This window comes from Eurosta solidaginis, chromosome X (genome assembly GCF_040869045.1).
Source record: "Eurosta solidaginis isolate ZX-2024a chromosome X, ASM4086904v1, whole genome shotgun sequence".
NCBI classification, from domain to species: Eukaryota; Metazoa; Arthropoda; class Insecta; order Diptera; family Tephritidae; genus Eurosta; species Eurosta solidaginis.
The window spans coordinates 101,261,949-101,334,037 of record NC_090324.1 but is presented as its reverse complement, the minus strand read 5'-3'; positions in this window follow the sequence as shown (position 1 = coordinate 101,334,037).

The following is a 72,089-nucleotide window of genomic DNA, read 5'->3' as shown; positions in this document are numbered from 1 at the left end:
CCAAAGGAACGAAGCTGTCGCAATTGCAACATTTTCGAGTTAAAAGCAAAACAGGGTTTTACTACAGTTTCTGAAATAAGTTTCTGGTATTTGGTAGTGTGACGTAATGCTTCCAAGTCCATGGTCTAAATGGACTCGTTGCAACTGCAAAGAGAGCTTTACACGATATATGCTTTCATCTGTGGATGTCAGTTTATCGCTGCATATTTCTGGCAAAGTAATTGGGGCATATTCCTAGTCAAATTTAAGCAGTTCATATGTTTTGTAAAATTTTTTCATATATGTACATACATAAGTAAATTTCTAATATTTATGTTTGGTTGATATTTTTTATTATTATTGTGTATACTAATCGCACTGTATCATCGGCCTAAACACCCGCGCTGTTAGCTCTGCTTACTCCAAACTGGAAAAAGAAGCGGTAAAGATGGGTTTGATGGTGAATGAGGACAAAGCGAAGTACCTGCTGTCATCGAGCAAAGAGTCAGCGCATATGCGCCTTGGCAACCACGCTACTGTTGGCAGCCATAATTTCGAAATAGTAAAAGACTTCGTTTATTTGGGAACCAGCATCAACACTAGTAACAACATCAGCACTGAAATCCAGCGAAGAATCAATCTTGCCAATAAATGCTACTTTGGACTAGGTAGGCAATTGAAAACTAAAGTCCTCTCTCGGCGAACGAAAATCATACTCTACAAGTCACTTAACGCCCTGCTATATGGGGCAGAAGCATGGACCATGACAACAGCACATGAAGCGGCTTTGGGAGTGTTCGAGAGAAAAGTTCTGCGAAAGATTTATGGGCCTCTACGCGTTGGCGATGGCGAGTACCGAAGAAGATTTAATGATGAGCTGTACGAGCTATACGCAGACATCAACATAGTCCAGCGAATTAAAAAGCAGCGGTTGCGCTGGCTAGGCCATGTTATGCGAATGAAAGATGATGCTCCGACCAAGAAAGTGTTTCTATCGGAACCCGCCTATGGAAGCAGAAGTAGAGGGCGGCCCCCATTCCGTTGGAAGGACCAGGTGGAAAACGATTTAAACTCCATTGGTGTGACCAATTGGCGCAGGTTGTTGGAGCGAAGGAACGACTGGCGCGCCTTGTTGGACGGCCATAACCGTTTAGACGGTTAAGCGCTAATTAAGTAAGTAAGTAAGTAATCGCACTGGCTGCACGCAAAGAAGCGCAGTCAAAATAGAAAGAATAGAAATGCAACTCTTTTGCCTTCGAATCAGTTTTCGAATATAACTTCGAATTTCTTTGCGATTGACTGCACTGGCCTTACACATCATAGCAATTTTGGAAAAGTGAGCAGTGGCGCCTAACCTCACCCCCTCTTCTCTTCTATAATACTAGATGCATTTGCTCTACATCAATATTCGGTATTTGGCCATACACTTTAAACCAATTTTGGAAAAGTGAGCCGGGGACCTTCCGAGGTCCTTTCGGGGTCTTTTTGGGATGATTTTGGGACTCTTCCGCGGGCATTTGATATACCTTCCGGTATGATTTTGTGAAACCTTACCCCAGTTTTTGTCCAAATACAAAATTTGAACGAATTCGCTCCATTTATCTCCGGTCTAGGTCGATGTAAAATTTCGGCAACTGCTCGCGCTGTTTAGTTTAACCACGAAATATTTAAAACTTTACAATTTATTTAATAATTTGGGAAAACTTTAAACAACGTGACATCAGGACGGACAAGGCGACAGCTGTTTCGATTATACCTTGTAAATCTCTTTAAAGCCTTTTCTCCCGGGAGTGGGATTCGAACCCGCACTCCTACGATAGTTGAAATGGTTACAAACGCATTCACCTACGTCATGCCTTATTTGTTGTAAAGTTTTTCCCAATTGCCTTCTTTTGCACTTTACATTTAATACCATAAAATTATTTAGCACTCTCACAATTTTTAGTCTTTTCAATATTCTTTTCCATACTTCCAAAATGCACTCCCGGTCTGGGGAGCATTCATAATCAGTTGTCAAATTCTACATAAACTGTAGGTGACTCAATCGTGCTTCATGCTTCCACCTTGTATAATTTCACCATGAGTATCGAACAAAAGTATCGAAAACATTTAACGCTTCTATATGTTTACAAAAAAAAACCCAGATTGCGCATTCTCGAGTTCAAAATTGCTTCGTCCTGTGCAAATACGTTACAGTTGCCTACTTAAGAATGAAAGACAGATAGACAAACACAAGAGCTAAAGGAACATGATATAATAATTGCCCATAAAAAACAACTGAGCTAATGTTTATATGCGAAATGCGTCACCTTCTAAAATGCTATATTTTTGCCATATACCTAAAGGCCCAACCAGAATCATCTTTTGCGTTTTTTTGGCGGTGGCGTTACCTTGACGTAACGCACGTTGCAAGTTTGTCTGTCACAATGAACGCAAAACGAAAACTCAAATTTTGATTTTTTGAGATTGAAAACAATAAAATACTTTGATTTTGGAAGTCTTCCGGGTTCCTTCCAGGGTCTTCATAGGATGATTTTGGGGAGGCTTCCTGTTCCTTCCCGAGTCTTTTCGGGATGAGTTTGGGGAGTCTTTAAGGGTCCTTCCGGGATCTTTTCGGCATGATTTTGGGGAGTCTTCCGGGCTCCTTCTGGGATCTCTTGGGGATAATTTTGGAAGTGTTCCGGGCTTTTCCGAGGTCTTTTCGATATGATTTTATAGAATCTTCCGGGTTTCTCGGCATGATTTTGGGGATACTTTCTGTTCCTTCGCAGGTCTTTTCGGGATGAATTTGGGGAATCTTCAGGGGTCCTTCCAGGATCTCTTCGGGATAATGTTGGGGAGTCTTCCGGGCTTTTCCGAGGTTTTTTCGGAATGGTTTTGGAGAGTCTTCTGGGGTTCTTCCGGGCATTTTTGGGAGTCTACCATGCTTCTTACGGGGTTTTTTGGGGAGTCTTCCGGGGTCCTTCCGGAGTCTTTTGGGGAGTCTTCTACGGTTCTCCCGTTTTCTTTACGTGGTCTTACGAGGTTGAATTTGGGGACTCTTCCTGGTCCTTCCCAGCTTTCTGGTGGTGAGTGTTGGGGGCTCTTCTGGAGTCTTTTACGGATGATTTTGGGGAGTCATTCGGGGTCCTTTCGGGATGACTTTGGGGAGTCTTCAGAAGGCCTTTCGGGATCCTTTCTGAATAATTTTGGGGAGTCATCCCCGGTCTTTGCGGCATGATCTTGGGAGTCTTCCGGAGCTTTTGGGAGGTTTTTCGGAGTCTTTTTGCGATGATTTTGGAACCTGAGTCTAATTGGGAGCTTCAGATACCATCAACCAAAAAAGACTTGTTTTTATAAAATTCTGTTTTTATTTGGCAGTATATTAGTATACAAATTAAGTGAATTAATGAAAACTTGGTGTGATGAAACAAACATTTTTGCAGTAGTTTCTTTGCTTTGACAAAATAAACTAAAATAATTCAATAAATTCACAATTCACAAATTAAAAATTATAGAGCAAACAAGATAATAATGCGAAAAGTTTTATCAGTATAAAAATTTATAAAAAAAAAATGTATTAAAGCAACAAATTTCTTGCAAATATATAATTGGTTGTGATCGATTTTTGCTGAACAATTTGATTTTATTAAATTCAGAATTATTATAGGCTTGTATGGTCAGATATTTGAACAATAAGCAATTTGTAAATTTTTTCCTTGTTGGAATTTAAAAACTGATTGTGACTCAATGTGAATATTTTGTTTATTATGTTTTTTGCAGCGTTTATTTTGTATTTTTTAGGTTGGGCAGAAAGGAAGTTTACGATTCTTCCTGATGTTACTGATTTAGAGTACCAGTTGAGTAAAATCCTATTGTCAGTTCTGTGAATGAGCACATCTAAGAAGGGGATTTTTGAGTTTACCTCTTTTTCTGTTGTAAACTGTAGCCGATTGTGGTACTGATTTAGAGTTCTCAGTATGATGTCTAAGTCATCTCGTTTTACAATAGCAAATATATCATCCACGTACTTAACTATGAACTTGATATTTATTTTATGTAGTAAGTCATACATGGAGATATCTGCTATTATCGGTGAAAGAGGGTTACCCATGGGCATACCAAAGCTTTGGGTGTAAATTTTCCCATCATACATAAAATAATTATTATCTTTCAGGCAAAAATTCAGTAATTTTAAAAATTTGTTTTTTGGTATGTTACATTTTAGTTGTTGGAATTTGTCCATTATTATCTTTATTGCTAAGTATATGGCGTAGTTGGTGAATAGGGAGACTACATCGAAGGATACTAATATGTCGTCGCTACATATTTCAATGTTTTCCAATTTATCTTTGAGTCTAAACGAGTTTTTTACATTGTATTCTTCTGAGATTAAATTGTTTAGTATTTTACCAACGAACTTTGAAAGACCATAACATGGAACGTTCATTGATGAAGCTATGGGACGTAAGGGTAAATTCGGTTTATGAATTTTTGGTAAACCGTATAATCGTGGTGCATTTGCTGCCGTACATGTGAGGTGATGTTTGTCTTTAAGACTAATCAGTTTATCTTTGTAAAGTTCGTTGATAAGGTAGTTGTTCTGTTTCTGTAGCGTGTCTGTTGGGTCGTTTCTAGCCGTTCTGTATGTGCTTTTGTCCTCAAGTAGTTTGCCCATTTTCTCCTTGTAATCTGTCTTGTACATAACAACTGTCTTTTTGCCTTTGTCTGAATCCGTGACGATGATATCTTTGTGTCTTCTTAGAAGAGCCTTTGCTTTGCTGTAGGTTTCCAGTATAAATTTGTCCGTTGGGCTATGTTTAATTTGCCGTTTGTATTGCGACATTCTGTTGCTTAATCGGCATCTTTCCATTTCTTTAGCTCTCTCGTTCTCAAATTGCTGTATCACTTGCTCAATCTCTGCTATGATTTTTAAAGGTTTGAATGTGGTGTTTGTTGTAGGAAGTGTAAATTTTTTCCCAAGGGAGAGAAGCCATTTGACTTCTTCAGGAAAATGTATTTTCGTGTAGTTTATGAACCAGTCACTGTTCACTCTTATGCCCAAAGTTCGTAGTTGTTTCTGCTTCAGTTTCTCAAGTTTGGATGTTTGTGTTGTTTTTATTTCGTCTGCCATTCTCTGGCTTAGAATTGTTTGATTATGTGTGACAGAGTAGAAATCACTTACATTAAGGTTGTGTTGTAGTTGTCGCTCAGCACAGATTATTTGATCTCTAGTTGTAATAGATTGAATTATTTGAAATGTAAACTAGATGGCAACCTTAAGTTACCAAATGCATACTTCACCACAAATGCATCTCTGTTTAGTTGTCCTTTGCTCACCCCATTTCTTTCTTCTTTGTTCCGTCATTCGCATATTCCGTTACGTTGAGCGGTATAAATTGATCTACAAAATTCCGTCATTGGAAAATTACCACGCGTAGCGAACGGACGGAGAAAGATACTGGGGTAAGTAATGTGTCTAATTTATTGTCAACTTGAATGTTACATAACCTTTTTTACACAGAAATAAACTTGAATAAGCTGGAATAAGCTTGAATATACGAACTTGAACATAGCTTCAATCTTCTGGCAATTCATGTTCATCCCAAATCCGAATTATTTGCTACGCGACATCTTTATTTCCCAATCTATTGGATAACACATAAATTGCCTGTGTATGTATGTGCAGAGGTCACCGGCACGCCGAAGTCCGCGCCTTCAGCCAGAAGGCAACAAAATGAAGAGTTCCGCCACTACTAAAGTTGAGACTGTATCGTCTAAGTCAAATGCTATGTCTAAATTAAATGCACCGACTGCACAATCAAATGTGACACAATCTAGTACTCAAAGTATATCGGTAAGCGCGCCCCTACACAGCGCTCCACTAGATGTGCCAAGTAATATGTCGTTGAATCAGTCATGTGTACTAGCCGCCGGAACTTCGATTGTCGTGCCCAGTGTACCCGTAAATGTCTCGTCATGTAATACGTGTGTCGTGTACTCCACCTATCAGTACACCGTTTGTAGTGCCGTCATGTGTCCAGTCAAATATGTCAAGTGTTTCCAACAGAATGCCATCCAGTGCGCCGCCGTCCACTGCTACTATGTCGCCACCTAGTGCTCCCACAAGCGCGCCGCCATATAACGCTCAGCCAACCAGTATATTTGCCGCCATGCCAACAACAACAAGTACATCACATATGAATGTTAATATTTTTGAACCAAGTCCTAGCCCGATTTACCAGGTAAGCGAACTTTCCACTAATTATAATAATGCCCATGTCAGTGTTGGTCCGGGTATCACCACCCCGGTCATAGTCGACGTACATAAGATCGTCTCCTTGTCTGACGCTACCACCTCTGCCAACATATACGCCGCCGCCTCTGCCAATAGAAACGCTGCCAGCTCTGCCAACATATACGCCGCCGCCTCTGCCAATAGAAACGCTGCCAGCTCTGCCAACATCAACGCCGCCGCCTCTGTTAATGGAAACACTGCCACTTTTGTTAGCGCTAACATTGCTTCATTTGTTAACTCCAATGCCGCCGCCGGATCCGTAGAATCCTCTGCCAACGTCTCTGCGCCGTGGAACGCCAGCAGTGCCGCTACAGCAGTGTGCACAAGTACGTATAATGCATCGCAAGTTAATATTCTTTTAGCAATGCAACAACAAATTTCTAGATTGGAGCTGCAACTTAGGCAAGCAGAAGTTAAAATCGCAGATACCGAACGCCAACGTACAGCAGCAGCATCATCACATTTAATGCCACCAGCCACGTCTCCTGTTAGGTTAAATACATATACGCATCACCAATGTGTCGTGACGCCGGCTGCGCAGGTAGCGACTCCAACGCACAATAAATTCATTGCGTCGATCGGTAGTATAGTATCGGGCAGTGGTACCATGGGGTCGCATAGGCCTCACGTCGGGCAACCAGTATCGACGAGTGCATCGCCAGCAAATGAGCAGCCATATATAGTGAATTCAACAGCTTCGTTGAATGAGCAGCCAGCCAACTATGCAACAATTATTCAGCCCAGCTACATTGCTACTCCTGATGGTACCCTGACCCAATTAGTAGGCGAGTCATATAGCGCCTCACATGAAGCCCCGCATACCGTTTCGTCGAGCTCCACGTCGTGCTATGGTCGGTCATCCTGGTCACCTAGCACGGCTCAACAGCGCACCGGTCGTCACCTCCGCTCATAATTTACGAGCGAACTTGTCAAGCCATACCCCGCCAATAAATTACATGCCACCACCCAGGAAATTGTTAGATTTACCATTGTTTTCAGGTCAAGCGGAGGACTGGCCCATATTTTATGCAGCATTCACAGAGTCGACGGCGGTCTATAATTATTCCAGTTTTGAAAATAACCACCATCTTAACAAATGCCTTAAAGGGGAAGCTAGGGAGGTAGTTAAGTCCCTATTAATACACCCAAGCAATGCGAATTTTATTATTGAGCAACTACGCTTTAGGTTCGGTCGTCCTGAGCAGCTCATTCGGAGCCAACTCAAAGTTATACGAGAGGTACCACCTATCTCAGAAGCTAATATTGGCAAAGTAGTCTCGTTCGCAACCACAACTAAGAACCTTACAGTTTTCCTTCAGTCTATAGGTGAAGATAAACATTTGGCCAATCCAACCTTATTGGACGAACTAGTAGCGAAGCTTCCTCTTAATAAACGTTTGGATTGGGCTCGTCATTCTTCTTCTATTCGGCCATTTCCAAACATAGTAAATTTTAGTGAATGGTTAACTGAGGTTGCGAGCTTCGTACAGATGGTCCAGACTAGTGATGCAAAATAATCTAAACGTCGCGCAGTATTGCATACAGCCGGCGAACAACGTACTACCAAATGCATCGTTTGTCAAGGTGATCATAAATCTACTGAGTGTCGACGTCTGCTCGAAGCTAATGTACCGGAGCGCTGGAAACTGGTAAAACGATTACGTCTTTGTTTTAGCTGTCTTTGGCCTGGTCACTCTACTCGCGACTGCCGCCGCCGCAAACCTTGTTCAGTGAAAGGTTGCTCTAAGTTCCACAATCGTTTGTTGCATGAGTGTCAGGGTGATCAGCCAGCCAAATCTCAAGCGCCTGAATCACCAAGCCCGGTTCTCAACTGCTCCGCACGCGCTAATGCAAATCTGCTATTTAGAGTGATTCCTGTTACGCTCTATGGACCAAATAAGCGACTCAATACGTATGCACTACTCGATGAAGGATCATCGGTTACGATGATGGACGACTCTTTAGTAAAGGAACTTGGATTTCGCGCCGAAAAACGTCACGTAGAAATTCAATGGTTTGGAGGTAACGCCGTAAATCAGCCCGTCGCCTTGTTTGATTTGTTTGTCAGTGGTTTGGGAATGCAGAAACGGCATATGCTACGGAACGTCCATGGTGTAGCCAATTTAAACTTGCCAATGCAAAGCCTCAGTCAGAGTGATATCCGTAATGTCGAAAAGTATCAAGGTAAAATGCCGGTACTGCCGTATCAAAACGTAACGCCTAAAGTTTTAATTGGACTAGACTACTGCCATCTCGGTCTGCCTATCCGGGCCACGACGACGAACCATGAGGGACCATACGCAGCGTTTACAGATCTCGGTTGTGTCATATTTGGACCGTCGACCACCCCGCCCCCAAGGAAGCTGTCTTGCCTTCACGTCAACGCATCAGACTGCCAGATGCACAATATGATAAAGGACTATTTCAGCGTCGATTCATTTGGAGTAAGAGCTGCACCGCCGATTGAAAGCGCAGATGATATGCGGGCAAAACGTATTCTTGAAGAAACTACATTGAAGTTGAATGATAGATTTCAAACTGGGTTGTTGTGGAAGTACGACAGGATCTACCAGACAGTTACAGCATGGCATTGAGACGCCTTGTGAGCATCGAACGACGTATGGCTAAGGATAACGAATTTGGCAAGGCCTACCAAAATATCATCGAAACGTATGTCGTCAAAAATTATGCGCGTAAGCTGCTGCCACGTGAAGCCGCGGAAACAACGGCAAGGACTTGGTATCTTCCGCACTTTGGGGTGGTAAACCCCCAAAAGCCAGGTAAACTGCGATTGGTGTTCGACGCAGCAGCGACATCAAATGGAGTTTCGCTGAATTCCCAATTGCTTAAGGGTCCTCAGCAGTATCGCTCTCTGGTGTCAATTCTATTTCATTTAAGAGAAGGTGCTGTCGCAGTATGCGCAGATATTCAGGAGATGTTTCACCAAGTCGTAATGCGCCCGGAAGATCGTTGCTCACAGAGGTTTTTGTGGCGCGATGGTGATGGTCAGAAGGCTCCCATTTACGTACCGGCCGGAATTTCATGGATATTGTGCATCTGTAATCAGTGGTGATATTACGCCAACGAAACGATTGCTGTTGAGTGTAATAATGTCCGTTTTCGATCCATTGGGACTCTTGAGCCACTTAACTATAACAGCTAAGCTTATGATGCGTGAGATATGGAAGCGAGATCTAGGGTGGGATGAGCCAGTTACACCGGAAGTTAGCGCCATTTGGTTCCAATTTCGTAGACAAATGTTGAATGTATCAGAATGCCAAATTCCACGTCACTACTTCTACAAAGGAAAGCCAGAGTCCTTGCAACTACATGTATTTGTTTACGCTAGTGAGGATGCCTTTGCGGCTGTGGGCCCGTCCTCTCGATGGTATACGGGTCCAGCGTTTTTGCATCGGCGTGAGAGTCAGTGGCCAACAGGTACTTCCAATGATATAGCTACAGAGGATCATGAAGAACTGCGCCCTAAATTTACACTTTTGGCTATTAAACAAATCGGTATTGACTTTGAAAGGTTTTCAGCGTATATAAAACTGAAAAGAGCCATCGCCTGGGTCCTACGCTTCATTAATAATTGCAAAATAACCACCCGACAAGCCAGCAGTACATTGCAATACGGGTTGACTGCTTCAGAACTTGAATCAGCAGAGCAGTTATTGTGCCGCCAAGTGCAGAACGAAGCCTTTGCCGACGAGATAAGTCGGTTGAAGAATGGCGTCGCCGTACCAGCTAACAGTTCACTGTACGCTCTTTCGCCGTCCATAGACGTTCATGGACTCCTGCGTGTCAGTGGTCGCTTGAATGAAGCCAGCTGGTTGGCATACGACGCAAAACATCCGATAATCCTACCGCCAAAACATCCCGTAACAAAGCTTATCGTCTCCCATGAGCATAGCCGTATGAAGCACTTGAACACCGATGCGACAATTTGTATGATACGACAAAGGTTTTGGATCCTGAATCTAAGAAAGGTCCTTCGTGGAGTCATAGCAGGGTGTAATACATGCAAAATTAAGAGGGCGAAGCTGCAGGCACCGCAGATGGGACAACTTCCGGAGGATCGAGTAACTCCATATGTGAAACCGTTCACGTACACCGGCTTGGACTACTTTGGGCCCGTAAGCGTCACAGTTGGGAGACGCACAGAGAAGAGATGGGTGGCCTTGTTCACATGCCTGACGATGAGGGCTATCCACCTTGAGGTTGCACATGACCTTTCAACGGACGCATGTATCCTTGCGTTACGCAACTTTATGAATAAAAGAGGGGTTCCAAAGCGGATACGATCGGATAATGGGAAAAATTTCGTCGGTGTGGACGGCGAGTTAAAGCGCTTCAAGGATGTGTTTGATTGCTATGAATTACAGAGTGAGCTGTCAAGTAAGAGCGTTGAGTGGGTATTTAACTGTCCTGAAAATCCACCGGCAGGGGGCGCTGGGGAACGCATGGTGCAATGCGTGAAGAAGGTACTACGTCATACAATGAAAGAGATACATCCAAAGGAGCACGCGTTTCAGAGTTTGTTGATTGATGCTGAGAATATAGTGAACTCTCGGCCACTAACGCATTTACTCGTTGACCCACAACAAGAGGAGCCTTTAACCCCCAACCATTTTTTGTTGGGTAGCGCCAACACAGCGCAAACTCCAAGCTGCATGGAGCCGCCGGAGAAGTACTGTTCCCTACGTAAGAAGTGGCATATCGTCAGGCAGATGCGAGATCGATTCTGGAAGAGATGGGTAGAGGAATACTTGCCAACATTGACCAGGCGGTCAAAGTGGTGTTCGCCTACAGACCCGCTGCGAGAAGGGGACTTGGTACTAATATGTGACCCCAACGAGCCAAGGAAAGAGTGGCGTCGTGGCAGGATCCAAAGGACATACCCTGGAAAGGATGGTCAAGTTCGGAGGGCAGACGTGCTGACACCTACTGGCTCGGTTCATCGTCCTGCATCAAAGCTGGCCAAGCCCGACATGGTGGTGAATCCAGCGTGATTCACGGGGGCGGGGATGTAATAGATTGAATTATTTGAAATGTAAACTAGATGGCAACCTTAAGTTACCAAATGCATACTTCACCACAAATGCATCTCTGTTTAGTTGTCCTTTGCTCACCCCATTTCTTTCTTCTTTGTTCCGTCATTCGCATATTCCGTTACGTTGAGCGGTATAAATTGATCTACAAAATTCCGTCATTGGAAAATTACCACGCGTAGCGAACGGACGGAGAAAGATACTGGGGTAAGTAATGTGTCTAATTTATTGTCAACTTGAATGTTACATAACCTTTTTTACACAGAAATAAACTTGAATAAGCTGGAATAAGCTTGAATATACGAACTTGAACATAGCTTCAATCTTCTGGCAATTCATGTTCATCCCAAATCCGAATTATTTGCTACGCGAAACTAGTTGATTTTATGTTGATGTTTGTTTGTGTGATTTCTAAATTTAGCATTTTTTTGTGTAATAGTCTTTTTGCCTTCTCTACTTGTTGAATTATGTGTTGTGATGTTGTTTGTATGGATATCCTCTTGGTTGAATCAGTCAGGTGTTGGGGTATTATTTCGTATTTCCTACATTCCAATAGGAATTTCAGTTGCGCTGTTTGTTTTGTTAGTTTTTGTTTCTGTTTACTGTGTTGTTTAAGGGTTTTATATGTTCCTTGTCCGTATTTATATCGCATATGTTTGTAGAAGTGTTTCATGTTGGATTATTTCGCTCTTTGTTTGTGTTGGTAGAAAGTAAATAGAGATGTGAAAATGGTTTGTCGGCAGGCCTTCCTAAAAAATACAAAATAAACTCTGCAAAAAACGAAATAAACAAAATATTCACATTGAGTCACAATCAGTTTTTAAATTCCAACAAGGAAAAAATTTACAAATTGCTTACTGACAACAACTACCCGAGCAAATTAGTGAAGACCCTAATAGAACAGAAATTAAAAGAGACTAACAAAAAGCAACATCATACAACAACCACACAAACACCTACCGAAACAAAACAATACCACAGCATCACCTACATACCAAAGTTCACAGAAAAAGTTCACGCAAACATAAGAGAACAAAAACGAAATATTTCTCTAGCATACAAATCCAACTGCACTCTCTCCACTATATTTACCAAGACAAAAAGCCCAGTAGAACCACACCAACAAAACAATGTAATCTACCAAGTACAATGCAAAGGTGGAGAAAACACACAATGCGACAAAATATACATAGGGACGACGAAAAGAAAATTGGGAGTTCGACTAGCAGAGTACGAAGCGGACATAAACAAAAAGAAAAGCGGCACTGCACTTGCTCAACATATTCTAACACATGGACACACCGCTGATTTACAAAATACAAAAATAATAGACACAGAGAGGAAAGAGAAAAAAGCGGTACACACTAAAGAGTCTTCACATACTAAAAAATAGAGAGAAAACAGTAAGTAGACGAGAAGATACTGATCAAATTGCTGCAGCATATCTATTATGCTTATGATTTGAAATTAGTTTTGACAAATATACCAAACATGCATGGTATTATATACTCCTATGAGTTTTGTGATATTTTATTTTAATTATTATTTCATGTGAGCTTCTTTTTTCCGCATTTAATGTTTGTGTCATGATTTAACAATGTTTATGTTCCAACTTGTTTTTACAAATTTGTCTTTGTTATTGTTATTGTTTTTAAATAAAGATGTCCAGCCCCTGAGGATGCCAAAGAGCTTGGCGAAACGTCGGGTTTATAAGTGAAGTTTAATCTTGCACTGTTCAAATATCTGACCATACAAGCCTATAATAAATCTGAATATAATTGGTTGTATTTCTCATGCTAATCTATTTAAGGAAACGGTTTTTCTACAATATTATGTAGTCATTTACAGGTCAACTATTTATAAAACATTCACTGTCTTAAAGAATTTACATGTAATGATCTTAGCGGCCACTCCCCATTGGTCTTTAGTAGCAGAGAGTAACGATTTCACGCTAAATAAGCTTCAACTGGGAACATTACCTTTTTTATAACCCGATAGGGGTTTTAAGGGGATTCAAGGCTTTTAAATAGGTCAACGAATAATAGAATATAAGCCCGTTCATTCCTAGATGATAATTTATTAGCTTTGAGTGTTACTTCAGGTCGTTTCCGTATTGAACAATTTTCCTCTGCCGCATACTCAACTGCGTCTACACGATTAGTTTTCGTTAGATTTTAATTTTATAATAAGGAAGAAGAACAAGTTCCTTTCATAATTTGATTACATTCGTTCGAACAGACCATCAATGAACCAACGCGATTTTCTTAACAGCGTTGATCTGAGAACCATTCGAAATTCGCTTTACTTATCCCTTTTTGGACACTAGTTTTGCAGGCCATTCATGAAATCGAGAGTTGAGAAACTAACCATTTCGAACGAATGTATTCAAATTATGATAGGAACTTGTGAGATACCCATCTTCAAAATATAGTTTATATCACTTCCCAATTTTATTATAAAATTAAGTTCTAAAGGAAAACTAATCGTGCAGACGCAATTGAATATGCGGCATGGGAAATTTGTTCAATACGGAAACGACCTGAAGTAATACTCAAAGCTAATAAATTATCATTTAGGAATCAACGGGCCTATATTCTTTGACCTAGTTAAAAGCCTTGAATCCGCTAGAAACCCCTATCGGTCCATAAAAAAATAAATGTTCCCAGTTAAAGCTTATTTAGCGCGAAATCGTTACTCTCTGATATTAAGGACCAATGAGGAATGGCCGCTAAGATCACTACTCGAAGCCCAGTTGCTCCTTTACGTCGCAGGTGTAATAATGTAGTCAAAAAAAAAGATCCGGTTACAAGAAGGAGTTGGTTGCTTTTGTTTTGCACAGTTCCATACTAGGCAAACTTCACATTTTTGTTGTTCTGCTTACATGTAACTGCTTTAAGTCAGTAAATATTTTATAAATAGTTGTCCTGTCAATAACTACATCATATTTAAAAAAACAAACCGTTTCCTTAAATAGATTAGCATGAGAAACACAACCAATTATATATTTGCAGGAAATTTGTTGCTTTTGTTTTGCACAACAGTGTATGTACATATTCTTATTCATGTCATTTTGATGAACTTATACACAAGGCATACATTTATAGCTTTTAATATCCAAAAAATAAAATTAAAATTCTCAGTATCTTTTTTTTTTGCAAAAGCGGCAAACAGTTAATATATTTGTACACCCGCCACTGTTATACTAAATAAATATACATGTCTAATATACGCTTTTAAACAAACTATACAAAGCATATACATTTGAGTAAATCAAATTGTGGAATACAAAAGGTTTAGTAGGTACAAACATAGCATTATTATAACATATAAAAAAAATTTCCCTGAATAGTATGCAAAGTAGACGCATACATTTAATGAACACTTCAAACTGTGGAATGCAAAAGAAGCTTACATTTCTTCTTTTAGATCAAATCACAACAATCCCTTCCCGGTTTTCCATCACCACTTTTACCACAAATATCGTCATTTGTTGTTGACAATAATGACGTTTCCTGTGCGATATCTGAGCTCAAGTACCAGACAAATTCGGATAGTGAGGGGTTTTTCCCAGCCTTTTTCAAGTCCTGCATTGAATCTTTAGCAGGCCCAATAACTCGCATTTTAATGCTTGTCTTTGCAGTGGTATTTTCATTGACGCTAGGAAGGTATGCTCTATACACCCCATTTACAAATCAGGGGACCCAAATAATATATGCAACTATAGGCCTGTAGTAAAGCAAAGTACGCTGGCCAAGTTGTTCGACACTATTCTTCCATCGAAAATTTACCTGCACGTACGAAGCTCGATCAGTAACTGCCAACATGGTTTTATGCCAGGCAGATCCACATGCACAAATTTACTTTTAGCCTCCCATGAGATCGTAAGGGCATTTAATTACCAATCCCAACTAGATGTCATATACTCGGATTTTTCTAAAGCGTTTGACAAGGTGACCATGCTATCCTGTTACATAAATTGAAGGTTTATGGCATTACTGGTTTACTTCTAGACTTTTTCTCTAGTTTTCTTAGTGGCAGAAAACTATTCGTAAAGATGGGTTCAGACACCTCGAGCAGTTGCGTTAACGCATGGTCCGGTATTCCTCAAGGTACCCACTGTGGCATATTGTTATTTTTATTGTTCATTAATGATCTACCTTCACACTTCAAGTTTGTAAAATGTTTGATGTTCGCCGATGATGTTAAACTTTTGCTGCGAGTTGATAGTATCTCTGATAGCAGAAATCTACAATCTGATTTAAGTACTTTTGAGATTAGGTGTACATCAAATCACCTATATTTAAATATCAGCAAATGTTTTGTCGTATCTTTCACAAGCAAGACTAATGTACTTCTGTACAATTATAAGTTGAACAACAATGTTCTCACTCGTTGTTCCGACATCAAAGATTTAGGAGTGATCTTTGACACAAAGCTCTCGTCCAGTAAGCACATTGATTTCATTGGGTCCAAATCATTTGCAATGATAGGCTTTATTCAAAGGAATGAGCGGGATTTTAAAGACCCTTATACCATAAAATCTTTATATACTGCTCTCATACGAAGTCGCCTCGAATATTGTTCTCTTATATGATGTCCATATTACGATGTATATTCCGAGAGTGCAGAAAGTTATCACGAAATTTGCCTTATATAGAGTCAACTACGAAGATGGTCCTCCAACTTATATAAATATAAGGAAGCTTCTAGGATTGCAATCTCTGCATGACCGACGAATTTATAATGCCATGATATTTGTGTATAATGTGGTCAACCACAACATTGGCTGTGATGACTTAAAGATCTTATTTAACGTATATTTACCCCCGCGAAGTTTACGAAATAATCGTCTGTTTGTCGACCAAATTAGTAGAACCAACTACTCGATGAATGAGCCATTACAAGATGTGTTCGTCTTTGTAACAAATATTTCGAAGTGAGAGATTTAAATGTGAATTTTTACATGTTCAAGTTTGTTTTATTTACAATATTTAATTTAAAATGTTAAATTCATAAATTAATTAAGAAGCTAAAATATTATACAACAAATAATTATTCTAGTCTGTAAGATTTGTAATCAGTAGACTGAATTAATAAAAATAAATAAATAAATAAAAAATTAACCAGGGATGCACCTTAACGTTAAGCTAATCGTTTATCAAAAAATTTCCACCGTTTCCGTTGAAACACTTCGAAATATTATCGATAAAGGATTTATCAAGATAAATTGTATCTCGTTTTTAACGGAAACAAAAAGCTTTCGTTAACTTTAAACACGTTAACAAAAACGTGATATTTTATGTTTGAATTGTGCTGGCAATGCCATAGCCATGGTGAAGCCGTAAGGTGGTAACAGCGAGCGGACATACACACACAAACTCCATGTAGTTTGTTTGTGTAATTCGTTGGTGGTAATGTCAAAAATACTGTGAGAAATGTACGTACTGTCAAAATTCATGAGAAAAGTTGCAATCAGCTTGGCTAATGCTTTCACCTTTAATGACTCCGCCATCAATCAGCTTTGCCAGCATAGTTTGAAATTAATAATCAACATAAACGATTTGATTTCGTTTTGATATGGCAGAAAACGAAACGAAATCATTTCGTTAATTTGACGTTCTTAACGTTAATAAACGAAACGAAATGACTTTGTTTCGTTTATTAACGTTAATTATCGTAGCGAAATGATATCGGTTCGTTGGTTAAGCGCCAAATACACGACACGAACATTTCCGCGAACATTCCGCAATCTTGTTCGCAGCTTTGGCCATACACCATACGAACTTTTGGCCGAACATTAGTTCTCTTTCAGACAGCGATGAATACGGACAATAATTGTGCTGCAGAAATAGTGCTCGCTGTGGCAATTAAGCGTAATAAAAAGAGAGAAGATCGCAAAAAAAGAATTTGGTGCAAAGAATGGTTTAAAAAACGAGCAGTTTTTGGACAAAGTGAGCTTATTAAAGAATTGGAATTCACGTCACAAAATGATATTAAAAAGTACGTTCGTATGAGCAAGGTAACATTTGACCAACTTTTACAAAAAATTTTGCCACTCATAATTTTTATATAATTATATATAATTTTAATTTTTCGATTAAAGTCGCATAATCATTATTCTTTTTAATTCTATTACAATAATCTTTGCTTTTTACTTGCCACAATGATGACAAGGATTTATACATTTCAATAAATTCACTCACAAATTTTTTATTGTCCATTTTACTTTTCCGCGCACGTCTGTTCCGTTCAGAAATTACTACGATTATGAGCTATTTCGCCATACACGCACGAACAGTTCGCGCAAATGTTCGCCAAAAATTCAAATATTTTGATTTTTGGTGAACACTTGCCGATATGAATTGTAACTTTCTGAAAATGAAATGGAAATTCTGAATATGAAATGTGATTTTCTAAATATGAAATGGAAATTCGGAATATGAATTGTAATTATCTGAATATTAAATGGAAATTCTGAATATGAATTGTAACTTTCTGAATATCAGTTGAAACTTTGTGAATATGAATTGAAATTTTCTGAATATTAAATAGAAATTCTGAATATGAGTTGTAACTTTCTGAATATGAAGGGGAATGCTGAATATGAATTGTAACTTTCTGAATATGAAATGGAAATTCTGAATATGAATTGTAACTTTCTGAAAATTAAATGGAAATTCTGAATATGAAATGTGATTTTCTGAATACGAAATGGAATTCTGAATATGAAATGTGATTTTCTGAATATGAAGTGGAAATTCTGAATATAAATTGTAATTTTCTGAATATATAAATGGAAATTCTGAATATGAATTGTAACTTTTTGAATATCAATTGTAACTTTCTGAATATCAGTTGAAACTTTCTGACTATGAATTGAAATTTTCTGAATATGAAATGGAATTCTGAATATGAATTGCAACTTTCGGAATATCAATTGTAACTTCCTGAATATCAGTTGGAACTTTCTGAATATGAATTGAAATTTTCTGAATATTAAATGGAAATTCTGAAAATGAATCGTAACTTTCTGAATAAGAAATGGAAATTCTGAGAATGAATTGTAATATTCTGAATATGAATTGTAATCTTTAAAATTGAAATGGAAATTCTGAATATGAAATGTAATTTTCTGAATATGAAATGTGATTTTCTGAATATGAAATGCAATTCTGAATATTAATTGTAACTGTCTGAATATGCAATGGAAATTCTGAATATTAAATGGAAATTCGACCACAGTGGTGTGATGGTAGCGTGCTCCGCCTACCACACCGTATGCCCTGGGTTCAAACCCCGGGCAAAGCAACATCAAAATTTTAGAAATAAGATTTTTCAATTAGAAGAAAATTTTTCTAAGCGGAGTCGCCCCTCGGCAGTGTTTGGCAAGCGCTCCGGGTGTATTTCTGCCATGAAAAGCTCTCAGTGAAAACTCATCTGCCTTGCAGTTGCCGTTCGGAGTCGGCATAAAACATGTAGGTCCCGTCCGGCCAATTTGTAGGGAAAATCAAGAGGAGCACGCCGCAAATTGGAAGAGAAGCTCGGCCTTAGATCTCTTCGGAGGTTATCGCGCCTTACATTTTTTTTTAAATGGAAATTCTGAATATGAGTTGTAACTTTCTGAATATGAAAGGGAATGCTGAATATGAATTGTAGCTTTCTGAATATGAAATGGAAATTCTGAATATGAATTGTAATTTTCTGTAAATTAAATGGAAATTCTGAATATGAAATGTGATTTTCTGAATATCAATTGTAACTTTCTGAATATCAGCTGAAATTTTCTGAATATGAATTGAAGTTTTCTGAATATTAAATGGAAATTCTGAATATGAATTGTAACTTTCTGAATAAGAAATGGAAATTCTGAATATGAAATGTGATTTTCTGAATATTAATTGTAACTTTCTAAAAATGAAATGGAAATTCTGAATATGAAATGTGATTTTCTGAATATGAAATGGAATTCTGAATATGAATTGTAACTTTCTGAATATGAAAAGGAAATTCTGAATATGCATTGTAATATTCTGAATATGAGTTGTAACTTTCTGAAAATTAAATGGAAATTCTGAATATGAAACGTGATTTTCTGAATATGAAATGGAAATTCTGAATATGAATTGTAACTTTCTGAAAATGAAATGGAAATTCTAAATATGAAATCTGATTTTCTGAATATGAAATTGAAGTTCTGAATATGAATTGTAATTTTTTGAATATTAAATGAAATTCTGAATATGAATTGTAATTTTCTGAATATCAGTTGCAACTTTCTGAATATCAGTTGAAACTTTCTGAATATGAATTGAAATTTTCTGAATATTAAATTGAAATTCTGAATATGAATTGTCATATTCAGGGGAATTCTGAATTGTAACTTTCTGAATATGAAATGGAATTCTGAATATGATTTGTAACTTTCTGAGTATGAAATGGAAATTCTGAATATGAATTATAGTATTCTGAGCATGAATTGTAAATGAAATGGGAATTCTGAATATGAAATTTGATTTTCTGAATATGAAATGAAATTTCTGAATATGAATTGTAATTTTCTGAATATTATTTGTAGTTTTCTGAATATGAAGTGAAACTTTCTAAATATAAGCTGAAAAAGGTGTGGTGGTATGGTACCTTCCGCGTGAAGTTTGCATTACCATACCAAATTTTTTTTAAAAAGAAAAAAATCAGTTTAACTCTGCACAGCTAATTTACAACAAATTCGTAAAACTTATTCCAGGTAAAATAATTTTGGATTTTTTCTGCGTAACTTTTTACAAAACGGTGCATTACTAAATTTTATCAAAAATCGCTGAATGAGGTGTCAAAAGACGCGTTTTGACTTCTGATTCCAGAATTCGAAAGCGTTATTTGCAAAAACCGGAAAAAGGTCCGGAGAGGGTACAAAATCGGGGGCCCGATCCATACTTCTTTTGAACAGAATACCTTCTGCATGGGCGGCCTTCGGCCGCGCTTTTCAAACTAACCCTGGCCGGTCCACTACCTTCTTGGGGATCAAAACTAATTCAGTCAAAACACTTTCTACACAACTTTTTTCTCTGTGCACAACAATTACACCAACCAATTACAACAACCTTATGGAAATCCTCAACTTCTTTTGCAAATATATCTTGACAGAAATACAATTTTTAATTTTCTCTTTCGGACTCTTAACTGTGAGGTCAAAACCCGTCTTTTGATACCCCATTCAAAGATTTTGGATAACAATTAGTGATGCATCCTTTTGTAAAAAATTACCCTTACTTTTTTTAAACAGAACACCTTTCTGCATTGGCGGCCTTCAGTCGAGCTTTTAAAAAATAACCATTGCCGGTCCAACCCCTTCTTGGGGATCAAAAATAACTCAGTCAAAACACTTTCTACCCAACTTTTTTTTCTGTGCACAACAATTACACCAACCAATTACTACAACCACATGGAAATCTTCAACTTCTTTTGCAAATATCTCTTGATAGAAATACAATTTTTAATTTTCGCTCTAGGATTTTTAACTGCGAGGTCAAACCCCGTCTTTTGATACCCCACTCAAGGATTTTGGATAAAAATTAGCAATGCACCGTTTTGTAAACAATTACCAATATTTTAACCATTTTAATCAACAAACTTAGTACATACCTGCGAGTTATTCACGTTAATTATTAATATTTCTTATTCGTTGTATTTTATTTTTAATTCTTGGCAGACGCACTTGGAAAACGTTTTTTTCAAACTTCTGCTTCTCAGCCGTTTGCCGTTCAAATTACTTAGGTATGTATGTAGGTATGTATATTGCAAAAATATCGAAGCGTTAAATGTTTTCGATACTTTTGTTCGATACTCATCACAAATAAACTACCCAGTAGCGCTATTCACTAACTTTTAACGTATCTACATACCAGATTTTTAACATAAGCACATTCGTTTTTTATATCATACATGCGATTCTTTAACTTAGTTTTAACACCACTTGTTAACTATCATTTCGATGTGGCAATGCTGGTAGTGAAATGTCAAAATTTACGAAAAGTTCAAAGAGGAATCGAAAAAACACAAACAATTTTTTGTACGCGATAATAATTTTATGCAGCTATTTTAGCAAAGGGAAGTATTTTTGATATATATTTTATATTTAGATCATTTACTGCTTTTATTTCTCATTTTATATTTCAGAATGGCACCAAAAACTGCATCATCCACAAAACGAAGCCGAGCAACAGCAGAGCAGATAAGAATGATGGTGGACCTGCTTGAAGAGGTCCCTGGGTTAGCGTCCGGCAGATTCCAACGGATGCACGGCAAGTTGGAGCAGCAGAAGCAGTGGAACAAGCTAGCGTGCAAAGAGTGCAGAGCAATGGCTTACGGTAAGTACTGAGGAAAAAAGGAGGCAAATTTTAAGGATCTGAAAATCCGTTTTTAACTAACTTCCTGGTGACCTAGGGACTCCAAAATCACCACATAGTTTGGAGCGTAGTTATACTATAACTTGTAGAAAACAAAATTGAGTTAGGTGATGTAGGGACCGAGACATCTAGAAAATGATTTCTCCTACAATATATGTTTCCTGTGGGATATACTATATGTTTTAGTGAATGTGATGCCCAGAGTTCAAATAAAAAAAATAAGGTTCACCCAATAGTTCATACTTTTTAACAGGTCTGGCGCGATCTAAAAAATCGCACGAGCAATCGAGTGAAGGACATAAATAACCAGCGGGCCCAAACGGGAAATAGACTGATCTCGGTGGCGCCTTTGATTATGTTAAAAAAAATTGATATGTTAAAAAATTGATATGTTAAAAAAAAGCGAAAGTCAGCATATTAAACACACATGTGAAACAAATAAAAAATGACATAAGCACACTCATTACTTTAATTTCAAGTTACCATTATGTAATAAATTACAATAGGATATGAAAAAAATTAAAACCTTAAGTGGGTCATTAAGGCGCTCGAATAGTCGTATACAATTTTCTTCAATTATATATGTCTATTCCACTAAGGCGGGTGGTATAGCATTATATTGAATGCGTTTCTTTCAATGCATTCTTGATGGTACAATATACATACACACATATCGACCACCCAAGTATTCAAGTTAAACTGACCCATATAATTTGAACTCAGCGGGAGTACGATCAGTCACGCTGGACACATTTGTCTGTTGGTCATATTGACTGCCAAAATGTTTATATGCATCTAGTTACATGTGTCCATAAATAGGTCACCAAAATAATATGCTGACTTTTCATATATGCACTATGAATATACGTACTTTTCAGTTTGTAAGTATTAGTATAAACACATATTTGTAATGTAAGAAATTTTGTATAAGAGGTACAGTATTTTCTAGTAAAATTCAATCATTTGTCAGACTCAAAACAACGTAGTCCATTTTCTTAAGCGTTCATAGTTCATGGCGATCCTGCCAGAAGTTTTGCCGTTAAAACTTCTACTGATTCGCCTTTTATTGCGGTTTTTATACTCAGTTGAGAGTTATGGTGACAGCATAAGGGAAAATAACCATGTGGGAAAATGAACCGAGGGTAACCCTGGAATGTGTTTGTATGACATGTGTATCAAATGAAAGATATTAAAGAGCATTTTATAAAGGAGTGGGCCATAGTTCTATAGGGGGACGCCATTTAGCGATATCGCCATAAAGGTGGACCGGGACTGACTCTAGAATTTGTTTGTACGATATGGGTATGAAGTGAAAGATATTAATGAGAATTTTAAAAGGCGTGGGCATAGTTCTATAGGTGGACGCTTTTTGGAGATATCGCCATAAAGGTGGGTCAGGGTTGACTCTAGAATTTGTTTGTACGATATGGGTATCAAATGAAAGGTGTTAATGAGTATTTTAAAAGGGAGTGGTCCTTAGTTCCATAGGTGGACGCCGTTTCGAGATATCGCCATAAAGGTGGACCAGGGGTTACCCTACAATTTGTTTTTACGATATGGGTATAGAAAGGGGTTAATGAGTATTTTAAAAGGGAGTGGACCTTGGTTCTATAGGTGGAGGCCTTTTTGGGATATCGCTATAAAGGAGGACCAGGAGTGACCCTAGAATTTGTTTGTATGATTAGGCTATCAAAGGAAAGGGGTTAATGAGTATTTTAAAAGGGACTGGGGCTTAGTTCTATAGGTGGATGCCTTTTCGAGATATCGCCATAAAGGTGGACCAGTGGTGACTCTAGAATGCGTTTGTACAATATGGGTATGAAACGAAAGTTGTTAATGAGTATTTTAAAAGGGCGTGGGGCTTAGTTCTATAGGTGGACGCCTTTTCGAGATATCGCCATAAATGTGGACCAGGGGTGACTCTAGAAGGTGTTTGTACAATATGTGTATCCAACGAAAGGCGTTAATGAGTATTTTAAAAGCGAGTGGGCCTTAGTTCTATAGGTGGACGCGTTTTCGAGATATCGCCATAAAGGTGGACCAGCGGTGACTTTAGACTTTGTTTTTACGATATGGGTATCAAATGAAAGGTGTTAATGAGCCTTTTTAAAAGGGAGTGTGCCTTAGTTGTATAGGTGGTCGCCTTTTCAAGACATCGCGATAAAGGTGGACCAGGGGTGGCTCTAGAATATGTTTGTACGATATGGGTATCAAATGAAAGGTGTCAATGGGTATTTTAAAAGGGTGACTCTTCAATATGTTTGTACGATATTTGTATCAAATGAAAGGTGTTAATGAGTATTTTAAAAGGGAGTGGGCCTTTATTCTATAGGTGGACGCCTTTTCGAGCTATCGACCAAAATGTGGACCAGGGTGACCCAGAACATCATCGGTCGGGTACCGCTAATTTATTTATATATGTAATACCACGAACAGTATTCCTGCCAAGATGTCAAGGGCGTATGATTTCGCCCTGCAGAACTTTTTAATTTTCTTCTACTTAATATGGTAGGTGTCACACCCATTTTACAAAGTTTTTTTCTAAAGTTATATTTTGCGTCAATAAACCAATCCAATTACCATGTTTCATCCCTTTTTTCGTATTTGGTATAGAATTATGGCATTTTATTTATTTTTCGTAATTTTCGATATCGAAAAAGTGGGCGTGGTCATAGTCGGATTTCGGCCATTTTTTTACCAATACAAAGTGAGTTCAGATAAGTACGTGAACTGAGTTTAGTAAAGATATATTGATTTTTGCTCAAGTTATCGTGTTAACGGCCGAGCGGAAGGACGGACGGTCGACTGTGTAAAAAACTCGTCGTGGCTTCAAACCGATTTCGCCCTTTTTCACAGAAATAAGTTATCGTCCTAGTATCTAAGCCCCTACCAAATTTCACAAGGATTAGTGAATTTTTGTTCGACTTATGGCATTAAAAGTATTCTAGACAAATTAAATGAAAAAGGGCGGAGCCACGCCCTTTTTCATATTTTCTTTTATTTTTGTATTTTGTTGCACCATATCATTACTGGAGTTGAGTTTTGACATAATTTACTTATATACTGTAAAGATATTAAATTTTTTGTTATATATAGTAATAGGAGTAATAGGAGTAACGCTCCTGCTAAATTTCATCATGATATCTTCAACGGCAGCCTAATTACAGCTTGCAAAACTTTTAAATTTCCTTCTTTTAAAAGTGGGCGGTGCCACGCCCATTGTCCAAAATTTTACTAATTTTCTATTCTGCGTCATACGGTCAACTCACCTACCAAGTTTCATCGCTTTATCGGTCTTTGGTAATGAATTATCGCACTTTTTCGGTTTTTCGAAATTTTCGATATCGAAAAAGTGGGCGTGGTTATTGTCCGATATCGTTTATTTTAAACATCGATCTGAGATGAGTGCTCAGAAACCTACATACCAAATTTCAGAAAGATACCTCAAAATTTACTCAAGTTATCGTGTTAACGGACGGACGGACGGACGGACGGGCATGGCTCAATCAAATTTTTTTTCGATCCTGATGATTTTGATATATGGAAGTCTATATCTATCTCGATTCCTTTATACCTGTACAACCAACCGTTATCCAATCAAAGTTAATATACTCTGTGACCTCTGCTCAACTGAGTATAAAAAGGAATAGAAGTAGCAAGTTTGCCAGGCAAACAAACCACCGCTGTATAGCTAAATGGTTAGCGCAGCGTGCCTAAAGCGTACTGATGATGAAGGCTTAGCACCCTTCGAAATGGATCTATCTGTGCAGCTATGGCAGGTTCTCTGAACAATTTTCTACTTACTATTCCAAAAACAAAATACAATTTTTCAAATTTAGAAAAATTAAAAAATAACAATAATTATCATTAGAAAAAAATTATTGTTCTGGCCTTGAGCTCGAATCGAACCTTGAATCATTTATCAATAGGCCGATAAAAACAAAAACAATTGTTAATAAACCATGAGCACTTGGGAATGTCAAACAAAGTAATTGACAATAAACAAAAATCCAGCATTATCAGTGATTTGCACCAGATGGCGCAACACTGAATAAATATAGTTGGTAAACAGGAATAGAAGTAGCAAATTTGCCAGTCAAACAAACCACCGCTGTATAGCTAAATGGTTAGCGCAGCATGCCTAAAGCGTACTGATGATGAAGGCTTAGCACCCTTCGAAATGGATCTATCTGCGCAACTACGGCAGGTTCTCTGAAAAATTTTCTACTTACTATTCCAAAAACAAAATACAATTTTTCAGATTTAGAAAAATTAAAAAATAACAATAATTATCATTAGAAAAGAATTATTGTTCTGGCCTTGAGCTCGAATCGAACCTTGAATCATTTATCAATAGGCCGATAAAAAAAAAAACAATTGTTAATAAACCATGAGCACTTGGGAATGTCAAACAAAGTAATTGACAATAAACAAAAATGCAGCATTATCAGTGATTTGCACCAGATGGCGCAACACTGAATAAATATAGTTGGTAAAAAGGAATAGAAGTAGCAAATTTGCCAGTCAAACAAACCACCGCTGTATAGCTAAATGGTTAGCGCAGCATGCCTAAAGCATACTGATGATGAAGATTTAGCACCTTTCGAAATGGATCTGTCTGCGCAGCTATGGCAGGTTGTCTGAAAAATTTTCTACTTACTATTCCAAAAACAAAATACAATTTTTCAAATTTAGAAAAATTAAAAAATAACAATAATTATCATTAGAAAAGAATTATTGTTCTGGCCTTGAGCTCGAATCGAACCTTGAATCATTTATCAATAGGCCGATAAAAACACAAACAATTGTTAATAAACCATGAGCACTTGGGAATGTCAAACAAAGTAATTGACAATAAACAAAAATGCAGCATTATCAGTGATTTGCACCAGATGGCGCAACACTGAATAAATATAGTTGGTAAAAAGGAATAGAAGTAGCAAATTTGCCAGTCAAACAAACCACCGCTGTATAGCTAAATGGTTAGCGCAGCATGCCTAAAGCATACTGATGATGAAGATTTAGCACCTTTCGAAATGGATCTGTCTGCGCAGCTATGGCAGGTTGTCTGAAAAATTTTCTACTTACTATTCCAAAAACAAAATACAATTTTTCAAATTAAGAAAAATTAAAAAATAACAATAATTATCTTTAGAGAAAATTATTGTTCTGCCCTTGAGCTCGAATCGAACCTTGAAGCATTTATCAATAGGCCGATAAAAACAAAAAAAATTTTAAGTCAAATTTTATCAAAAAATTTAATATCTTTGCAGTATATAAATAAATTATGTCAACATTCAACTCCAGTAATGATATGGTGCAACAAAATACAAAAATAAAACTAAATTTCAAAATGGGCGTGGCTTCGCCCTTTTTCATTTAATTTGTCTAGGATAATTTTAATGCCATAAGTCGAACAAAAATTTACCAATCCTTGTGAATTTGGCAGGGGCTTAGATTCTAGGACGATAACTGTTTTCTGTGAAAAAGGCGAAATCGGTTGAAGCCACGCCCAGTTTTTATAACAGTCGAGCGTCTGTCCTTCCGCTCGGCCGTTAACACGATAACTTGAGCAAAAATCGATATATCTTTACTAAACTCAGTCCACGTACTTATCTGAATTTATTGGTATAAAAAATGGCCGAAATCCGACTATGACCACGCCATAAATCGATAAAAATGAAAAAAATGCCGCAATTCTATGCCAAATACGAAAAAAGGGATGAAACATGGTAATTGGATTGGTTTGTTGTCGCAAAATATAACTTTAGAAAAAAACTTTGTAAAATGGGTGTGACACCTACCATATTAAGTAGAAGAAAATGAAAAAGTTCTGCAGGGCGAAATCATACGCCCTTGGAATCTTGGCAGGAATACTGTTCGTGGTATTACATATATAAATAAATTTGCGGTACCCGACCGATGATGTTCTGGGTCACCCTGGTCCACATTTTGGTCGATAGCTCGAAAAGGCGTCCACCTATAAAATAAAGGCCCACTCCCTTTTAAATACTCATTAACACCTTTCATTTGAGACCCATATCGTACAAAGAAATTCTAGAGTCACCCCTGGTCCACCTTTATGGCGATAGCTCGAAAAGTCGTCCACCTATAGAATAAAGGCCCCCTCCCTTTTAAAATACTCATTAAGACCTTCCATTTGATACCCATATCGTACAAAAAAATTCCAGAGTCAGCCCTGGTCCACCTTTATGGCGATATCCCTAAATATGGCGTCCACCTATAGAAATATGGCCCACTCCCTTTTAAAATGCCCTTTAATACCTTCCATTTGATACCCATGTCATACAAACACATTCCAGGGATACCCTAGGTTCATTTTCCTACATGGTGAATTTCCCTTATTTTGTCTCCATAGCTCTCAGCTGAGTATGTAATGTTTGGTTACACCAGAACTTAGCTTTCCTTACTTGTTAATTTTAGATTTATTTGTGCGATTGTACTTTCGTTATTAATCAAGTTTCTTGCCGTGCCTTTTAGCTTGGTTTTTATCGTTGTTATTGCTAAGGCTTCGTGTGCATCGTGGCGGCCACCGCGGTGTGATGGTAGCGTGCTCCGCCTACCACACCGTATGCCCTGGGTTCACACCCCGGGCAGGGCAACATCAAAATTTTAGAAATAAGGTTTTATCAATTGGAAGAAAATTTTTCTAAGCAAGCGCTCCGAGCGTATTTATGCCATGAAAAGTTCTCAGTGAAAGCTCATCTGCCTTGCAGTTGCTGTTTGGAGTCGGCATAAAACATGTAGGTCCCGTTCGGCCAATTTGTAGGGAAAATTAAGAGGACCACGACGCAAATTGGAAGAGAAGCTCGGCCTAAAATCTCTTCGGAGGTTATCGCGCCTTACATTTATTTATTTTTTTATTTATGGACACATGAAACTAGATTCATATAAATATTTTGGGAGTCAATATGACCAACAGACAAATTTGTCGATCAGCGTGACTGATCGATAAGTGTGTTGGTCAATATGACGGGTTGACAATTATAAACAGATATGTGTCTAGTACGTCGGCATACACATGTGATATGGAACTTGTATATTGTACCATCAAGAATGCATTGAAAGGAACGCATTCAAAGTAATGCTACAGCAGTTAATTTGGGCTGATTTTGATGAGATCAATCAAATATCTTCACATCACATTGATGTGAACCATTTTAAAATCGGATCAGAAATAGCATAGTTATAGTGAATTTAGTAAAGGTATATAGCTTCATTTGGTGCATCGATACTGTACAGCACAGGTAATCGAAAAATTTATCTCAAAAACATACATTTTTTTTCCATACAAATTTCGCATGAATGTTCGTGTGGACGAACTATATGAAATTACCGAAACATATAGAGGCAAAATGAGACAACCCAAAGAGGCTGCCAATATGGGGGAGCTGGTGGGGTCCAATGATTTCCTAACACAGACGCTTACGACTGCGTATAACAGATTTCACCCTTTAAAAAGATTCAGAGGAAAAGCAAACCCGCCAAGGTAGAGTCTTAGAGGACAGGTAAACAAATTATTAAGCTGCCAAAGACGGCGGTAAGCGGTGCGTGCAGGGATATATTTAGAATCTACAATCAATTTCTGTGCGGACGCCATGGTTTAGGAAAGCTAAGCAAGGGGAAATATAGTCCGGGGACTAATAAAGGAAGGGAACGGGGAATGACAACGTAATAGTTAGGAGTCCCGTGAGGTGCTTTTCGATATATATTCCCTCTCAGAAAAGGCAGCAGATAGCACTCACACTTCGATCACGGAGCGGGAATTGCTGGGCTTGGTAACCGATAGCCAGATCGAATGCTACAAATGGAATGGCTTAAACTAATACAAGTTTGGGAGGGAAGTATCTATGATATCCAGGCCCGACGAGAGGGGAGGGAGAATGGGGGGATTCCCCCCGGGCCTGGGGTTTCTGAAAGGGTCCGCGATTTAGATTTGCTAAGACATTTTTTTTAATTCAGGAGAGTCATTTGTTGTTCCATGTGCAAATTTTAAGCCGAATTTCAAAAGCAACGAATATTGATAATGATTTTTTGCCTGGGCCTTCGAACAGTGAGAAGAAAATAAAAACATCAAACAAAAATATATGTTTACATGAATCCGAAATCGTAAAGTTTTCGTGGTGACACTGATGAAGGTTCATCTTCAAAAAGTCTTCAAACAATGCCACCAACTCTGTATCAAAGTCCAGATTATTTAAACGACTTCGATATCGGTACCATGAATAATGAGTTTTTGCGATTTGAAGAAGTCAATGAAATAATTCGTCGAGGTCATCAAAAGTGATCTGTTATTTTTCCACGTGATCGGCATGACGAGGCATTTCCTACCTCGTTGTTAAACAGAATCTTGCCAAATGGAGAGAAAGTGGAGAATGACTGGTTGGTGTGGAGTGCCAGTAACAATGCTTTTTACTGCCTACCATGTCGTCTGTTAAGCACCAATACTTTAAATCGACCTAAAATTTGTTGTCCTGGCGTATATTCGAAATTCCAGGTGTGGAAGAAGCTATACGATAAACTGCCAGCACACGAAAATACTCAAGATCACATTAAATGTTATATTCAACGGCGATCTTTACAAAATCGAATTCAAAAGGAGGCTACAATTGAACACTTATCAATGAACAGCTAATCACTGAAACTCAAAAGTAGAAAGAAATTATATATAGAATTTTGAACACTATTTTATTTTTGGATGAAAGAGGCCTAGCTTTCAGAGGTGAAAGTTTATATCTTGGTGAACGAAACAATGGAAATTTTTTGGGCATTTTTAGAGATCATTTGGAGAAATTTAGGATTTCAAAACAGCAGCACAAATGTTTACAAGTTCACTATCCTTCTCCAGACATTCAGAACGATTTTATAGAAATTTGTGCAAAATAAGTGAGGGAAACTATATATGATCAAGGCAAGAAAGCCAAGTATTTTGCTATTATCGTTGATGCTACGCCTGATGATAGTCACGTTGACTACGTTCATTTTGCGCTACCTCCATTTCAATTCGAAAGCAACAAATTTTACAATTCAAGAACGGTTTTTTGCTTTCGTGGATTGTAACAAAAAAACTGGTAAGGGAATCGCATATTTAATTTGCTATACTCTAGGTAAACATTAAAAGATTGTCATAACGATAACGGCGCCAATATGAAAGGAGCTTACAACGGCAAAAACTCGAATGCTGATTACTCGCCTTGTGCAACCCACAGTCTCAATTTATGTGGTGTTGATGCTGCAGAATTTTGTACGGCTGCAATTACTTTCTTCGTAGTTGTACAAAAATGTTTTACTATTTTCAACAGCAGTCCACAACGATGGGACGTCCTCAAAAAAAATGTACCGAGCTCTCTTCACAGTCTTTCAGACACTAGGTGGTCGACTAGAATTGAGGCAATCAGACCATTCGCAAACCATGTTCCGGAATTAACACAAGCACTAAACGCATTACTTAAGCTAAATTTGACTGCACAAGCACACGGATATGTTACCGGAATTCTCAAGTACATCAACAAGTTCGAATGTATCTTGCTGTCTTCAATTTCGTTCAAAATACTGACAACCATTAATGAAAGAAACGTCGTACTACAAACTAGAGACGCCACCATAGATGTTGAGGTCCGACATCTAGATGCCTTATTGGCTGATTTGAAGATGATCAGGAAACAATGGGAAACAATTTTAAACGAATGCAAAACAGTTGCTATTCAATTGAACATCTCGCCAAAGTTTCTGGACATTCGAAAAAGAAAACCCAAAAGACGTTTTGAAGATAATGGAAATGAGATGATTACGGATGATCCAGAGTCTGATTTTAAAAACAATACATTCTTGGTGGCCGCTGGTTCGATAATCACTGGCATTACTGAACGATTTGCAGCTTTGAGAAATTTGAACTAGACGTTTTCCTTTTTGTGGCAATTTCGGGCGAGCGCAGCAAATTTGGTCGAAAAATACAAGTCGGACGTTTCTCAAAGCTTAGAATGCGAAATAATTCACATGAAACACATTTACGAAGCAAATTTTGATAAAGGTCTGTCACCATTGGAATTGCTAAATGCCATCTACATATGTTCAAATTCTGTATAAAATTTTTCCCAATATTTGTGTGGTTTTACGTATCTTTTGCACTATACCTGTTACTGTAGCTAGTGCAGAAAGTTTTTTCAGCGTCCTTGCAAGAATCAAAAGCTTTCATAGATCGTGTTAATCTCAAGAGCGAGTTTCGAGACTCTCGCGGATCCGGTGGCTCCTGAAGATTAGAAATAATAACTTTACCTCCCGCACAACAAAACCTGGCTTCTCGCTACTCCATTTTTTCGCACCGCAATGTACATAAACTACATTCATTCTTCCTATTTGAAGTTTTTTTGAATTAGGATAACCTATATTTGCATGGGAATCAAACGCGCATATATTTTAAAATAAATAAGCCAGCACCCGTTTTTCTATACGATATGAAGCAGCCGTTAACGTATTGTGGGTTGTTTTCCGGGATAGTCTCGTTCGCACTTTCGGCATTTTTCAATTCGTAAAAACTAACTTTCACTGATTTTAATTATTTTAAGTTATTTCTCAAATGCACACCCATTCGCTACATAAACTTTCACAAAAGTAAAAAAATACTTATACGCAAATATTAACTTTCAAACAAACCGAAAATCGTAACTAATTGTCTAAAACTAAATAACAGCTGATAAAGTGACAATGACATAACGATTAGACAGCCAAAAAAAATTGCCATCCCATGGCATCATCTCCTTTCCCGGCGCTTTTGATTCCTTCCCCCTCTGCTGATTCCCCTAACTCCCATTCTCATTCTACTCCACTCTAACCTTCACCCTCATATTTGAATTAATATCCCCAAAAATAAGAAATATTCAAATAAAACCGGCTTTGTAAAATTTTAGCCGTCAATACCTTTTCTTTGATACCCATAATATATGTATATAAACCTTCTGAGGTTACCCTGGTCCACATTTTCGATATCTCCCAAACAACTAAGGTAACAAAATTAAGACTACCTTGCATTAATATCCTCGTCAATGCCTATCGTTTGATACCCGTATCGTATGAACACATTATAGAGTTATCCTGGTCCACATTTTGGTCGATAACTCGCAAACTTAGATGGATATTGAAATGAAACCAACTTTACATTAAAACCCTCGTCGATACCTATCGTTTGATACCCATATCGTATGACCACATTTTAGGGTTACCCTGGACCACATTTTGGTCGATATCTCAAAAACGTTTCTAAACCTTTGCAGTTTTTTAGCCTATAACAAGCCACCACCAAATCTATGCTCTAAATTTCATCTCAATCGGTTCAGCCGTTCTAGAGCTTTGCGGTCCAGAAAAAAACAGCTTTCAAAATATATATTAAAAAAAAAGTATAGAGTATAGATAATATCTATCAGGAAGGGGTCCTATTACAAGGTGTTGGTGTTAAAACAAGTGTTTCTTTTGGTTTTGGTTTAACCCTGTTTAAAAGACAATCGTTACAACTTTTGATATAATTCGATATATCACGAGTCATATTTATCCAATAAAATTTTGTTCGTAGTTTTGCGTAAAGTTTTTTCATTCCGCAATGTCCACCTGAAATTGGATCGTTATGGTAAATTGTCATTAACTTTAGTTTTGTGTCTTCATCTGTTACTGTGTCTACTGGATCTGTAAGAATAATTTTTAATGATTTTAAAATTTTATTTCCGATATCTTTTAAATTTGTAATAGTAAAATAATTAAAAAATATCGTCTTTTGGCCATTCTTTTTGGTTAATTTTGCCTTTGCTGGCTTCTAATTCAAGCCTCGAAAGTAATTTCTCTAAAGTCATTATTTCGTTAGCAACCTCAAAACTAAATAACTCGAGTTTTTTACGTTTATATGCGCAAAAATTCTTAAACTTGTTGATTTACTATTTTTATCGTAAGTAATTTCAGGTCTTATACGTGGAACTTTTTTCGAAAAATTAAATGAAAATTTTTCGTAAACGTGTAAAGTAAGTTGTTTTTCGTCGTTCTTGTCAGTTTTCCTACGAAGGTTTTAATCGCTTTGTCGTTTTGTCTTTGATCTTGTCTGTACTGCTAAAATTTGTTTGTTCGATTCCTTCATCTCATCGATTTTAATGCGCGAAAGTGCATCAGCGCCAAAGTTTGATTTACCCTTAATATATACAATAGTGAAATTATATTCAGCTAGTTCTAGCCTTATTCTCGAAAGTTTTGAAGATGGGGCTTTCATATTGAAAAGGTGTACTAGAGGTCTATGGTCTGACTTTACAATGAAATGTGTGCCATAAACATATGGTCGAAATTGCTTTATTGCGAAGTAAATGGCTAACAGTTTCAATTCTATAATTTGGTTTTCTGCTCTGCTTTATTAAATACTTTAGAAGCGAAACAATTAGGTAAATCGTTGCCTTGGTGTTCTTACTCAAAATAGCGCCACATCCAGTTGTGGAAGCATCGACCGTAATAAGGAATTATTTTGTAAAATCTGGCTATTGTAGTAATTTTGGTGAAAGTAACGCTGCTTTCAGCGAATAAAATGATTCTTCGCAGTCTCTACTCCAAACAAATTCAACTCTTTTTCTGCTCAAACTATTTAAAGGCGCTGCCAGAGACGCAATATTTGGTATAAACCTTCTGTAATAGTGAACGCGACGAAACGTCGTCAGTTGGTTTTGTATACTTTTTTATAGCACTTATTTTAGAGTCATCTAGCAACAAACCTTTTGTGGAGCATTTGTGACCTAAAAATATTAATTCTGGTCGTAAAAATAGCATTTAGTTGGATTTAGTTTAAGATTGAAGGACCTACATATAAATAAACTTTAGTTAGATTTTTGATATGGTGTGCTTCACTACAACCGACGTATAAGAATGCTGCATTAGGTATACCCGAAAAAACAATTGTCATCATTCGTGTGAACGAATTTGGTGCTATATTCCAACCGAATGGAAGAACTTCCCATCTAAATGCAGCACGGTCAGTGCTGAAAGAAATTATGTCGCGTGAGTGATGCAAGGGTATTTGATGAAATCCCGAAAAAAGATATAATGTGGAAAAATACTTAGCCCTACCAGGATTGTCTGAATATCGTCAACTTTCCCAAGAGGAAGTTTATCAGCAATGAGTTTTTTGTTAACTCCGCGAAAATCTACGCCCATACGAGAGGCTTTTTGGCCATTAGTATCTTTCTTTGGGACTAAAATCAACAGACTTTTGTAATTAGAGTAGCTAGGTTCAATCAAATCGTTGTTTAACAGTTTATTTACTTGGAGATTTATCGATCGATAGTTTTAAACATATACCGGGTCATTGTATGCAAGTCTTAAATTTTGTTCTTAGAAGTTGCTTAAAGTCATTTTGTCCGCGCCAAGAGCGAAAATGTCGGCATAATCTATGCAAAGATCAATTAATTTATTCTGAGCTTGTTTAGGTATTTGTCTTTTAAAAATTGAAATCAGTTTTTCGAAACTTTGTCGTCGGTTTTAGTTTTGTTAATAGAATAAACATTGTAGTTTGAAAGTTTTTCTGTTCTAATACTATTTGTTTTCACATATTTCACATCGTCTGTGATGTTTATGACTTTAATTATTGGGTCACTGGAATTAACTATGCATTTCGCTGTGAATACACCCTTTTGAATTTCCTGCGAGTCCACGAAAAGTGGATCGGGCGAATCTCCTAAATCAAAAAGTGATTGATTGATTTGATTTATTGATATTGGCACATTTAAAATTGAAGATGCTTAAATACTAACATATAACCCGCTAAGCTAATGTGCTTATATAATAGATATTTTTTGTTTTTTTACATAATTACATTATAAAATTTTATCAATAGTGACGTGAAAACATAAACAATGTGTACAATTTTATTATTTTTTGTATAATTAGTTTATATATATACTAGCCTTTACCCGCGGCCCCGTCCGAAAGGAGAAAATAAAATATATGTGCTATTCACGTTAGCCTGCTTATCAACTTGTCTGTTTAAAAATTGTTTCTGTCAATGTATTTTATTTTTTAATACAGTAAAAGAAAAGAACTAAATGAGCTGATAGGCACGCTTACATGAATAGTACAATACACTATACATTTTGTTTTTAAGTTAATTTAATTGATATGACGGGGGTGAAAGAATTACTCTTCATAGAACAAAGGAGTGAAACTTCAATTAGCTAAAACCAAAAAGAATTTTTTAAATGAAAGTAGTGTTGCTTTTTCGGGTATTTAGTTGGTTAAAATATTACAAAAATTGTAATTATAGTTGTAACAGTTCGTTACAGGATTCATTTAAAAATAGAACGAAAAACTGTGTTAGATATTAAAGGTAAAACATACCGAATTTTAATTACGAATAATTTGCAGTAAATCCACGGCCATATGTGCTGAATTACCGGTTTCGAAGAAACCTAAAATGATCCCGGAAGGGTTCCTAAATGACACCAAAATAGTCACGAAATGATGCCGACGGGATCCCGGACAAATCCCGAAAACTATCCAGAAATGATGCCGGAAGGGTCCCAAAATAATCCCGAAGTAGTCACGAAAAGTCCCGAAATGGCTCTGACGGGATCCTGGACGGATCCCGAAAACCATCCAGGATTGATTCCTGAACTGTCCGCAAATGATCCGGAAATAGTCCAGAAAAAGTCCCGAAAAAACTCCGACGGGATCCTGGACAAAACCAGAAAATCACCCAGAAAGTATCCCGGAGGGGTCCCAAAATGATTCCGAAATAGTCACGAAAAAGGCCCGAAATGACCTTGACGGGATCCCGAAAACCATCCAGAAATGACTCTGGAGGGATCCCCAAATGATCCCGGAAAAGTCCCCAAACCACCCAGAATTGATCTCTCAAGGTTCCGCAAATGATCCCGAAATAGTACGGAAAAAGTCCCGAAAAGATTCCGACGGGATCCCGGAAGATCCTGATATCACCCAGAAATTATCCCGGAGAGGTCCCAAAATGATTCTGAAATAGACCCGAAAAAAGCCTGAAATGACCCTGGCGTGATTCCGAAAACCATCCAGAATCGATCTCTGAAGGGTTAGCAAATGATCCGGAAATAGCCCGGAAAAAGCCACGAAAAAACTCAGACAGATCCCGAAAATCATGAAGAAATTATCCGGGAAGGGTCCCAAAATTACCCCGAAATAACTCCGACGGGATCCCGGACAGATCCCGAAAATCACCCAGAAATTATGCCGGAGGGGTCCCAAAATGTTCCGAAATAGTCCCGAAAACCACCCAGAAATGATCTTTGAGGGCAACTGACCCCGAAATAGTTGTTAAAAAGTCCCGAAATTACGCCGACGGGACCGCGAAAACCATCCAGAAATTATCCCGGAAGGATCCCCAAAGGATCCCGGAACAGTTTCGAAATTACCGTGAAATTTTCCCAAAAAAGTAAAAAAATTAACACGACGGGATCCCGGACGGATCCCGAAAACTATACAGAAATGATCCCGGAAGGTTCACAAAATGATCCCGAAATTGTCCCGAAAAAGCCCCGAAAGGACCCCCACGGGATCCCGGACGGATCCAGAAATGATCCCGGAAGAGTCCCAAAGTGATCCCGAAAAAGTACTGAAATGGCACCGAAGGGATCCCGGATGGATTCAGAAAGCCATCCGGAATTGCTCTCTGAAGGGTTCGAAATTGACCGCGAAATAGGCCTGAAAAAGTCCCGAAATTACCCTGACGGGATCCCGAGAACAATCCAGAAATTATACCGGAAGGATCCCCAAATGATCCCGGAACATTCCCGAAAAAGATCCCGGAAGGGACCCCAAATGATCCCGTAAGAGTTCCGAAATGACCCCGACGGGATCCCGTGCGGATACCGAAAACCATACAGATATGATACCGGAAAGGTCCTCAAATGATCCCCTAATAGTACCGAATTGACCCTGACAGGATCCCGGACGGATCCCGGAAACCATCCTGAAGTTATGCGGAAAGGGACCCCAAATGATCCCGTATAAGTTGAGAAAAAGTCCCGAATTGATACCGACGGATCCCGAAAACCATCCAGAAATGATGCCGGAATGGACCCCAAATGATCCCAAAAAATTAGTGAAATGGTCCCGACGGTATCCCGGACGGATCCCGAAAACGATCCAGAAAAGTTGCCGGAAGGGACCCCAAATGATCCCGAAAAATTCCCGAAATTACCCCGACGTGATCCCGGACGGATCCCGGATCATCCTGAATTGATGCCGGTAGGTACCCCAAAACGATCCCGAAATAGGCCCGAAATGATCCCGTCGGGATCCCGGACGGATCCCGAAAAGTATACAGAAATGATGCCGGAAGGTGAAATGATCCCCTTAAAGAAAGATGAAAGATGAAATGATCCCCTTATAGTCCCGAAATGACCCTGACGGGATCCCCGACGGATCCCGGAAACTATCCAGAAATGATGCCGGAAAGGTTTCCAAGTTATCCCCAAATAGTCCCGAAATTACCCTGACGGTATCCCGGACGGATCCCGAAAACCATCCGGAAATGATAGCGAAAGGGTCCCCAAATAATCCCGCATTAGTCGCGAAAAAGTTCCGAAAAGACCTTAAATGACCCCGACCATCCAGAAATGATGCCGGTAGGTACCACAAATGGTCCCGAAATGACCCCGACGGGATCCCGGACGGATCCCGAAAACCAACCAGAAATGATGCCGGTAGGTACCCCAAATGGTCCCGAAATAACCCCGTCGGGATCCCGAAAGGATCCCTAAAACTATCCAGAAATGATGCCGGAAAGGTCCCCAAATTATCCCCTAATAGTCCCGGAATGACGCCGACGGAATACCGGACGGATCCCGAAAACAATCCAGAAATGATCCCGGAAGGGTCTCGATATGACCCTAACGGGATTATAAATAAGGTGAAGCTAATTGTAGAACCATTTTAATAAGGCAGCAGGCGCGTTGGAGCGAATGAAGAGTTACAAAGAAACATACAGGTAAAGCTAATAAAAGCGTGCTAATAAAAACAATTGATGGAGGGCGGATGGCGGGAGGAGAAGTACCGCTGCTCATTTTTCCAAAATTGTTTAGATCACGATCTGTATGTGCCAAATACCAAAAACTATTGATTTAGGAGAAAATTTATATTGAGTTTTAACAATTTATAGATTTTACACCAGAGGGGGAGAGAACGGGGAGAGGGGGGGGGCGGAGGGTGTCACTGATCATTTTGTAAGCCGTCGACTTATTTGACCTATTGAGTCTGTAATATAGGTGAAGGCCCGTATACGTAAAGTTATAATGTGTAAAAATAATTAAAAAGTAATTGTTCGAAGGGGTTGTGGGAACCCCACCCCTCTTTCTATGTTCGAAAAAAATTTCGCTAGTAGACTATTGTCTGTGTCCCAAATTTCATCAAAATCCGTGTAGCCGTTATGGCGTGATTCAGTCACAAAGACGAAAAAATACAATAATTAAATTATAACTATTCCTAGGGGGCGGGGACCTCCCCCCTTTTCAATAAAATATAGCTAGTAGATCCTTCAAGACTATTGGCTATATGCGTGCCAAATTTCATCCAAATCGGTCTAGCCGTTCTTGCGTGATTGAGTCACAAAGACAAACGTCTGGACAAACATCCAAACATCCAAACATCCAAACATCCAAACATCTAAACATCCAAACTTTGCCATTTATAATATATATTAGATTAGATATAAATCAATCCTTGTGAAATTTGGTAGGAACATAGATTCTATGACGATAATTGTATCCTGTGAAAATGGGCGAAATCGGTTTAAGCCACGCTCAGTTTTTATACACAGTCGACAGTCTTTCTTTCTGCTCGGCCCTTAACACGATAACTTCAGCAAAAATCGATATATATATAAGTTTAAGAATTTAAATGAGAATATAAGAAGTAAGTTGAATTAATCTTTAAATTTCGTTCCAATAAACTTTAAATTCGAAGACTTTTTAAGTTTTACAGTAGATTTTTAATATGCTTTTTAATCAAAGTTTTTCTATTGGGACCTTTAGGCAGATTTACAAGACTCATAGGTAGTTCGATTAAGAATGTTGGCACTAACACCGAGAGAGTATTCTTCGCGTAATTATTCAAGAACCTGGGTACTCTTAGACGATTTTGAATTTGCATTCTAGTTCCTATGCTGTGACTAATTGGAATTCGGAATTTATTGTCGTCACATAACTCGTTGAGTATAGTTCTTTTAAATATGGACTTAACATCAAGGATTCCTAATTCCCTATTAAACGATATATTTGTTGTAGGCAGATTTTTCTTTTTAGCTAATATTTTTAGAATAAAATTCTGAAACAGCTGTATTTTATTCCGCTTGGTGGGTGTGCCCCATGCTGCGATTCCATATCTAATATAGGATTCTGACAACGCCAGATATGCCTGCAGAAGAATAGAGTAGTTGGTACAAAAACTTAGATGTTTAAGGAAGTACGACGTTTTTCTCAACTTGTTTCTCAAATGCAAGACGTGTTCATTCCACTTGAAATGGTCATCAATTACTATTCCTAAGTATTTATACGTCCGAACAGTTACGACGGTGACATCACACACACATTGCGCCTCGTTATTATGCAGACAGTCGTAAAAATGGTATGTTAGATTTATGCTTGACGTTTTTAAGTGCGGTGATCGTATGTGCATTAATTTTGTTTTTAGTCCGTTTACTAGCAGTCCGTTGTCGTGTGACCATTTTGCAACAATATTATCTTTATGAGATACAATGATGGCAGCGTCATCGGCGTATGCAAATACTTCGCAGTTTTTCAAATCTTTGAACATGTTGTTTGCATATATAAGAAACAGCATTGGTCCCAGTTTTGAACCTGGAGGAACTCCATGCGATATCAAGATTTCGTCGCTGAAGTGATTAGACACTTTAACCCTAAATTGTCTTATTAGCAAATAGCTTTGAAACCACTTTAAGCAGTTACATCGTATTCCTGCATTTTCTAGAGCTTCAAGCAACTGCCCGTGGGAAAGAGAATCGAATGCCTTAGGAAAGTCAATAAATAGTGCAAGACTGTGATTGTTTTTTCCGAGGTTTTCGCTGATTTGGTAGCAAAATTGCCAAGAAGCTGATTAACACTTCTTTGTTTTTGGAATCCATATTGAACCACGCCCACTTTTTCGATATCGAAAATTTCGAAAAATCCAAAAAGTGCGATAATTCATTACCAAAGATGGATAAAGCGATGAAACTTGGTAGGTGGGTTCACCTTATGACGCAGAATAGAAAATTAGTAAAGTTTTGCACAATCGGCGTGGCACCGCCCACTTTTAAAAGAAGGTAATTTAAAAGTTTTGCAACCCGTAATTTGGTAGTCGTTGAAGATAACATGATGACATTTGGCAAGAACGTTACTACTATTACTATATATGTGCTAAATAAAAATTAGCAAAATCGGATGCAGAACACGTCCCCTTTAAAAAGAAAACACAAGAATAAATTTCAAAAATAAAAGAAAATTTCAAAATCAATCCTTGTGAAATTTGGTAGGAGCATAGATTCTATGACGATAATTACTTCCTGTGCAAATGGGCGAAATCGGTTTAAGCCACGCTCTGTTTTTATACACAGTCGACAGTCTTTCCTTCTGCTCGGCCCTTAACACGATAACTTCAGAAAAAATCGATATATCTTTACTAAACTTAGTTCACTGATTTAAGCCTCGTTTTCATTACGGCATATATGTCGTCAAATGTTGCCAAAATAATGAAAACGGGCTGCCAAATAGTGTCAGTTGCGTTTGCAGTCAGGTTTGACAGCTCACTGTCAGACAAAATGGCATCCAAGTGAAAACGACCAAATTTCAGTTTGCCAGCGCTGTTGGAAACGTTTGACACACAAAAAAGATTTGCCAACATGCTGGCAAATCTCTCATTAAACGAGCAATTCTTGTTTGTTTGTATAGCCGAACGATCTCGGGAACGGCTCAACCGATTTAAATGAAATTTGGCACAGAGATAACGTATCACCTTCTAAGACTTTCTACTTAGGTGTTGTCTCACAAGGTTGCCACCTATTCGAAATTAAAAAAAATTGCATGACATATACCGATATGGGTATCAAATGAAAGGTATTTCACCCCGCATTACAATAGGGACATTTTTGAGTAGGGTTGCCATTTAGGGTTGCCACCTATTCGAAATTTAAAAAAATTGTATGAGATATACCGATATGGGTATCAAACGAAAGGTATTTCACTCCGCATTACAATAGGAACATTTTTGAGTAGGGTTGCCATTTAGGGTTGCCACCTATTCGAAATTAAAAAAAATTGCATGAGATATGCCGATATGGGTATCAAACGAAAGGTATTTCACTCCGCATTACAATAGGAACATTTTTGAGTAGGGTTGCCATTTAGGGTTGCCACCTATTCGAAATTAAAAAAAAAATTCCATGAGATATGCCGATATGGGTATCAAACGAAAGGTATTTCACTTCGCATTACAGTAGGAATATTTTTGAGTAGGGTTGCCATTTAGGGTTGCCACCTATTCGAAATTAAAAGAAAATTGCATGAGATACGCCGATATGGGTATCAAACGAAAGGTATTTCACTCCGCATTACAATAGGGACATTTTTGAGTAGGGTTGCCATTTAGGGTTGCCACCTATTCGATGTTTAAAAAAATTGCATGAGATATGCCGATATGGGTATCAAACGAAAGGTATTTCACTTCGCATTACAGTAGGAGCATTTTTGAGTAGGGTTGCCATTTAGGGTTGCCACCTATTCGAAATTAAAAAAAAATTGCATGAGATACGCCGATATAGGTATCAAACGAAAAAAGCATTTTTGAGTAGGGTTGCCATTTAGGGTTGCCAACTATTCGAAATTTAAAAAAATTGCATGAGATATGCCGATATGGGTATCAAACGAAAGGTGTTAATGAGTTTTTTAAAAGGGAGTTGGCCTCAGTTTTATAGGTGGCGCCTTTTCGAGATATCGCCATAAAGGTAGACCAGGGGTGACTCTAGAATTTGTTTGTACGATATGGGTATCAAATGAAAGGTGTTAATGAGTATTTTAATAGGGAGTGGGCCTTAGTTCTATAGGCGGACGGCTTTTCGAGATATCGCCGTAAAGGTGGACCAGGGGTGACTCTACAATTTGTTTGTACGATATGGGTATCAAATGAAAGGTGTTAATGAGTATTTTAAAAGGGAGTGGGCCTTAGTTCTATAGGTGGACGCCTTTTCGAGATATTGCCATAAAGGTGGACCAGGGGTAACTCTAGAATTTGTTTGTACGACATGGGTATCAAATGAAAGGTGTTAATGAGTAGTTTAAAAGGGAGTTGGCCTTAGCTCTATAGGTGAACGCCTTTTCGGGATATCGTTATAAAGGTGGACCAGGGGTGACTCTAGAATTCGTTTGTACAATATGGGTGTCAAACGAAAGGTGTTAATGAGTGTTTTAAAAGGGAGCGGGCCTTAGTTCTATGGGTGGACGCTTTTTCGAGATATTGCCATAAAGGTGGACCAGGGGTGACTCTAGAATTTGTTTGTACGATATGGGTATCAAATGAAAGGTGTTAATGAGTATTTTAAAAGGGAGTGGGCCTTAGCTCTATAGGTGGACGCCTTTTCGAGATATCGCCATAAAGGTGGACCAGGGGTGACTCTAGAATTTGTTCTTACGATATGGGTATCAAATGAAAGGTGTTAATGAGTGTTTTAAAAGGGAGTGGCGCTTGGTTTTATAGGTGGACGCCTTTTCGAGATATTGCCATAAAGGTGGACCAGGGATGACTCTAGAATGCATTTATACAATATGGGTATCAGAGAAAGGTGTTAGTGAGTATTTTAAAAGGGAGTGGGCCTTAGTTCTATGGGTGGACGCCTTTTCGAAATATCGATATAAAGGTGGACCAGGGGTGACTCTAGAATTTGTTTGTACGATATGGGTACCAAACGAAAGGTGATAATGAGTATTTTAAAAGGGAGTGGGCCTTAGTTCTATAGGTGGACGCCTCTTCGATATGTCGCCATAAAGGTGGACCAGGGGTGACTCTATAATGTGTTTGTACAATATGGGTGTCAAATTAATTGTATTAATAAGAATTTTAAAAGGGAGTTGTGGTAGTTGTATATGTGAAGGCGTTTTCCTGATTTCGACCTGTCGGGTACCGCTAATTTATTTATATATGTAATACCACGAACAGTATTCCTGCCATAATTCCAAGGGCTTTCGATTTCACCCTGCAGAACTTTTTCATTTTCTTCTACTTAATATGGTAGGTGTCACACCCATTTTACAAAGTTTTTTTCTAAAGTTATATTTTGCGTCAATAGACCAATACAATTACCATGTTTCATCCTTTTTTTCGTATTTGGTATAAAATTATGGCATTTTTTTCATTTTTCGTAATTTTCGAAATCGAAAAAGTGGGCGTGGTCATAGTTGGATTTCGGCCATTTTTTATACCAATACAAAGTGTGTCCAGATAACTATGTGAACTGAGGTTAGTAATGATATATCGATTTTTGCTCAAGTTATCGTGTTAACGGCCGAGCGGAAGGACAGACGATCTACTGTGTATAAAAACTGGGCGTGGCTTCAACCGATTTCGCCCTTTTTCACAGAAAACAGTTATCGCCCTAGAATCTAAGCGCCTACCAAATTTCACAAGGATTGGTAAATATTTGTTCGACTTATGGCATTAAATGTATCCTAGACAAATCAAATGAAAAAGGGCGGAGCCACGCCCATTTTGAAATTTTCTTTTGTTTTTGTATTTTGTTGCACCATATCATCACTGGAGTTGAATGTTGACATAATTTACTTATATACTGTAAAGATATTAAATTTTTTGTAAAAATTTCACTTTAAAAAATTTTTTTTCTTTAAAGTGGGCGTGGTCGTTCTCCGATTTTGCTAATTTTTATTATGCATACATATAGTAATACATGTAACGTTCCTGCCAAATTTCATCATGATATCTTCAACGACTGCCAAATTACAGCTTGCAAAACTTCTAAATTACCTTCTTTTAAAAGTAGGCGGTGCCACGCCCGTTGTCCAAAATTTTACTTATTTTCTATTCTGCGTCATAAGTTCAACCCACCTACCAAGTTTCATCGCTTTATCCGTCTTTGGTACAGAATTATCGCACTTTTTCGATTTTTCGAAATTTTCGATATCGTTAATTTTAAAAAGCGATCTGAGATGAGTGCCGAGGAACCTACGTACCAAATGTCGTCAAGATACCTCAAAATTTACTCTAGTTATCGTGTTAACGGACAGACGGACGGACGGACATGGCTCACTCAAATTTTTTTTCGATGCTGATGATTTTGATATATGGAAGTCTATATCTATCTCGATTCCTTTACACCTGTACAACCAACCGTTATCCAATCAAAGTTAATATACTCTGTGAGCTCTGCTCAACTGAGTATAAAAAAATTGCAGGAGATATGCCGATATGGGTATCAAACGAAAGGTATTTCACTCCGCATTACAATAGGGTCATTTTTTAGTAGGGTTGCCATTTAGGGTTGCCAACTATTCGAAATTTAAAAAAATTGCATGAGATATGCCGACATGGGTATCAAACGAAAGGTATTTCACTCCGCATTACACTAGGATCATTTTTGAGTAGGGTTGCCATTTAGGGTTGCCACCAGTCGAAATTAAAAAAAAATTGCATGAGATATGCCGACATGGGTATCAAACGGAAGGTATTTCACTCCGCATTACAATAGGGACATTTTTGAGTAGGGTTGCCGTTTGGGGTTGGAATAGTTGGAGGACGTAATGGATAAGTCAGCTTCAAATTCTGCAATTTTCGTTCATCCAGTCGGTAGTACCACTGAAAAAAGGAAGCGGGTGAGAAAACTGACTGAAAAATGGACAGCCGAGCAAACGTAGAGGCTATTGCAGGAAGTAGAAGTCAGGGAGGGGACCTTGAATTTTCTTTCGACTCAATACCGGGATCGGAATTTGAGGGAGGCTCAATGGCAAGATGTGGCGGATATTTTAAAGATGTCGCGATTTGAGGTATCTGCCAAGTGGAACAGCCTGCGCTGATCTTTCCGCGTGAGTTCCTTTTCTCTTTATAAATATACTAGCATTTACCCGCGGCCCCGTCCGCAAGGAGAAAATGAAATGTATGCTTATCAAGGTATCTGTTTAAACATTTTTTTCTTTCTAATGCACTTTATTTTTGTAATTGAGTAAAAAAAAAAGATCTATATGAGCTGATAACCTGATAGGATCCAACAAATGATCCCGAATTTATCCAGAAAAAGCCACGAATTGACCCCGACGATATCGCGGACGGATCCCGAAAACCATCCAGAAATGCCCCGGAAGGGTCTCCAAAAGTTCCCGGAATAGTCCCAAAAACCCGAAATGACAACGACACGATTCTAGACTTATCCAGAGAATCACACAGAAATGATCCCTGAAGGGTACCAAATTGATCCCGAAATATTCCCGGAAAAGTTCCGGAATGACCCCCACGGGATCCCGCACGGATACGCAAAACCATCTAGAAATGATGCCGGAAGGTACCCCAAATGATCCCGAAAAAGTCCTGAAATGACCCTGATAGGATCCCGGACGGATCCCTAAAACCCTCCAGAAATGATGCCGAAAGGATCCCCAAATGATCCCGTATTAGTCTCTAAAAAGTCCCGAAATGACCCCGACGGGATCCCGGATGGATACCCAAAACCATTTAGAAATGATGCCGAGAGGTACCACAAATGATCCCGAAAAAGTCCCGAAATGACCCTGATGGGATCCGGGACGGATCCCTAAAACCCTCCAGAAATGATGCCGAAAGGGTCCCCAAATGATCCCGTATTAGTCGCGAAAAAGTCCCGAAATGACCCCGACGGGATCCCGGACGGATACCCAAAACCATCTAGAAATGATGCCGGAAAGTACCCCAAATGATCCCGTATTAGTCGAGAAAAGGTCCCAAAATGACCCCGTCGGGATCCCGGACGGATACCAAAAACCCTCCAGAAATGATGCCGAAAGGGTCCCCAAATGATCCCGTATTAGTCTCTAAAAAGTCCCGAAATGATCCCGACGGGATCCCGGACGGATACCCAAAACCATTTAGAAATGATGCCGGGAGGTACCACAAATGATCCCGAAAAAGTCCCGAAATGACCCTGATGGGATCCGGGACGGATCCCTAAAACCCTCCAGAAATGATGCCGAAAGGGTCCCCAAATGATCCCGTATTAGTCGCGAAAAAGTCCCGAAATGACCCCGACGGGATCCCGGACGGATACCCAAAACCATCTAGAAATGATGCCGGAAGGTACCCCAAATGATCACGTATTAGTCGAGAAAAGGTCTCAAAATGACCCCGTCGGGATCCCGGACGGATACCAAAAACCCTCCAGATATGATGCCGAAAGGGTCCCCAAATGATCTCGAAAAATCCCGAAATGACCCCGAAAAATTCTTAAACTTGTTGGTTTACTATTTTTATCGTAAGTAATTTCAGATCTTATACGTGGAACTTTTTTCGAAAAATTAAATGAAAATTTTTCGTAAACGTGTAAAGTAAGTTGTTTTTCATCTCATCGATTTTAATGCGCGAAAGTGCATCAGTGCCAACGTTTGATTTACCCTTAATATATACAATAGTGAAATTATATTCAGCTAGTTCTAGCCTTATTCTCGAAAGTTTTGAAGATGGGGCTTTCATATTGAAAAGGTGTACTAGAGGTCTATGGTCTGACTTTACAATGAAATGTGTGCCATAAACATATGGTCGAAATTGCTTTATTGCGAAGTAAATGGCTAACAGTTTCAATTCTATAATTTGTTTTTCTGCTCTGCTTTATTAAATACTTTAGAAGCGAAACAAATAGGTAAATCGTTGCCTTGGTGTTCTTACTCAAAATAGCGCCACATCGAGTTGTGGAAGCGTCGACCGTAATAAGGAATTATTTTGTAAAATCTGGGTATTGTAGTAATTTTGGTGAAAGTAACGCTGCTTTCAGCGACTAAAATGATTCTTCGCAGTCTCTACTCCAAACAAATTCAACTCTTTTTCTGCTCAAACTATTTAAAGGCGCTGCCAGAGACGCAAAATTTGGTATAAACCTTCTGTAATAGTGAACGCGACGAAACGTCGTCAGTTGGTTTTGTATACTTTTTTATAGCACTTATTTTAAAGTCATCTAGCAAAAAACCTTTTGTGGAGCATTTGTGACCTAAAAATATTAATTCTGGTCGTAAAAATAGCATTTATTTGGATTTAGTTTAAGATTGAAGGACCACATATATATAAACTTTAGTTAGATTTTTGATATGGTGTGCTTCACTACAACCGACGTATAAGAATGCTGCATTAGGTATACCCGAAAAAACCATTGTCATAATTCGTGTGAACGAATTTGGTGCTACATTCCAACCGAATGGAAGAACTTTCCATCTAAATGCAGCACGGTCAGTGCTGAAAGAAATTATGTCGCGTGAGTGATGCAAGGGTATTTGATGAAATCCCGAAAAAAGATATAATGTGGAAAAATACTTAGCCCTACCAGGATTGTCTAAATATCGTCAACTCTCCCAAGAGGAAGTTTATCAGCAATGAGTTTTTTGTTAGCTCCGCGAAAATCTACGCCCATACGAGAGGCTTTTTGGCCATTAGTATCTTTCTTTGGGACTAAAATCAACAGAATATTGTAATTAGAGTAGCTAGGTTCAATCAAATCGTTGTTTAACAGTTTATTTACTTGGAGATTTATCGATCGATAGTTTTAAACATATACCGGGTCATTGTATGCAAGTATTAAATTTTGTTCTTAGAAGTTGCTTAAAGTCATTTTGTCCGCGACAAGAGCGAAAATGTCGGCATAATCTATGCAAAGATCAATTAATTTATTCTGAGCTTGTTTAGGTATTCGTCTTTTAAAAATTGAAATCAGTTATTCGAAACTTTGTCGTCGGTTTTAGTTTCGTTAATAGAATAAACATTGTAGTTTGAAAGTTTTTCTGTTCTAATACTATTTGTTTTCACATATTTCACATCGTCTGTGATGTTTATGACTTTAATTATTGGGTCACTGGAATTAACTATGCATTTCGCTGTGAATACACCCTTTTGAATTTCCTGCGAGTCCACGAAAAGTGGATCGGGCGAATCTCCTAAAACAAAAAGTGATTGATTGATTTGATTTATTTATATTGGCACATTTAAAATTGAAGATGCTTAAATACTAACATATAACCCGCTAAGCTAATGTGCTTATATAATAAATATTTTGTGTTTTTTTACATAATTACATTATAAAATTTTATCAATAGTGACGTGAAAACATAAACAATGTGTACAATTTTATTATTGTTTGTATTATTAGTTTATATATATATATAAATCAATCCTTGTGAAATTTGGTAGGAACATAGATTCTATGACGATAATTGTTTCCTGTGAAAATGGGCGAAATCGGTTTAAACCACGCTCAGTTTTTATACACAGTCGACAGTCTTTCTTTCTGCTCGGCCCTTAACACGATAACTTCAGCAAAAATCGATATATATATAAGTTTAAGAATTTAAATGAGAATATAAGAAGTTGAATTAATCTTTAAATTTCGTTCCAATAAACTTTAAATTCGAAGACTTTTTAAGTTTTACAGTAGATTTTTAATATGCTTTTTAATCAAAGTTTTTCTATTTGGACCTTTAGGCAGATTTACAAGACTCATAGGTAGTTCGTTTAAGAATGTTGGCACTAACGCCGAGAGAGTATTCTTCGAGTAATTATTCAAGAACCTGGGTACTCTTAGACGATTTTGAATTGGCATTCTAGTTCCTATGCTGTGACTAATTGGAATTCGGAATTTATTGTCGTCACATAACTCGTTGAGTATAGTTCTTTTAAATATGGACTTAACATCAAGGATTCCTAATTCCCTATTAAACGATATATTTGTTGTAGGCAGATTTTTCTTTTTAGCTAATATTTTTAGAATAAAATTCTGAAACAGCTGTATTTTATTCCGGTTGGTGGGTGTGCCCCATGCTGCGATTCCATATCTAATATAGGATTCTGACAACGCCAGATATGCCTGCAGAAGAATAGAGTAGTTGGTACAAAAACTTAGATGTTTAAGGAAGTACGACGTTTTTCTCAACTTGTTTCTCAAATGCAAGACGTGTTCATTCCACTTGAAATGGTCATCAATGACTATTCCTAAGTATTTATACGTCCGAACAGTTACGACGGTGACATCACACACACATTGCGCCTCGTTATTATGCAGACAGTCGTAAAAATGGTATGTTAGATTTATGATTGACGTTTTTAAGTGCGGTGGCCGTATGTGCATTAATTTTGTTTTTAGTCCGTTTACTAGCAGTCCGTTGTCGTGTGACCATTTTGCAACAATATTATCTTTATGAGATACAATGATGGCAGCGTCATCGGCGTATGCAAATACTGCGCAGTTTTTCAAATCTTTGAACATGTTGTTTGCATATATAAGAAACAGGATTGGTCCCAGTTTTGAACCTGGAGGAACTCCATGCGATATCAAGATTTCGTCGCTGAAGTGATTAGACACTTTAACCCTAAAGTGTCTTAGTTGCAAATAGCTTTGAAACCGCTTTAAGCAGTTACATCGTATTCCTGCATTTTCTAGAGCTTTAAGCAACTGCCCGTGGGAAAGAGAATCGAATGCCTTAGTAAAGTCAATAAATAGTGCAAGACTGTGATTGTTTTTTCCGATGTTTTCGCAGATTTTGCTAGCAAAATTGCCAAGAAGTTGATTAACATTTCTTTGTCTTTGGAATCCATATTGATTATGCTCTATTATTTTATATTTTTCAATAAATGCTGCCAGTCTCGCAGTCTTCACAACTGGTAATATTGCTATAGGTCTATAATTTTTTGGATCGGATTTGGTTCCTGTTTTGTGTAAAGGTCGTATTACTGACATCTTTAAGGCGTTTGGCACAATGGCTTGTTTTAAGCTGAGATTAATAAACTAGGTTATCACTGGAGCTAACACAGATGCGATTTTTTTAAGATCTTTAGGCATAATGCCGTCAAAACCTGGGCTTTTAAAATCGTCAAGGGCCTGAAGAATATTTACAATTTCTTCCTCACATATCTCTTCTGTATATATAGAGTTAGGTGTCTTATAATCGACTTCAGTTATAGTCCTAATATCACAGGTATGTATTGCACTTTTTACACCATCATCAAATGTTCTAGCAAAAGTATTACAGATTTCCTTTATGTCTGTACTCTTAAAGTTTTTTATAATAGAGTCATCAATATGATTAAAATTTTTATACTCAGCTGAGCAGAGCTCACAGAGTATATTAACTTTGTTCGCATAACGGCAATCCGTAACGGCATAAACTAATCGAGAGAGATATAGGCTTCTATATATCAAAATGATCTGGGCGAAAAAAGAAATTTATTTAGCCATGTCCGTCCGTCCGTAAACACGATAACTTGAGTAAATTTTGAGGTATCTTGATGAAATTTGGTATGTAGGTTTCTGGGCACTCATCTCAGATTGCTATTTAAAATGAACGAAATCGGACTATAACCACGCCCACTTTATCGATATCGCAAATTTCGAAAAATCCAAAAAGTGCGATAATTCATTACCAAAGACGGATAAAGCGATGAAACTTGGTAGGTGGGTTGACCTTATGACACAGAATAGAAAATTAGTAAAGTTTTGCACAATCGGCGTGGCACCGCCTACTTTTAAAAGAAGGTAATTTAAAAGTTTTGCAACCCGTAATTTGGTAGTCGTTGAAGATAACATGATGAAATTTGGCAGAACGTTACTACTATTACTATATATGTGCTAAATAAAAATTAGCAAAATCGGATGAAGAACACGTCCCCTTTAAAAACAAAACACAAAAACAAATTTCAAAAATAAAAGAAAATTTCAAAATCAATCCTTGTGAAATTTGGTAGGAGCATAGATTCTATGATGATAATTGTTTCCTGTGCAAATGGGCGAAATCGGTTTAAGCCACGCTCTGTTTTTATACACAGTCGACAGTCTTTCCTTCTTCTCGGCCCTTAACACGATAACTTCAGCAAAAATCGATATATCTTTACTAAACTTAGTTCACTGATTTAAGCCTCGTTTTCATTATGGCATATATGTCGTCAAATGTTGCCAAAATAATGAAAACGGGCTGCCAAATAGTGTCAGTTACGTTTGCAGTCAGGTTTGACATCTCACTGTCAGACAAAATGGCATCCAAGTGAAAACGACCAAATTTCAGTTTGCCAGCGCTGTTGGAAACGTTTGACACACAAAAAAGATTTGCCAACATGCTGGCAAATCTCTCATTAAACGAGCAATTCTTGTTTGTTTGTATAGCCGAACGATCTCGGAACGGCTCAACCGATTTAAATGAAATTTGGCACAGAGATAACGTATCACCTTCTAAGACTTTCTACTTAGGTGTTGTCTCACAAGGTTGCCACCTATTCGAAATTAAAAAAAAATTGCATTGCATATACCGATATGGGTATCAAACGAAAGGTATTTCACTCCGCATTACAATAGGAAGATTTTTGAGTAGGGTTGCCATTTAGGGTTGCCACCTATTCGAAATTAAAAAAAAATTGCATGAGATACGCCGATATGGGTATCAAACGAAAGGAGCATTTTTGAGCAGGGGTGCCATTTAGGGTTGCCAACTATTCGAAATTTAAAAAAAATGCATGAGATATTCCGATATGGGTATCAAACGAAAGGTGTTAATGAGTTTTTTAAAAGGGCGTTGGCCTCAGTTCTATAGGTGGACGCCTTTTCGAGATATCGCCATAAAAGTAGACCAGGGGTGACTCTAGAATTTGTTTGTACGATATGGGTATCAAATGAAAGGTGTTAATGAGTATTTTAAAAGGGAGTGGACCTTAGTTCTATAGGAGGACGGCTTTTCGAGATATCGCCATAAAGGTGGACCAGGGGTGACTCTAGAATTTGTTTGTACGATATGGGTATCAAATGAAAGGTGTTAATGAGTATTTTAAAAGGGAGTGGGCCTTAGTTCTATAGGTGGACGCCTTTTCGAAATATTGCCATAAAGGTCGACCAGGGGTCACACTGGAATTTGTTTGTACGATATGGGTATCAAATGAAAGGTGTTAATGAGTATTTTAAAAGGGAGTGGGAGTGATATCGCTATAAAGGTGGACCAGGGCAATGGCGGATACAGGGGGGGGGGGGCGAATAAATATTGGGCGTGCTTAATGAAGAAAGAAAAGATACCATCATGCTCAAAATCAAATTTGGGCATTTCAGAATAACTTTGGGATATTTTACATGGTAAAGGTTTAACTTATAATTTTCACCGAAAACTTACTCAAGATTGTCAAATGGGATATCAAAAAACTCGAATTTTTGCCAGGATTACAAATCCGAAGAAAAAATAACTATTTTTCACCCGTGGAAAACTTATCAGGGACAACACCTTTCATCGAAGGGCTGCACACGAAACGGCTTTAGATAGCAGCTTTCGATTGGAGAAAAAGTCAGCTTCTTAGTCTTCGCATTGATCTAAATGGATGCATAAAGGCCAGGTTTTTGTGGAGCGTTGCAACATTCCATTTTTGACAGCTGAGATAAATTGTAGCTATACGTATAGGTTAACGCAACATGTTTAATTAATATCTTTTTGCGGACGACAACGCAGATACTTAACCAAGTGATATAATTTCCTAATTTCTTATACATTTTTTGCGTTTTTTATTGTATGTGGATATACATATGTATGTACATAAACGTTTTGGTCGCATCAAAGTGATAAAAGGGACTAGCCGCTTATTGTTATATTATGGCAGTGCCAGAGCAACAAAGCAAAGCAACGCAATCGAAATATATTATTTCATATTTTTTCACTTATCTACCACAAAATATTTCTACAAAACTTTGCCTTTTTTATAAATTTTAATAAGTTTTTATCACCTTGCTGATTTTTTTGAAAATAATGAAACCGAACGGATTTCTTGGAGTTTTTTTTGGGTAGTTTAGGCAACTCTATAGCCATCTGATGTTCTGGGAAACGAATGAACTTTTGTTTACAATCGAATGAACTTCAAGACCCATTCCTGGAAACGAATTGAGAGAGAATAAATGTTTCGTATCATGTCATCAGTGGTTTCTATGCTACAGACAAATATATGTACATATATACGCAATGTATGACAACAATGCTGCATACACAACTGTACACACGTATGCACTTGTTAAGCCAACAGTAAAATAGATTTTTGAATTTTGATTGGCAGTTGTCTTTCGTCCGCGTCCTGCCTCAGTTGAAATAAAGGGAAACTTGGTTTTAAATCGCCTACTAACACTTTTATTTGTTTACAGTCGTTCCGAAATGGTATGTTTGATTGTTCCTATATATTCAATTCACAGAGATTTTCATAGCCAATTCGGGTTTATTTTCTAACACCCAATTTGGGTTTGCCAGTATGTCAAATTAGGTCAAGTCTTCAAAAAAACCTAATTTGGTTTCAAGAACTGTGGAAATTCAGATTTGAATTGGGCGTTCGAATATAAACCCAAATGAGAATTTTTTTCGTGAAGGCAGGCTCAAAAATTATTAAGATATCAAATATTGAGGGAATTAACTAGATAAATGATATGTATGAAAACCATTCGAAATGTTTTGTTTTTAGGATGATGATTCAGTGAGAAAGAACAACAAAAGACCAGCTGCAAGAAGTATTGAATCGTATTTTTTTAAGCTTCCAAATTTGCAAAATGCAGTTAAAGAAGAAACTAATGTCACGGCAGAAGCAATTAATTTTGTTAAAGGCGATTGTGTTAATAATAACGCGGTCATCGACGTACAGCCTTCGGCAACTCTAACAATTGCATCAGGTCAACACTCAGTTCAGAATAAATTCGATATAGGTTTTTTTGTAGAGAACAAACATTTGATGGATGATTATACAAAATTCAAATTACTGAAAGAACCATGGTCACCACCGAATGATTACGTATTTCCTTTTTCAAATCATAATAAGAAAGGAAAAATTGAAAAACGATACTTTCGACGTCACTATTTGATCGAAAACGAGTGGTTGGTTTACTCGGACATTTCGAAAGGCTGTTTTTGTAAGTATTGCTTCATATTTGCAAGTGACACTGGGAATCCGCGATCTAATATGTCTTTGAATAAACTTGTAAAGTTACCGTTGTGTTCATTTGCTAAATTATCTGGTAAAGATGGTGCTATAGCGTGCCACGCATCTAATAAATATCACATCGAATCCGTTCTTGCTGCTTCTGGTTTTATTAAGTCATATGAAAATCCCGAAAAATATATTTCAAATATACTCAACTCTCATCGCGTTGCTCAAATTGAAAAGAACAGAAACTTATTGCGTGTTATGATCCAGAATGTAATATTTTTGGGGCGTCAAAATCTTGCATTCAGAGGTCATCGAGATGATGGTCCACTGGATCTTCATGAATCTTCAGTGAATCAGGGTAATTTTCGCGCTCTTCTTCAGTACCGAGTCGCTGCTGGTGATACTGTATTAGAAAATCATTTACAAACTGCATCTTCTAAAGCCACGTATATAAGCAAAACTACGCAAAATGAGTTAATAAACTGTTGCAAAGAAGAAATTCAAGATATTTTGATAGACAGGATAAGGAATGCAGACTGTTATGCAATTGAATTTGATGAGACAACAGATTCAGGACATATTGAACAACTCAGCCTTTGTTTGCGTTATATTCATGAAGGTAGAATTCGGGAAGATTTTTTAACATTCGTGGACGCTTTTGATTCAATCTGTCAAGAAGATATTCATAATGAAGAGAAACGGCTCACAGGAATAGCATTAGGTCATATAGTTGTTGATATTCTGAAACAATTCGGGCTCGATTTCCTTAAGTGCGTTAGCATCGGAACAGATAGCTGTTCAGTCATGGTTTCAGAAATAAAAGGGGCTGTTCAAGAAATTGTTAAATTTTGTTTATACGCTAGATCTTGTCCGTGTTTCAATCATGCACTCAATAACTCACTTGCAAAAACCTCAAATGTTCCTCAAACAAGAGATTGCATGGCTTTGATGAAAAAAATTATAAGTTTTGCTAATTCTTCAGGTAAACGTCTCCTGGTTTTCAAAAAGCATCTCAATGAATCTTTGAGTGGACTGTGTGAGACACGTTGGTCAGAAAGACACGATGGTGTTATACAATTTGAAGACAGTATCACAGAAATTGTAAATGCTTTGAAGGAATTCACAACATGGCAGGACTCGAAAACGACTTCAGAAGCTCGTTCGTTGATAAAGGCAATTTGCGACACAGAATTCATAATATCAATGATTTGTTTGAGCAATGTTCTTTCAGTAACGCGACCATTGAGTCTACTTTTACAATCTCCTTCTATTGATTTGAATCATGCTACTGAAGCTTTGAATAGCACACTCAATGTACTCCAGAATTATAGAGCGAATGCAGATGGTAAGTTTTCGGAATTGTTTGAAAAAATTACGAGTTTGGCTGATCAATTAGATTTTGAGATTCATATTCCCCGTCTAATAAGTAGACAAATATATCGCTCGAACTTTACCGCATCTACTGCCGAAGAGTATTATCGAAAAGCGATTTTTATTCCTTTATTAGACCATATTATAATTGACCATCAAGAAAGATTGCCAGAAGAAACGTTGGACGTTTTTAATTTGAATTTACTTCTGCCGTCGAAAATTGTACAAAATGATACTCTTTTAAAGAAAAAAATGCTTTGAAACTGGTGAAATCTATAGGCGAACGATACTCATATTTCTTGAAGAAAAACGAAAAAAATACCGTCCATTTGACAGGAGAGTATGAAGTTTGGTCCGAACTCTGGACAAAAAAGCTCGAGCAAAAATCGATACCAAAATCGGCAGTAGAAGTTCTAGATCACTGCGACGAAAATGCTTTTCCACTGATAAGGATTCTATTGAACATTTTGGCTACATTGCCGGTCAGTAATGCTTCTCCTGAAAGAAGCTTTTCTACCCTTCGGCGATTAAAAACACGGTTACGAACAACTATGACTGAAGATAGGCTCACTGGCTTAACACTTTTACACGTACATTATGATATTAAAATCGACGTTGAAAACATAATAGAAAGATACGCAAAAAAAGGGAAGCGAAAAATTGATTTTATTATATAGAACTGTTTCATAACAGCTTGACGTTAATTTATGAAAAATAATAATGTATACCGTTTCAAAAACATCTTTGTAACAAAGCTACATATTTATTCTGTCGACGAATATATTGAAATAAACTTAATATCAATAAACAAAATTATTCATTTCTTTTTTCCTTTTTTGATTGCTGCAATAGATATAGATTCAAAATAACTCCACTTAATTATAGCCACAAGTGAAACTCCTTATCAGAAAGAACTAGCTTCTACCTTTGAGCTGTATAAAATCATTTCTTGATTGTTTTTTGTTCGAATTCTTTCAATTAGTTGAGCTGATTTGAGTGCTTAAAGATAGATTCGATACGTTTATTTGTAATTATGTCAAAATGGTGTTCTGAAGTTAATCAGTAATTTATATTACTGACTTCCATGGCAAAAATGGATTTTGAGCTTTCGGCCATGATCGCCCCCCCTCATCTGGAGACCTGTATCCGCCCCTGACCAGGGGTGACTCTAGAATTTGTTTGTACGACATGGGTATCAAATGAAAGGTGTTAATGAGTATTTTAAAAGGGAGTGGGCCTTAGCTCCATAGGTGGACGCCTTTTCGGGATATCGTTATAAAGGTTGACCAGGGGTGACTCTAGAATGCGTTTGTACAATATGGGTGTCAAACGAAAGGTGTTAATGAGTGTTTTAAAAGGGAGCGGGCCTTAGTTGTATGGGTGGACGCCTTTTCGGGGTATTGCCATAAAGGTGGACCAGGGGTGACTCTAGAATTTGTTTGTACGATATGGGTATCAAATGAAAGGTGTTAATGAGTGTTTTAGAAGGGAGTGGGCCTTAGTTCTATAGGTGGACGCCTTTTCGAGATATCGCCATAAAGGTGGACCAGGGGTGACTCTAGAATTTGTTCGTAATATATGGGTATCAAATGAAAGGTGTTAATGAGTATTTTAAAAGGGAGTGGCGCTTAGTTTTATAGGTGGACGCCTTTTCGAGATATCGCCATAAAGGTGGACCAGGGATGACTCTAGACTGCGTTTATACAATATGGGTATCAAAGAAAGGTGTTAATGAGTATTTTAAAAGGGAGTGGGCCTTAGTTCTATGGGTGGACGCCTTTTCGAAATATCGATATAAAGGTGGACCAGGGGTGACTTCAGCAAAAATCGATATATATTTACTAAACTTAGTTCACTGATTTAAGCCTCGTTTTCATTATGGCATATATGTCGTCAAATGTTGCCAAAATAATGAAAACGGGCTGCCAGTGTCAGTTACGTTTGCAGTCAGGTTTGACAGCTCACTGTCAGACAAAATGGCATCCAAGTGAAAACGACCAAATTTCAGTTTGCCAGCGCTGTTGGAAACGTTTGACACACAAAAAAGATTTGCCAACATGCTGGCAAATCTCTCATTAAACGAGCAATTCTTGTTTGTTTCTATAGCCGAACGATCTCGGAACGGCTCAACCGATTTAAATGAAATTTGGCACAGAGATAACGTATCACCTTCTAAGACTTTCTACTTAGGTGTTGTCTCACAAGGTTGCCACCTATTCGAAATTAAAAAAAAATTGCATTACATATACCGATATGGGTATCAAATGAAATGTATTTCACCCCGCATTACAATAGGGACATTTTTGAGTAGGGTTGCCATTTAGGGTTTCCACCTATTCGAAATTTAAAAAAATTGCATGAGATATACCGATATGGGTATCAAACGAAAGGTATTTCACTCCGCATTACAATAGGAACATTTCTGAGTAGGGTTGCCATTTTTGGTTGCCACCTATTCGAAATTAAAAAAAAATTACATGAGATATGCCGATATGGGTATCAAACGAAAGGTATTTCACTCCGCATTACAGTAGGAACATTTTTGAGTAGGGTTGCCATTTAGGGTTGCCACCTATTCGAAATTAAAAAAAATTGCATGAGATATGCCGATATGGGTATCAAACAAAAGGTATTTCACTCCGCATTACAGTAGGAACATTTTTGAGTAGGGTTGCCATTTAGGGTTGCCACCTATTCGAAATAAAAAAAAATTGCATGAGATACGCCGCTATGGGTTTCAAACGAAAGGTATTTCACTCCGCATTACAATAAGGACATTTTTGAGAAGGGTTGCTATTTAGGGTTGCCACCTATTCGATATTTAAAAAAATTGCATGAGATATGCCGATATGGGTATCAAACGAAAGGTATTTCACTCCGCATTACAATAGGAACATTTTTGAGTAGGGTTGCCATTTAGGGTTGCCACCTATTCGAAATTAAAATAAAATTGCATGAGATACGCCGATATAGGTATCAAACGAAAGGAGCATTTTTGATCAGGGTTGCCATTTAGGGTTGCCAACTATTCGAAATTTAAAAAAATTGCATGAGATATGCCGATATGGGTATCAAACGAAAGGTGTTAATGAGTTTTTTAAAAGGGCGTTGGCCTCATTTCTATAGGTGGACGCCTTTTCGAGATATCGCCATAAAAGTAGACCAGGGGTGACTCTAGAATTTGTTTGCACGATATGGGTATCAAATGAAAGGTGTTAATGAGTATTTTAAAAGGGAGTGGACCTTAGTTCTATAGGCGAACGGCTTTTCGAGATATCGCCATAAAGGTGGACCAGGGGTGACTCTAGAATTTGTTTGTACGATATGGGTATCAAATGAAAGGTGTTAATGAGTATTTTAAAAGGGAGTGGGCCTTAGTTCTATAGGTGGACGGCTTTTCGAGATATTGCCATAAAGGTGGACCAGGGGTCACACTAGAATTTGTTTGTACGATATGGGTATCAAATGAAAGGTGTTAATGAGTATTTTTAAAGGGAGTGGGCCTTAGTTCTATAGGTGGACGCATTTTCGTGATATCGCCATAAAGGTGGACCAGGGGTGACTCTGGAATTTGGTTGTACGACATGGGTATCAAATGAAAGGTGTTAATGAGTATTTTAAAAGGGAGTGGGCCTTAGCTCCATAGGTGGACGCCTTTTCGGGATATCGTTATACAGGTTGACCAGGGGTGGCTCTAGAATGCGTTTGTACAATATGGGTGTCAAACGAAAGGTGTTAATGAGTGTTTTAAAAGGGAGCGGGCCTTAGTTCTATGGGTGGACGCCTTTTCGGGGTATTGCCATAAAGGTGGACCAGGGGTGACTCTAGAATTTGTTTGTACGATATGGGTATCAAATGAAAGGTGTTAATGAGTGTTTTAGAAGGGAGTGGGCCTTAGTTCTATAGGTGGACGCCTTTTCGAGATATCGCCATAAAGGTGGACCAGGGGTGACTCTAGAATTTGTTCGTAATATATGGGTATCAAATGAAAGGTGTTAATGAGTATTTTAAAAGGGAGTGGCGCTTAGTTTTATAGGTGGACGCCTTTTCGAGATATCGCCATAAAGGTGGACCAGGGATGACTCTAGAATGCGTTTATACAATATGGGTATCAAAGAAAGGTGTTAATGAGTATTTTAAAAGGGAGTGGGCCTTAGTTCTATGGGTGGACGCCTTTTCGAAATATCGATATAAAGGTGGACCAGGGGTGACTCTAGAATTTGTTTGTACGATATGGGTATCAAACGAAAGGTGATAATGAGTTTTTTAAAAGGGAGTGGGCCTTAGTTCTATAGGTGGACGCCTTTTCGATATATCGCCATAAAAGTGGACGGGGGTGACTCTATAATGTGTTTGTACAATATGGGTGTCAAATTAAAGGTATTAATAAGAATTTTAAAGGGAGTTGTGGTAGTTGTATATGTGAAGGCGTTTTCGAGATTTCGACCAAAATGTGGACCAGGGTGACCCAGAACATCATCTGTCGGGTACAGCTAATTTATTTATATATGTAATACCACGAACAGTATTCCTGCCATGATTCCAAGGGATTTCGATTTCGCCCTGCAGAACTTTTTCGTTTTCTTCTACTTAATATGGTAGGTGTCACACCCATTTTACAAAGTTTTTTCTAAAGTTATATTTTGCGTCAATAAACCAATCCAATTACCATGTTTCATCCTTTTTTTCGTATTTGGTATAGAATTATGGCGTTTTTTTCATTTTTCGTAATTTTCGAAATCGAAAAAGTGGGCGTGGTCATAGTTGGATTTCGGCCATTTTTTATACCAATACAAAGTGTGTTCAGATAACTATGTGAACTGAGTTTAGTAATGATATATCGATATTTGCTCAAGTTATCGTGTTAACGGCCAAGCGGAAGGACAGACGACCTACTGTGTATAAAAACTGGGTGTGGCTTCAACCGATTTCGCCCTTTTACACAGAAAACAGTTATCGTCCTAGAATCTAAGCGCCTACCAAATTTCACAAGGATTGGTAAATATTTGTTCGACTTATGGCATTAAATGTATCCTAGACAAAGCAAATGAAAAAGGGCGAGCCACGCCCATTTTGAAATTTTCTTTTGTTTTTGTATTTTGTTGGACCATATCATTACTGGAGTTGAATATTGACATAATTTACTTATATACTGTAAAAATATTAAATTTTTTTGTAAAAATTTCACTTTAAACAAATTTTTTTCTTTAAAGTGGGCGTGGTCGTTCTCCGATTTTGCTAATTTTTTTTATGCATACATATAGTAATACAAGTAACGTTCCTGCCAAATTTCATCATGATATCTTCAACGACTGCCAAATTACAGCTTGCAAAACTTCTAAATTACCTGATTTTAAAAGTGGGAGCTGCCACGTCCATTGTCCAAAATTTTACTTATTTTCTATTCTGCGTCATAAGTTCAACCCACCTACCAAGTTTCATCGCTTTATCCGTCTTTGGTAATGAATTATCGCACTTTTTCGATTTTTCGAAATTTTCGATATCGAAAAAGTGGGCGGGGTTATAGTCCGATATCGTTAATTTTAAATAGCGATCTGAGATGAGTGCCCAGGAACCTACGTACCAAATGTCGTCAAGATACCTCAAAATTTACTCAAGTTATCGTGTTAACGGACAGACGGACGGACGAACGGACGGACATGGCTCACTCAAATTTTTTTTCGATACTGATGATTTTGATATATGGAAGTCTATATCTATCTCGATTCCTTTATACCTGTACAACCAACCGTTATCCAATCAAAGTTAATATACTCTGTGAGCTCTGCTCAACTGAGTATAAAAAAATTGCAGGAGATATGCCGATATGGGTATCAAAGGAAAGGTATTTCACTCCGCATTACAATAGGATCATTTTTGAGTAGGGTTGCCACCAATTCGAATTTAAAAAAAAATTGCGTGAGATATGCCGACATGGGTATCAAACGAAAGGTATTTCACTCCGCATTACAATAGGAACATTTTTTAGTAGGGTTGCCATTTAGGGTTGCCAACTATTCGAAATTTAAAAAAATTGCATGAGATATGCCGATATGGGTATCAAACGAAAGGTATTTCACTCCGCATTACAATAGGATCATTTTTGAGTAGGGTTGCCACCAATTCGAATTTAAAAAAAAATTGCATGAGATATGCCGACATGGGTATCAAACGAAAGGTATTTCACTCCGCATTACAATAGGAACATTTTTGAGTAGAGTTGCCGTTTGGGGTTGGAGTAGTTGGAGGACGGATTGGATAAGTCAGCTTCAAATTCTGCAATTTTCGTTCATCCAGTCGGTAGTGCCACTGAAAAAAGGAAGCGGGTGAGAAAACTGACTGAAAAATGGACAGCCGAGCAAACGTAGATGCTATTGCAGGAAGTAGAGGTCAGGGAGGGGACCTTGAATTTTCTTTCGTCTCAATACAGGGACCGGAATTTGAGGGAGGCTCAATGGCAAGATGTGGCGGATATTTTAAAGATGTCGCGATTTGAGGTATCTGCCAAGTGGAACAGCCTGCGCTGATCTTTCCGCGTGAGTTCCTTTTCTCTTTATAAATATACTAGCATTTACCCGCGGCCCCGTCCGCAAGGAGAAAATGAAATGTATGGGCTATTCACGTTTTAGCCTGCTTATCAAGGTATCTGTTTAAACATTTTTTTCTGTCTAATGTACTTTATTTTTGTAATTGAGTAAAAAAAAGACCTATATGAGCTGATAACCTGATAGGATCCAACAAATGATCCCGAATTTATCCAGAAAAAGCCACGAATTGACCCGACGATATCGCGGACGGATCCCGAAAACCATCCAGAAATGCCCCGGAAGGGTCTCCAAAAGTTCCCGGAATAGTCCCAAGAACCCGAAATGACAACGACACGATTCTAGACTTATCCAGAGAACCACACAGAAATGATCCCTGAAGGGTACCAAAATGATCCCGAAATAGTCCCGGAAAAGTTCCGGAATGACCCTGACGGGCTCAGGGGCGGATCTCAAAAAACATCCAGAAAATATCCCTAAAACCCTCCAGAAATGATGCCGAAAGGGACCCTAAATGATCGCGTATTAGTCGCGAAAAAGTCCCGAAATGAACCCGACGGGATCCCGGACGGATATCCAAAACCATTTAGAAATGATTCCGGAAGGTACCTCAAATGATCCCGAAAAAGTCCTGAAATGACCCTGATGGGATCCCGGACGGATCCCTAAAACCTTCCAGAAATGATGCCGAAAGGGTCCCCAAATGATCCCGTATTAGTCTCGAAAAAGTCCCGAAATGACCCCCACGGGATCCCGGACGGATACCCAAAACCATCTAGAAATTATGCCGGAAGGTACCCCAAATGATCCCGAAAAAGTCCCGAAATGACCGTGATGGTATCCCGGACGGATCCCTAAAACCCTCCAGAAATGATGCCGAAAGGGTCCCCAAATGATCCCGTATTAGTCTCTAAAAAGTCCCGAAATGACCCCGACGGGATCCCGGACGGATACCCAAAACTATTTAGAAATGATTCCGGGAGGTACCACAAATGATCCCGAAAAAGTCCCGAAATGACACTGATGGGATCCCGGACGGATCCCTAAAACCCTCCAGAAATGATGCCGAAAGGGTCCCCAAATGATCCCGTATTAGTCTCGAAAAAGTCCCGAAATGACCCCCACGGGATCCCGGACGGATACCCAAAACCAACTAGAAATGATGCCGGAAGGTACCCCAAATTATCCCGGAAAAGTCCCGAAATTACCCTGATGAGATCCCGGACGGATCCCTAAAACCCTCCAGAAATGATGCCGAAAGGGTCCCCAAATAATTCCGTATTAGTCGCGAAAAAGTTCCGAAATGACCCCGACGGAATCCCGGACGGATACCCAAAACCATCTAGAAATGATGCCGGAAGGTACCCCAAATGATCCCGAAAAAGTCCCGAAATGACCCTGATGGGATCCCGGACGGATCCCTAAAACCCTCCAGAAATGATGCCGAAAGGGTCCCCAAATGATCCCGTATTAGTCGCGAAAAAGTCCCGAAATGACCCCGACGGGATCCCGGACGGATACCCAAAACCATCTAGAAATGATGCCGGAAGGTACTCCAAATGATCCCGTATTAGTCGAGAAAAGGTCCCAAAATGATCCCGAAAAAGTCCCGAAATGACCCCGATGGGATCCCGGACGGAACCAGAAAAGCAACCAGAAATAATGCCGGTAGGCACCCCAAATGATCCCGAAATAGTTCCGAAATGACCCCATCGCTGTCAAAAATATTTACTTAACGTTTGACGTCAGTGGTGAAAACTTGATGTCAATCGACTGACACCACAATTTGATGACAGTCTTTGGCACACACTGCTATATCGACTTCATGCCAGTTTTTAATATGTAATGAAAACACATTTGACACCAAATCGCCATGACGACAGTTATGTCAGTATTTGATGCCAGTGATTTTGACATAGTGAAAACAAAGCATTACGTGTAGTAGACGGTGAACTATATCCCACATATCGAGCAGCTTGCCAGGCACGACATTTACTGGAGTATGATAGTCATTGGAAGAATACATTGTTTGACGCCCCCGTCACTTAGAGCGCGCACAAAATGAGAGAGCTCTTTTCTATCATATTTATTTATTACGGAATTTCTGATACAGCAGATTTATGGAATTTGTTATGCAAAAATTTATGTGAAGATATTTTGCGCAATGTGCGCCAGAGTTGTAATGATCCTGAAATGGACTTTACTGAATACTTTTTTAATACAGGCCTTATTCTTCTTGATAATTAAGTTTTTTTCATATGCAGAGAAACGTATAAAGGATTTTGGTTTGCCTGAACCTAACCGCAAGAGATCAGACTTAGACCCCGTTTCTACAATGTGCGAAATAACGCACAATACACATGAGCTGCACCAATTTATATTAGAAAATGAGCCAAAGCTAACTAATGAGCAACGAGTAATATACGATAAGTTCTGCTCCAGTGTGGGAGACAATGCGGGAAATATTTTTTTTATTGATGCGCCTGGCGGAACAGGCAAAACCTTTGTGAATTCACTTATTTTAGCGAAAGTTCGTGTTGAGGGTAAACTTGCTGTTGCAGTTGCTTCTTCAGGCATTGCTGCTACTTCCCTGCGTGGAGGAAGAACTGCTCATTCCATCTTTAAGCTGCCACTTAATTTTTCACCACAACAAAGGTGTACATGCTCTATTAAAAAAAAATTGTCCCACGGCTTTTGTTCTTCAGAAAGCATCGCTTATAATATGGGACGAGTGCACAATGGCTCATAAGTGTCACATCGATGCTGTCGATTTATCACTTAAAGATCTGAGGTCTTCTCAGGCGGCAATGGGTGGAGTTACATTTATATTCACAGGGGACTTTAGACAAACTCCACCAGTGCTTTCGAAGGGTACAAGAGCAGGTATTGTCAACGCGTGCATAAAGAAATCAGATGTGTGATCAAATGTACAAACCTTAAAAACCTGCCAGTATGCGAGTGAGTCTTTGTGGAGCTGCCCTTCTAATCAGTTTGCAGATTTCATACTTAAAATAGGCAACGGCTGCAATTCCATAACTTGCGATGGTTTTGTAAGAATGCCAGAAGTCGTAGGAACCTGCGTCAGAAAAATTGATGAAATTATTGATAAAGTATATACAGATATTGCTAACTTGCAACACAAGCACTCCATGTGGTTATATGAGCGAGCTATTGTCACTTCAACGAACTTAGCAGCAGACGAAATTAATATAGCTGTTTGTGAAAGATTAACAACAGAGTACAAATGTATAATTCTTTAGATAAAGTGACAGATAAAGAAGACGCTTTTCACTATCCAACGGAGTTTCTTAATTCTCTCAACCCATCCGGGCTACCACCTGTAATGTTTATTGGGAATTAGAATTGGAAATTATCCAAAAAGGACTTAAGGTCTTCTTACCTGCCCATGCCGTGAGGAGTAGGTCCACCGGGACCCCTCTATTGGCTAGCAAAACAGTGGTGGGGGGTTCGCGACCTTTCCTCATAGCACTAGACCCCATTACATTTTATTTCAGAGTCCCTGTTTATTTATCACAAAAAAATTTATTTGGTGCACTGGTCTCTCTAACTAACAAAAAAAAAGCGCTGCTAAGGAAAAAAAGGCGCATAACTAAGCCCAGAACTCTTCCTTCTCCAAGTTATCAGCTGCCCAGGTGACACGGCGCTCGTGCTTCTTATATCCCCCCCTGCCTTGACATTTAATTTAGCACTGATAGTTGTAGATGTCCCTATGAAAGCATCACTTACCCCTTCACTTTGTTACCACCATTAATCAATTTACTCACTCATTATTATTATTTTTTTTTCAAATCATTCACATTATAAATTTTTTTATTTAATTAGAAATTACGCTTAAATTGTAAACAAGAACTAAGCTCAAGATTTTACATATCGTATACATACACAAGTACGTATCTAATTAACCAATATAAATAGAAATTTTTAAAGCCTATTCGCCTATGTATGCCATCAATGTTTTATTATTTAAGATTGGAGAAGAGTTGTCAAAAAACAATTTATTTTTATACCCATGTTATCGCAAAAAAAATGTACCTTTGTGGTACGAAAGTTCCCTATTTTAAATTGCATGTATAAGATAAAATATATGAAAAGTTTTAACTTGCAACGTTGTCGGACGTGCACAATTTAATATATGTATGTAAGTGTTTATGTTATTCAAAATCAACGCAACACCACTGTTATAAATGTTCTTACAAAATCCGTATACATACGCTATTGATGTAAACCTTCTTTAACATCGGTATTTGACGTGATTTAAATGTAATATGTTTGATATGTGCAAATTCCCAGAGAGCAATTATGTTAGTTTTTGACACAACATTCGATATTAGAACATCGAAAATTTATAATTAATAAAAAATTATCAGCACAATCCAACAAAATGTTCGCATCGACTTAACATCATACCAAAGAGTTTGCACAAAACTCTTTAATACAATTTATTTAACATCATATAGTCTGACTGAACATGATGTGCTCTCTGAGTAGTGATACCAATTATATAAGTTGAGCAACGTTAACTTACGTGAATTGAGAAACAGCCCACGATGAAAGCGCTTCCATGTATGCGTGTTGATCAGCTTGTAAAAGAAGTAATGTACGTGTATATGTGTTATGACCGCGAGAAACAATTAGGGTGACCAGAATATTTTAATTATTTATTTAATTTTTGTATATATATATATTTTGTTTTGAATTTTCAATTATGCAATTTGTTTAAGCTTTTTAAACTCAACTCCGCACTTTTACAAATTTTGACCTAACCAAAGGCTTATTATTTCGCTTTCATGAACAACTTTGTGTATATTGTATAACTTTTCTAGCTGTTAGAATCGCTTATGCTTACATTTTATGTTTTATAAAAGTATATGCCACTAAATGAAAATGTTCCTTTTGTTTGTTTGTTTAAACGTAACTTTTCGAACAATTTTTATGTAGCCATGTACATATATACTTTTTGTGTAGTGCCTCTATCGTAAGACTTTTTTGTAAGCTTAAACACTTTGGTTTTTTTGTGCTGTAATATTTATATATTAACTTTTTTTTTTGGAAATTTAGCTAATAATGTTGTTTTACTTAATTTTAGTTGCATTTACTTCATTTCATCTGCTAAGCGGATGGTTTTATAGAAAATGTTATCGCATTTTTACTATTTAGATATGGCTCATTTCTGCGTTTGTTTTTCTAAAATTCTTTTAGACTTTTATTACTTGTTTCTTTCACATCGTTTTGCTTTCAACTCAAACGACACAAAAGTGGATATTTTCTTTTTTAATATTCACTAAAATTTATTATTTCTAATGGCTTTATATGCAATTGTAAGCAATTAAAAATAGTTTTTATATTTTTTTTTTTTTGAACGACTTTGATTTCACTCTTTCTTAATCACTTCATTCTCTGTGTTTTCTTTTCTTTGGCCTACACAGGTCTTTATCTTTGCCCTTTTTTTGCTTTTTTACATGTTTTCACTTTACAATTTTCCGTAATGTTTTTTTTCTTTATAGCTCTCTTGTATCTATATGTAAATATGTTCACTGTTTTTTACATAGCACTTCTTCTAAATTTTTCCTTAATTTTTACTTTGCCTTATGGCTTTCTTATTATGTGAATATTCTCACTGTTTTCCCTTTTTATTTATATCTACTTCTTGCTAAACAATTTCATATACATATATATATGTTTTTTTTTTTTTGAAATATTACATTTTTTAAATTTTTATTTTTTTTATTATACAACCGCGCTAATTTTTTATAGAATTCGCAATTCTCGTGGTAAGGTGTCTATTCTCCCGTCCGCATGGTTTCAAACTGGTTGGTTTGGCGATCTCCTCCCTTCTTTCGCCTTCTCCTTCGTATTTTTCTGCAGAATTTTATTTAGCTTGTGGTGGGAGAGTGGAAACTGTACCCAAGCGGTTTCTCTCCCACCAAACTTATGCCTCACACATGAATAATCTATGATTTCAGAAAATTCTTTATTATAGTTTAATAGAAATATTTTTTTGGAACTACTAAAAAGTAAAATGAAACCTATACTAAGGTATACCTTTCTAAAAAGGGGTTGAAAGGATTTTTTTTGAATCTTCAGATTCGAAATCTACTAAAATTTTTGAAATAATGGGATACTTTAATGAAGTTTTGTATAAAAATGCTTTTGGCACAAGCTTTGCCTTTCCTTGCAAAATAGCTTTTCCTTTAGATATGGTTTCATGTACATACAAAAATGTTCGCACACTTCTCGTATGTATACCAAACCCTGTTTAAAGGAAGCTTTACCATATTCACATTTTTATCTTTACTTATTATTTAAATTAGCATTTACTAAACACTTTTTATTTATAAAAATTAACACATCAAAAAAAATTTCCTACTTACCAAAAGGGGTGATGAGTTTTTGACGTCCGTCTCGGGTGAAGATCAAATCCAAAAGAAGGAATGTCGATCACCGGAACGACAGAAGTCAGTGCCCAGTCAGTATGTACATCGTGAGCCTTAATTCTGTGGCATCGTTTACCACAATAAAAGACGAGTTTAATATCACTAAACTATATATTTAATAAAAACTTTATCGTGACCGCGTGGTTTACTCAAGAGGTCGGGTTGGAATAATAATTACAAAAATTAGCGCTGACAATATATGTATATCTTAAAATCGATACATTGTTCGTGTTACATTCGGTGCGTAACACTAACTATTATTATGCCCTGTTCAGACCGCCAATACTACATACGTGGAAGTGTACGATGTTCGCCACAATACTCCCCTGCTAGTTACGAAGTTAACGATAACGAACCGGCAGCTTTACTCGTCGTCCGGAGGAGGTAGTTCGCGCTGGTTGTTCCTTCTCGTTATACTCCCTTTGCGTTTCGTTATTGCTCGTGGGAGTTTTTGATCTGCTTCGGGTGGTTGAAGAATCATCGTAAAAGTATGCAGCCTTTAGCCGATCCATGGAGATTTTTGAACTACGTTGTTGAATTTTCACCGTGAAATATTTGTCGTTTTTGGCGATAACTTCGTACGGGCCCTCATATGCGGGTTCTAGCGGAGATCGTACTCTGTCACCGCGGATGAATACAAATTTGCAATCATGTAATGCGGGTTGCACGTACCAACTATCTTTGCAATGGCGTGATGCTTTAGTCATAGGAAGCTCTCCCATTGCTTTACGTAATAACTGCGAAAACTCAGTTTCACTGCTTTGTAGGTTTTTAGGTTGTATAAACTCTCCTGGTATCTGCAAGGTGCAACCATACATCATTTTGGCTGAACTTGCCCCAATATCAGCTTTCGCCGTAGTTCTCATACCGAGGAGAATGAGCGGTAAAACGAAGCTCCAATTCTTCGTATCACAACACTTAATAGCAGCTTTTAAAGAACGGTGCCAATGCTCGATTATGCCGTTGGCCTGTGGATGATAGGGTGTTGTACGTAAATGTTGAACGCCCAATAAACGTGTCAACTCTAGAAAAACGCCGGACTCAAATTGGCGGCCTAAATCTGTGGTGATTTTCTGCGGCACACCATACATTGCTATCCATCCACCAATAAGACCGTTCGCTACGCTTTCTGCTGTTATGTCGGTGAGTGGTATATATCGTGAAAATCGGTCTATGCACGTCAAGCAATAGCGGAAACCATTGGATGTCGGCAATGGCCCCACAATATCTATATTGATATTTTGAAATCGCCCGTCACACATGGCGTAATTACCCAGCGGTGCTTTTGTGTGTCTCTGTTTTTTGGGTTTTGGCATGCCATGCATCCACGAACGAACTTTGCAACATCTGTGTGCATGCCAGGCCCTACGTAGCGCTCTGCAATTAACTTACGCGTTGCTCTGATACCGGGGTGTGAAATATTATGCAATTTTAGTAGTACTTCATTTCGAAAGCATTTGGGTACGAAAGGTCGTGCCTTATCTTTTGATAGATCGCAGAGAATGGCCTTTTTTGAACCCGGAATACAGACTTTCTTCAAAATAATTGATTTATTCTCACCTGAATTCAGCAAAACACTAAGTTCAGCGTCGTTCTCTTGTTCTGTCGCCAGCTGTTCGAAATCGATGATGTTTGTTTGTATTTCGTTGATACGTGACAGCATGTCAGCAATATTGTTATCTCGGCCGTGCACATGTCGTATATCAGTTGAAAATTTACTGATAAAATCTAGATGTCGTGCTCTCCTTGGCGAAGCTTTCTCGCTCTTCTGCTGAAAGGCGAATATTAAGGGTTTGTGGTCAGTAAATATCACAAACTCTCTGCCTTCCAAAACGTATTTAAAATGTTGTACTCCTTGATATATGGCGGTCAGCTCTCTATCGTAGGTGCTATACTTTATTTGCGCTGTTGTGAGCTTTTTCGAATAAAAACCCAATTTTTGTTCCTGTCCGTCGATGATTTGATGTAATACGGCACCTACAGCTTCGGCGGAGGCGTCGACGCTAAGCGTCAACTGCGTAGCTGGTGCCATATAATTCAATAAAGTAGCGTTGGCTAGCTCTTCTTTACAAGCGTTGAAAGCAGATGTTGATTCGGCGGACCAATTTATAGGCGTTTTGTCATTTTTTCGATTACCCTGTAGTAATTGCTGCAAAGTTTGTTGATTTTTTGTCGCATTAGGAATAAACGCTCTATAAAAGTTGATCATGCCTAAGAACTTTTTTAGGTCTTTCGTTACGGCTGGTAACTGGAATTTGCGTATAATTTCCACCTTTTTGGGGGGTGGCTTAATACCTAATGCACTGATTGCATGTCCTAAGAAAGTCAACTCGTTTCTGCCAAACTGGCATTTAGCCACATTAATCGTTAAGTTGTTTTTACGAAGGCGTTCGAAGACGGCTCGCAAGTGCATTTCATGCTTCTCGTCTGAGCTGGAAGCTACCAGGATATCGTCGATGTACGAAAAAGTGAAATCGAGGCCTTTAGGCACACTATGGATGTGGCGCTGAAAGGTTTGAGCGGCGTTTCTTAAGCCAAATGTCATAAACGCGAACTCAAAAAGACCGAATGGCGTTGAAATTGCCGTTTTTGGTATGTCGTTCGGTTCTATCGGGATTTGGTGGTACGCTCTTTGAAGATCGATGGCGGAGAAAATCGTTTTACCGTGCAAAATGCTAGTCACATCATGCATATACGGTATCGGGTACCTATCTGGCACCATTATCGCGTTTAAAGCGCGGTAGTCACCGCAGGGGCTCCACTCGCCATTCGATTTTTTTACCAGGTGCAGTGGGCTGGCCCAGTTACTTTTGGAGGGCCTGCAAATACCTTTCTCCATGAGGTAG